Here is a 72,089-nt window from a genome sequence, read left to right on the forward strand (position 1 = left end):
TACTTACCTGTCACTGATCTCCCTGAGACAGCACTTTGCCTCAGAGAGCAGTGCGCTCTTGCACGTGCATGCGCGAAAGAGCGCACATTGACAGATAGGGATTTCCTTCCCCCCCACCCCCGGAACAGGAAGTGCATAGCGCTTCCTGTCGGGCAGGCCGCTGGGCGGGCCTTAATTGGCCCGCCCACTCAAAATGGTGGCGGGCCCCGTTTCGGTGGCGGGGGTCGGCTGTCTGCCCACCGCCGAGCAGGTGGGGCCCGCACGCCATCCGAGGGCAAAACTCTGCTCCTAGCTATGTCAATGGGGAAAACAGATTCTTCAACAGTGTTGCCCTAGATGAAATATCCACTTATTAATTCATGTCCTGTGTCACCTCACTCAAAAAATATGGTTCTCTTAAAACAATGGGAGAAATCCATTTTCCCTTTTGTCATTGAATTTCTCCTTCCTTCCAGCCTATCAGATGCTCCCTGTTATTCTTTCCCCTCCTCTCTTTCTTTGCCTCTGTACTTGATTAAGACATGGTACACGTCTAAATTTTTTCAGTTTTGATGAAAGGTCACAGATCTGAAATAACAACTCTATTTCTCTCTTCGTAGATACCGCCAGACTTGCTGAGTATTTCCAGAATTTTCTGTTTTTACTTCAGATTTCCAGCATTATTTTGCATTTTGCACATAAAATTATTTGCTGTATATCTATTTCGAACAGAGAAATGGATATTAAATGTATTTTTAATTTGTTATTACATGTTCCTCTTTATACTTTCCACATGTTGGTAAGGTGTTGCAGGAATCCTGCAGTGACTAACTCACCTCCTGACTCCCCAAAGCCTGTCTATCATCTACAAGTCAGGAATGTGATGGAATACTCTCCGCTTGCCTGGATAAGTGCAGTTTCAACAACACTCAAGAAGCTTGACACCAGCTAAGACGAAGCAGCTTGCTTGATTGGCACCCCATTCACAAATATTCACTCCCTCCACCACCCACGCATGGTGGCAGCAGTGTGTACCATCTACAAGATGCACTGCAGCAACTCACCAAACTTCCTCAGACAGCACCTTCCAAACCTACGACCACTACCATCTAGAAGGATAAGAGCAGCAGACACATGGGAATGCCACCACCCGGACGTACCCCTCCAAGTCACTCACCATTCTGACTTGGAAATATATTGTCGTTCATTCACTGTCGCTGGGTCAAAATCCTGGAACTTGTTAACAGCACTGTGGGTGTACCTACGCCACATGGACTGCAGCAATTCAAAAAGGCAGCTCACCACCACCTTCTGAATAGCAATTAGGGATGAGTAATAAATGCTGGGCTAGCCAGTGACACCCACGTCCCATGAATGAATAAAAAAAAGCCAGCCTGTCAAAAGATAAGGGTAGACATTTTGTGGTTAATTGCTTCCATGCTCGCAATGCCACAGACAATATCCAATTAATTAATGTTAATGTTTCAGTTAGTTGATCTTTCATTGGAACTGGAAAAGGTTAGTGTTGTAACAGGTTTATGACTGACCTGTTGAGTATTTCCAGCATTTTTTTGTTTTTAATTTCAAGGTTTCCAGCATCTGTAATATTTTATTTTTGTTCATCTTCTATTTTTGTTCATCTGTTTTTGTTCATCTTCTGTTGGTGGTGAATGCAAAACTTACTTGACAGATTAAAGTGCTTGAAAACCTCAGGATATTAACCTAACGCTACAGCTAAAATTATCCAATCATAACTATATTGCACTAATGTCATTCTCATGTATTAGCAGGATTGGTACACTGTAGTATTTCATGTAATATTTCATCACCTACTTTGTGACCATGCTGATCTCTATGGTTTTAAATTACATTTGTAATGAAATATTTTTCCAATGCTTTTTAACAGATTTAACACAAGAGTAACTGCTTTTGATGCGAGTCTTTTCCATGTAATTACCACAATGCGGAAAGAAAAATTGGAAATGCAATTCAGCTGCAAAGGGCTCCTCCTTCTGCAGTGGACAGAAAACTGACTGGCCTGACTGCTCCTGGATCACTTTTGCTACCAATTTTTAAAATTATTTCCTTAAGGATCTTTGGGTGCAACTTTTCTGGTGCCTGACATTTATCCACCTTAGGCTTGTAATGTGAATAGTGTCATAACTTACCCTCTAGTTCATTTTCTAGCTAAAATAAGCTACTTGGCTCTTTGTTGGCAAAATCTGAGATAAGAGCATAATCGCACTGGAGAAAGTCCAAGAAAGATTGACAGCAATCGTACCAGAACTGAGATTACAACTACCAGGAAAGATTGGTAAGGTTGGGGCTTTTTCTTCTGTAAAGAGGCTTTGAAGTGACCTGACAGAGATCTTTAGAATTTTGAATAGGTTGGATAGAGCAGCTGTGGAGAGTATCTTTGCAAAATTAGGGACCATAAATACAAAATTGTTAGCAATAAGTCCAATATGGCATTAAGGAAAAATGTCTTTACTTGTAAGATAGCTGTGGCAAATAGCTTAGATGCTTCCAAAAGGAAACTAGACAAGTATATGGAATATGGAATAGAAAGATACACAGAAAGCTGAGATGAGGTAGATGGAATGGGAGGAGGCGGGTGTGGAATGTGAATACAACGCAGGTTCTTTGGGACAAATGACTCGTTTCTGTTTCAGCTGTGACTCAGCTGTTAGCGCTCTTGTCTCTGAGTCACAAGGTTCTGTGTTCACGTCCCACTCCAGGGGCTGCATTTTATGGTGGTTGTACTGCTTGCACCCACTCCGCCCTCCCCCCGCCCAACTAAAAAGTTGATCAGAAACTGAGTGACGAGAAAAAATCTGCCCCGCAGCATCAACATATTTCCGGCAGCAAGGACAAGGGATGTGTGGGACTTCCACCCCTCACTGGCTCTTGCAGTCCTGGCAGCACCAGAGCTCAGTAGTGGGCGCTGCTGGGACTGCAAGCAGGCCCAAGATTAAGGCTCCAATGGATCCTGGCCTCAGGTAAGTCGGGGTATTGGGCAGGGAGGGGATCGGGCACCTTAGGGAGGAGGGTGAGGGTTTTGCAGTGTAGGCAGGGAGGAAGTGGGGAGGCTAGTATCTGCGGGGGTGCCCCCAATACGCAAAAGGTACACCACTCCCAAAGGTAGTATCCTCCTTCCTTCTCACCCTGTTAAAAACCTTTTTGAAACGATAGGCTTCCCACTTCTTCCTGCCTGCCAGAATCAAGGGGAATATTTATGGCCCTGGTGCTTCTCTTGTTTCTGGGTCCCTTAATTCTTCCTCCCCCCCACCCCCCCCAATTTAATCCTCCCACTCAATCATGTATGTTATTTTTCCGCTTTCAAGATTTACTAATCAATTCATCAAACAATCACTGAAAGGTCCTAGTAAAATAATAACACCCACTGTTGGCATCTGGTTACAAATATTGTCTGATATATATGCAGAATGGGTCATTAATATTAAGAGCAGCAGCCATATAATGCATTGTTTATTCTGTGTGCGCCCTATGGTCGATTCCACCATGGTTACTAAACAAACCAGAAAGTACAAATTTTACTTTAACAGCATTGTGCAATATTTTAATTCGACAGGAAAATATTCCATTAGTTATTTATAACATTGTGCAGATTTTGGTGATTTTGGTGACTTCCTCAGCCCTCATTAATAAGTTCTGCACATTGTACCATATGGACATGGTGACAGTAAATTCATATTTGGGGGCAAGATTCAATACTTGCAACCCAGATAAACTGCAGAAGACCTTTTCCATTCTGTAGGAGTAGAGATTTTCTTCTGCCGGTGTGCATGATATTATTCAATATAATTATTTCATACAAGGGGTGCAATTGGATTCTATTTTATCAGTAGTCTCACAGGGTAGAAATATCAAATGACCCCTGAGCAACAAAGTGGAATGATTATACAATATACATCTTCACTGCCAGTGAATAGCATTGGAGAGATATTTCAATACCTCAAAAAACTCATTAAAAGCACCAAAATGGAGTGAGATAATAGGTAAGTAGACAAAAGGACAAGATTGAAGTCAAAGAAAAAGATTCTTGAGAATCATGTGCAGTGTAAAACAGGTTACTGATTCACTATGAGCCCATTATGCACTCCTACCCAAGCAATCTCACCCCACAAAACCTGCTCACAGTAAACTTACATTAGCAACAAAATAAACAGAACTCCAGCCATGATTTTACCCTCTATTTCCAAGATAATTATGGATGTCAAAGGCCATCTAGCCCAGTTCATCTCATCCATCCCAGAATGGCATACAAACATATATATTTGGAGCAGAAGTAGGCCATTCGGCCCCTCGAGCCTGCTCTGCCATTTGATAACATTGCTTACATTATACTGGTGACTACAACTCGAAAGTACTTATTTGGCTGTAAAGTGATTTGGGACATTGTAAAAAGTACTGTATAAATGTAGGCTTTGCCTTTCTTTCATTACACCTCTATGCAGTAGGCAGAGTGACTGTGGCAATGGTGAAAGTGGAGGCCCAATGCTGATTCTTTAAGGATAATTAATCACAGGGCAATTAACTGATGTTAAGAAGTGGCTACAAAGAAACCACTACATTTACAAAAACAATTTAACTCTGTAGCTATCTTTCCCCCAAACTCCTCTTCCTACGCCACTTGCAAACTCCATCTAACCTCTCCCCACTCCCCACTCCAACTTCCCCCAAAACCCCTCTAACATTACCCCCAACACCCCATCCAAACTTCCCCCAGCCCCCCTCCCTCCTAATTTCCCCCCAACCACCTCTAACCTACTCCCCAACCCCTCCAATTTCCCACAATCCCCTCTAACCTCCACCCCAACCCCCAACCACCACCAATCTCCCCCCTCTAACCTCCCCCCCCGCCAACCCCCCCACACACACAGCATCCAAATGGTTCTAAAATTACAGGAATTTGACTTACCAATTTTTTTGAAGCAAGAACACTCTCCTGACAGTTGCTGTGCTGCTGCTGACCTTCGGGCAGCTTCGTGGATTTCTGGCGGGCTTTTCAAAATAAATAAATTAGACCCACGAAGCTGCCTGAAGGGCGAAAGCAGCAGCGAAGCAACTGATGAAATTGACCTGACACTGACAGACCGGATTTTTAAAAATAAGAACCTTCAGCCTGACAGGTGTATTTTTTTTCTCACCCAGTCTGTCAGGTCAGTAGCTCTGGCTGCAGCCTGGACAACGAGAAACTCCATTTACAACACAGTGTCCAGGCCTCCCCAGCCCCTGGGTGTTTGGCACCGTCTGCACCCTGCTCTCCTGGGCCCTGGCATGGACAGAATAATTGGGGGGTGGGGGGGTGGGGGGTCAATTGGCATGTAAACAAGCTCAATCAACCCCTAATTATTTATTTTCATATGGTGGAGGCCAATCACCGCCACCTGGCCCCCCCAGTATTATAGGGGACAGCTCGGGGATGGGTGAGAAGGTGGTGGGTTAGATACCCCTCATATTTTATGTGACCCAGCGGGGGTCCGTAAACTCCAGCCCCAGGACTTCAGGAGGAAAATTAAGGATGACACTCCACTGTTGTACTGAGGAAGTGCTGTGCTGTTCTTCAGATGAGATGCTAAACCAAGTTCCTGTCTGCCCTCTCAGGTGAATGTAAAAGATCCCATGGCCACTGTTCTGAAGAAGAGCAAGGGAGTTCTTCCTGATGTCGTGGCCAATATTTATTCCTCAATCAACGTCTCAAAACACAGATTATCTGGCCATGATCACATTGCTGTTTGTCAGAGTACAAACTGGTTGTGGCATTTCTGATGTTACAACAGTGACTACACCCCAAAGGTACTTCATTGGCTGTAAAGTGCTTTGAAACATCTGGGGTTGTGAAATGTGCTATATAAATGCATGGTTTTCTTTCTCTCTGTGCTGTATATTCAGTGTCACTCTTTGTAATCCACTTCTCTTAATTTATTAATTCAAAATATTTCTTCGTCATTTTGATGCCCTGTTTACATGCCATGAATGTCTTTTAGTGCTGAAGTGAAGTACTTGAACAATGCACAAACCATTTCAGAATAAGAAGATACACTCCTGACAGTTTCCTTTAGCAGTTTTAACACACGTGGAACTCTTGCAGACCTCTCTCATGGTTAAGGAAGTGGCAATTGGGGACCATGGACTGTTCCTCAATTATATTTCTACCTTGATCTAAGGTACTAAAACGACCAGGCATTTGAGAAAGTAACTGCTTCCAACAAATAAGCAGATAAGGTGTGAAAGGTAGTCTCTTGGACATCTGGTGGCCATTTGCTTTTGACACCTGATTTCTGTTAGAATAAAGCTCTTTTGTCCGTAAAGTCAACCATGATAAGTATTAATCTGTAAACTCATATACTTTGATACTTACCAGCAATTGGAAAATGCTCCTATGTCTGATTAGCATGAATCAACACAATTAGAATCAACACAAAAAAGTATTTTTTTAAAATTCATTCATTGTATGTGAGTATTGCCAATCCCTGATTGCTGTTGAGAAGGTGATGGTAAGCCACCTTCTTGAATCGCTGCAGTCCGTTTGCTTTAGGTAAACCCAAAGTGTGGTTGGGTTAGGGAGGGAGTTCCTGAATTCTGACACAACTTGTATTTATAAAACTTGTCCTTTGTCGCCAGTTGTGGCTCTGTTGGTAACACTCTTGCACTTAAGTCAGAAGGTTTGGGTTTAAGTCCTCTCCAGGCCTTGAGCACAAAAAGTAAGGCTGACATGCCAGTGCAATACTGACAGAGTGCTGCACTGTCAGAGGTGCCATCTTTCAGATGAGGCATTAAACCAAGGCATTGTCTGCCCTCTCAGGTGTATGTAAAAGATCCCATGGCACTATTTGGAAGAAGAGCAGGGGGTTAAGTACTTTTGAAGTGTAGTCACTGTCATTATGTAGGAAACATACCATCCAACTTCACACAGAATGCTCCCGCAGACAGAATGTGACAAAGACCAAGATAAAAGCAAAGTACCGCGGATGCTGGAAATCTGAAACAAAAACAGAAAATGCTGGAAAAACTCAGCAGGTCTAGCAGCATCTGTGGAGAGAGAAACCTGCTCAGTTTTCTGAGCATTTTCTGTTTTTGTGACAAAGACCAATCTGATTTTGTGATGTTAATTAAGTAAAGACTTGCATTTATACCAGGTTTTTCATGACCAACAAACATCCCAGAGTTCTTATAGTCAATGAAGCACTTTTAAAGTGCAATCACTGTTGTAATGTAGAAAACACAGCTGCTACTTTGCACACAGCAAACTCCTACAAACAGCAATGTGATAATGACCAGACAATCTGTTTGTGTGATATTGATTGAGGGATAAATATCGGCCAGGTCACTGGAGAGAACTCCCCAGCTCTTCTTCCAAATAGTGCCATGGGATCTTTTCATACACCTGAGAGGGCAGACAATGCCTTGATTTAATGCCTCATCCGAAAGATGACACCTCTGACAGTGCAGCACTCCATCAGTATTGCACTGGCGTGTCAGCCTTGCTTTTTGTGCTCAAGGCCTGGAGTAGGACTTAAACCCAAACCTTCTGACTTAGGTGCAAGAGTGCTACCAACAGAGCCACAACTGGCAACAAAGGACAAACAACAAGATAAAAGCAAAATACTGTGGATGATGGAAATCAGTTCTGAAGAAGTCATATGGACTCGAAATGTTAACTCTGTCTTTCTCCCCAAAGATGCTGTCAGACCTGCTGACCAGCAATTTTTGTTTTTGTTAAAGGACAAACAACCATAATTTGATTCACATCTAGGACCAAGATTCTGCATCTTGACTAATCTACAAATCAAAAACTGGCCATGGAAATTGGAGACAGTTCGAGTCTTCATTTGAAAGTTTAAAAGAAGAATTTGCATATAGCACCTTTCTTGAGCTCAAGATATCCTGTTTACAGCCAAAGTATTTTGAAGTCTAACCACTGTTGTAATATAAAGAAAGATAACCTCCATTTTAACCTTGACTATAAATACAGAAGTCTCCCAAATTGTAACAAGACGAAATATGCATCTTCGACGTTTGCTTCAGAGTAAATACTAAAACAATAAAAGAGTGGCATATATCTTACAGAAATGATTCAAAATGTCTCACATTCAATTAATTATTTTAAAGTGCAACGAGTGTTGCTGAGGTAGGCAATACCGTTATCATTTTGTAAAAAGATCCCACAAACTGCAGTGAGATGATTGACCAGTTCATTTTAATGCTACCTTTTAACATCCACGTCCCATTCAAAAGTAATTCAAATGAACCGATTCTGGCATTCGACACTGCATTGGAGTGTCAAGTCCAAATGATATGCTCAAATCTTCAATATATTGAGATTTCAGTTTAAAATGCTCTAACTGTGTTGGAACTGCTGTCGGGCAAACATTTTTATTACCATTTCCAGACCTGCTGAGTTTTTCCAAGTAATTCTGTTTTTATTTTTATTACCAACTTTATTAAGCTTGGTGTTTTTGTTTATACGGGTATTAAAATAATCGGACCATCAGAAAACCTATTAGCCTGCAAAGAAACATTGTAAACTGGGGTAACGTTGTTCATAACATGGAGACCTTGTCACATGCTGCACTATTGTATCTATTTCTTACACATTTGAGTGACAGACACCGCCCGCTTTTTATTGGCTAACGGGCTTTGTTAACATCCTGTTTTAAAACGTTGCTAACCAAAATATTGGGGCATTTGTTTGGTTGACTTGTCAATCATAAGAAAAGCACGTTTTACTTCACTCGTGATTAAAGGGTATCCACGTAGATGAGTTGTTTTTTGGGCTTTTAAAGAGGGAGACGCGTGTTCCGCTGCCTGCTGGGAGTTGTAGTCCATTTCCGCCTCCCGGCCGCCGGAAGCAGCAGGACAGGCCGAGGTTCAGGACTACAGCTCCCAACAGGCACCGCGGCAAACGCCTGGCGTCAGCTCCATCGCCGTGGCACTTTCGATCCGCTTTATGCTGCAAAGGGAGAGCGAGAAAATAAACAGGAAGTCTAGCTGAGAATGCAATCCCATCCAGAATAGAACACTATCGACTAAATTTAACGATGATTGGATCCAGCCAGCTGGCACAGAGCGATTAGAGCTAAAGCCGGTCCGAAGTCGCGGCTGAAGCGCCTCGGGGCGCAGTATGAATCCAGGTTGTTGTTGGAGCGTTAGGGCGGACCGCGGTGCGCTCTGGGAAGCGTAGTTCCTGGTCTGCCGGAGTTCCCGCCCGAGCGCTTGGAGAGCGGCTTCAGGAGGACTACAATTCCCATCATGCCACGGCGGTTGGCCGCCATCTTCCGTCCTCCGCTCTGCCTCCCCCCTCCCCACCCCCTCGTTTGCGTCAAGCGGTGCTGTGTTCTACGCCATGAATACGCGTCAAAAGCAGCCAAACGGGTCAAAACAGAGAGAAAAGGGAAAGCAAATGTTTTAAAAAAATATATATATATTTCAAAAGAATCTAAGCGGGCGCGGCTCGGGTTTGGGGAGATTTTAATATAATCCGACCGACATCCCGCGTCCCTGCTGCGGATTCGCTTCCAATGAAGTTTGTCGGCGGTCCCGGCGGAGGCCGCTGCTTCTGCTGCCACCCAAGTGTCCGGTAGGCAAATCGGAGCATCCCCCCCCAACCCAACCCCCCCGTCCCTCAACTTGGAGGCACAACGTTTGCCATCTGCGGTGCTTTTTTTTGCCGCCCTCGTCGTCAAGATGGTCGCTTGGAGTGAAGGCGCCTTGTGGCCGGGCCCTGTGGTGGGAACCCGACCGGGTCTCAGCGAGTGAGGGTAGAAGAAGCAGCAGCAACTCCTTGTCGCCTTTAGGAAAAAGACAACTCGCCGCGGGCCTTGGAGACCCCGCTACTTCGAATGGCTCCTTGAGAAATCACGACGGGTTTAATCTGAGGGATGCACGTTGAAAACTTTGTCTAGAAACTCCAACCTTCCTTCTCCCCCCTCCACCTCCTCTTAACAGTGCACAGTTTAATTTAGTGAAGTATCTGACAAGAGTTGTTCTGAATCCGGCAGAAACAGAATAGAACGCCATCAGGAATTAATTTTCACTTTTTACACTGCCTTTTTGCATCAAATGAAAGAAGATTCTGTATTCCACAGGAGGAGAACGGGCTCCCAACGCACCATTTTGGTGATACTTGTTACACAGGAAGAAAACGACGCTCTTTTGGGAATTTTACCAATTTTGTGAATTCTGACGGAACTTAAAACCGAAGTTACTGACTGCAATTATTCCCATGCCGAAGCAAGTTTTCTTTTTTGTCCATTACGTTGTTCTTACTGAAGTCGCCATGTCAGGTTGCTGTACAAGATTAAAGATAATTTGGTGAACGTCGCTTTCAACATTTATATGAAATCTGATTCTACTGGCGTGTTGAGATCGTGCAGTATTATATGGTTTATAATCAGCAAATCGGATTCGCTATGATAGGAAAGACGCAAAGTGTTTAAGAGTAGTTGTACTTTGAATGCAGAGCATGTGTAAATACTGGAAGGGACGTGTCAGAACATATTACAGTGGGTGCCAGTTTTCTTCCTCATGGTTGGAATTACATTGCCTTAATTATCTGGAACTAAAACTGACCTTCGTTTGAAATCAAAATTGTAACTGCTGAGAAGTACCAGCATATTTAAGCATGTGCTTGTACCTCTGACTTTACGAATAATTGGGACAACACCTGGATCTTTTTCCTTTAATAAAGATGCAAAATTTTTTTTTTTCTAAGACGTGGAAGATTTGAATGAATTGGAAACGACATGCATTTTATAGGGCAGTAGTCATGGCCTTTTATTTAAGGAAAGAAAAAAGCCACTGTGTTTGAATTTAAGATTTTTTTGTGTAAAACATTTTGTCAGTTATGGCTGAAGAAGTATCACAGGCTGAGATCGACCCAGACTTTGAACCACAGAGCCGCCCCAGATCCTGCACTTGGCCTTTGCCGAGACCAGATCTAACAACTGTCAAACAGGAGGACTCTGCCTCAGGAACCCCAACTGAAGAAGAAAAGCAGGATGTTTCCGATTCTAGTGCTGTAAAATCAGAGAGTGAAACTAGTCTGAATGCAGAGGTTTGTTCCCAAGTTGGTGCAACAAGTGCTCAACGGAAGAGTTCCGCTAGAAGGAATGCATGGGGCCATCAATCGTATGCTGACCTTATCACCAAAGCAATTGAGAGTTCTCCTGACAAGAGGCTGACTCTATCTCAGATCTATGACTGGATGGTCAAATCTGTGCCTTACTTCAAGGACAAGGGAGATAGCAACAGTTCAGCTGGATGGAAGGTAAGAATTCAGTTCTTGGGATGGTGGGAGTTTAGTGTTTATTTTGAATCATCTGATGCTTGGATTTGGTTCCAGATCATAAATTAAGAATTATTGTTCGTTTCAATGACTGAAACTCTTGTTGATACACGATTAAGTGTGCTGGCGTATTGCATTACTGTTGAAGGTCAGCAGTAATTTGATTTATAGCCATGATTATTGGTTGCTTTTTTAAAATTCATTTACGGAATGTGGGCGTTGCTGGCTAGGCCAGCATTTATTACCATCTTTTTTTCCCCCTTTTTTTAATTTCACACTTCCAAATATTTTGAAGATCAGATTTGCTTGTTTTCAGCATATCCTATACTAAAAGTGAGATCTACATCATCCAGAACTGACTCATGCAGGGTATGGCTGTACCATCAGCAGCAATCTGCTTGATTATGTTGACAATCTCTTCGTGGGAGGGCATTGTAGTTGAGCTTGATCATGCCCTCAGTTAAGATGTGCTTTTCAGTATTGTCACTCGATACTACTCGAGCAGAGTACCTGCCCTTTTTTTCCTTTAAAAACTGACCGTGCAGGGGGACCAGTTGTAGTGCCTTTGGTTTTGATCTGTCTAAGATCGGGTAACTTGGGAGGGACCAGGAGCGATCTGGCGGCTTCAGATGCAATGTTTTACAACATCGGTGATCATGACTCTCCATCTTTCACAGCATTTTATAGCAGCCACATATTTGAGTTGTTGTCATATCTTGTACCTGTTCTGCTTCTCAAGCTGTCAGAATATTTCCTCCTTTGTTTCCCTCTTGCTCTGCTGCCCTCAATTTCCCCAGTCTCACTACCATATGTCCTAGTTTCTTTAAGTACACCCCCAAAGAATTGTAGTTGTCTCTTGGTGATCCTCTCAAGTTATTCTTGTGTGCCTGCTTTCTTCAAAACATTCTCAACTAATCCTCATCATGTGTCTCAGAAACTACATCTCTTGTAGTCTATAGTTTATCTTCCATTATTTTGCTTAGATTCCAACTTCTGCATTCACAAAATAACGTTAACCAGGTGTAACGTTTTGGTAACCTCATTCTACTTTCCACAGAGATGTCCTTATTTCTAAAGAGTTCTGATGTTTTTGTGACGTTTGCACTTTCTGATGTCTTGATCACTTTTCCCATAAGATGTTATTAGGTTACCCAGATAAGTTAGGTAGAATCATTTTCTTATTTCTTTCAATTCCACTGTTATTTTACGTCTAGATATAATCCTTTCTTTGATATTACTGTGCACAATGTTTTGCTGCAGTTTAATGATAATCCATATGTTGCTGTTTGTTACATTTGTGCCTAGAAGTCTTTGTAGATTTTCCTCTGTATCAGCCATAATTACTGTCTTCCATGTATCTCAGATTATTTATATTCTGTCCACCTACTGCAATTCCTGGTAACTCTGATAGATATCTTCTATTCATTTCACTCTAACGACAGAAAAGATCTGGAGTTAAAACACAACCTTGTTGCATGCTTTTTTATAGCTATCCATTAGCTGCATTCATTGCCTATTCTGACTGCTGCTGTTGGCCCTGGTATTTTCTGAAGCAGTCTTAACTTGGACGTAGAAGGGAAAGATTTATGTAGCATTTCAAACATCTGTTCATGCCTTGGTGTAATCTATAAAGCACAGGTATACATCTTTTTGGACTTCTATTGCTCTCTCTTATAAATCTTAGTACAAATATTGCATTTCTTGTTCCTTTTCCTTTATGTTCTTATATCTATGGTCAGGTTCTGTTTTGTGCCCTCATCATGATGATTCTTAGAATGATTTTGATTATGTGACTGATGAGGCTGATTTTTCTATGAAGTTCATATTCTGTTGCACCTGGTCTTTTAGGAGGTAGTGCTAGCTAGCCTCAATCTAAAATACCTTATGACCGCATCACACATTGTGTATTTACTAAAAGCCATGAGGGGAGTAAAAGTATTTGTTATTGTATTGATATGTGTAATATTTTAAATTTAGAATATTGTTTGTAAAAGATTAGAATTATTTGCAATCTTGCCTCTGATTAAAATTACAATTACGCAATCTTTTTTTCTGAGACTGGTTATATAATATAAAGCATGCTTATTTGGAGTGTTCAGTCAACAATGGTTATGGGTAGACCTACAGGCTCCAGTCCAGCAGCGGCCTCTGTCTGGCCTCTCACATGATTGATTTAATAGCCATTTTCAAAGGCAAACAGCCTTTATCTTTCAATGCCTTCCCACAAAACCTGTACCATACCACTCTGAAAGATTCATCCTCAAAGTCAGGTATATTTTGCAAATTGCAAAGTAAACCTCTTGTGACATTCCTTGTGGAGCATATACTCTTTGTCTTTATAAAACAGCATCAGAAATAGAATACCTGCAATACAATGTATTATTGTTCTGTTAACGTGGAGTTTTATGTATTTTGACTTGTCCCTTCAAGGTCACCAGATTGATTTGCAGTAAGTAGGCTTGTGTTGGTTAATTAGATGGTAATATGGTTTGGCACCTGGTTGTGAGTGCCTGGTTCAGCCCCAAGGTTACAAAGCCAGTAATGTTTTTTTTGTATTGCATTTGTAATGTGGTATCAGAGGTTTGATAGGATATTTGCTGTGAAACATGAATGTTTAAATGCTATTGAAATTTTCTAGTATCAGCCCCATGTTACCCGATCCTTCAAATGTCTTAAGAAGTTACCTCTTGTCAGTAAAGTGCAGTTATTCACACCAGATGCCACCGTAAATTATTATACAGCTGTATGGCAGAATGTTATGGAATTTAATAAATTTTGCTTAAAATTTCTACTCCGTCCTTACCTTTCACATGATTTGTTTCCCATCCTATCCCTTGGAACAGGCTTTGCACTGACCTTAACGCACCGATTCCCATAACCTCTGGAGTGCACTTCTTCCCACCAGATTTGCTGTAAGTTTCCCATTTACTTCTCCCAATTTCTGTCTCTGTCATATCTTCCTCATGATGCCACTTTCCACATCAGGGCTTTTGAAATATCCTATTTCCTCTCTGCTGAGGTAGACTGAAACCTAAATTGGGTTTGTCCCATTTCTCAGGCTTCTGCACCCCGCCCATCCACACTTTGTTGACTAGTCCCTCTTTGGCCTTCTATGTTTTTCTAATGAAGCTTGATCCAGGTTGAGAATAGGATGACATCTTTATACTTAATACTTTTGTAACCTTCTGGCCTTCATTTTGATTTCAATAACTTCAGACCTTAACTATAGCTCCCACTTTCTCTTTGCGCTGGCAATGTGATATGGGTGTGTGAGCCTTTCTGGGGACAGGGAGAAGGAGTAGATTAATGTTTAGGGTGGAGACCTTCCACTCAAACACTGCTGGCAAGGCAATTTGCAGCCTTGGTGCTGACCCTGCCCTTTTCATCTTCCAGGCTTTTGCCTGCTGAAGTCTGCTGTGCTGGTCCAGTTTTCCAAACTTCCATTTTTTACCTGCGTTGTTTCCTCCCTCAGCTATTTACATGTTCTTTGTGGTCTTGTGAATGCCATTTATTTCTCACTCGCTTGCTCTGTGTCTCCCTCGCATGCTCTCTGTGTTTGTCAACAAAATATCTTTTTTAATTGTCCAGAAAAAAGATTTTTAGGAGAGAGGAATAAACTAATAAAAAGTACTTGCATGTTAAGATGAGGGGAGAAAAAAATTCTAACAGAAAATCATCTGGCAGTTAGGCTGCAGTTGGAACCCATGATGAATTGTTTGGCTCCCTATATCTTTTTAAGTCTTTTTTTCTCTTGAGTCTTGGGGTCAACATGTCAAATCAGTGGTATGAAAGTCGGATGAGTTCTATATGGGTGGGCAATCCATCTGCCTCTTTACTCCCCAGACAGTGGGGTTGGAAATTATCTCCAATTGCATATTACCAAACCATTTTCTGTTGGTGGGTGAGTGTATGCACATTCCAGATGACTGAAAGAACTGACTGCAAGAAATTTGCCTATAATGTTGTTATGTAACAGGAAATACATGTTTTCATATTAGTAAATAATATATGCTGATAGATTCTAGTGCTACACCATGGGAAAAGCAGTCCTCTCAAAACTGGCCAAAAATGGAAATGTTGTCAGAATGTATTGCTGAATTGTTTGGTGTAATTTAATTGGTGATATACATTAAGGTATAGTTCTATTGTTGTGAGTCCCCTAACAGTAGTTACGCTGTAGGACAGAGTATAGAGGAAAAAATAAATGGGGCATGTAAGAAGGTAACAATCATGGGTAGCTTTAATCCATGTGTAGATTGGCCAATCAGATTGGCAAAGGTGGCCTGGAAAATGAGTTTGCAGAGTGTATTCGGGACAATTTCTTAGAGCGGTACATATAGCTCCAACCACAGACCAGGCTATTCTACACCTGGTAATGAGACAGGATTAACCACTAACCTCATAGTGAAGGAACCACTAGGTGACAGCGATCATAACATGATAGATTTTTGCATTCAGTTTGAAGGTGAGAACTGTGGGTTTAAAGCTAAATAATGGTAATTATACAGGCAAGAGTTGGCTAAAGTGGACTGGGAAACTAGGTTAAAAGGTAGGAGAGTAGAAATGCAATTGCAGACTTTTAAGAAGATATTTAATAACACTCACCAAAGATTTATCCCAGTGAGAATAAAACACTCTAGGAGAATCATGCATCACCCATGGCCAAATAAGGAAATTAATGATAGCATCAAATTGAAAGAAACACTGTTCAAGTCTGCGAAGATTAGTGGTAGCTCATAGGGTTGGATAGATTTTAAGAACCAGCAAAGAATGACTAAAGAGGGAGAAATTAGAGAAATGAGAGAAAGCTAGCTAGAAATATAAAAACGGTAAAAGTTTCTACAAGTATTTAAACAGGAAAAGAGTAGCTAAGGCAAGGGGTGGTCCTCTAATGAGTGAGTCTGGAATTATTAATGGAAAACAAGAAAATGTGGAAGCGTTGAACAGGTATTTTGTGTCTGTCTTCACGATAAAAGACTTACAAAACTTTCCAAAGACACTTAAATCAAGAAGTGAAAGAGAGGGGAGGACCTTGAAACAATCACCAGGGAAGAGGTACAGGGAAAACCAAAAGGCTGACAAGTCCCCTGGACCTGATGGCCTGCATCATAGGGTCTTAGAAGAAGTGTCTGCAGAGATAGTAGGGGCATTTGTTATAATCTTCCAAAATCACTTATATTCTGGAAAGTTCCCTATAGATTGGACAATAGCTAAATATAACACCATTATTCATGAAACGAGGGTGACAGAAAGCGGGAAACTACTGGCCAGTTAGCCTGACATCTATCTTAGGGAAATTGCTAGAATCCATTATTAAGGAGGTTATAGCAGGATACTTACAAAATTATATTGGATTAGGTAGAGCCAACATGGTTTTGTGAAAGGGAAATTGTGTTTAACAATTTTATTAGAGTTCTTTCAGAAAGTAACAGGCAAGGTGGATAAAGGGGAACCTGTAGATGTGGCCTACTTGGATTTCCAAAAGGTTACTACACAAGATAAGAGCTCATGATGTAGGGAATAGCATATTAGTATGGATACAGGGTTGATTAGCTAACAAGAAGCAGAGAGTTGGGATAAATGGGTCTTTTTTTGGTTTGGCAAGTTGTAACTAGTGGAGTGCCACAGAGATCAGTGGTACCTCAACTAGTTACAATCTATATCAATGACTTGGATGAAGGGACCTAATGTATGGTAGCTAAATTTGCTGATGACACCAAGTTAGGTAGGACAGTAAGTTATCAAGACGAGGTAAAGAGCCTACAAAGTGATTATAGATAGGCTAAGTGAGTGGGCAAAAGTTTTGCAGATGGAGTATAATGTGGGGATATGTGAGGTTGTCCACTTGGCCAGGAAGAATAGAAAAACACTCTGCTATTTAAATAGAGAGAGATTACAAAATTTGGTACATGAATGACAAAATATTAGTAGGCAGATACAGCAAGTGATTAAGGAGGCAAATGGAATAATGGTATTTATTGTAAGGGGAATGAAATATAAAAGTAGGGAAGTTTTACTGCAGCTGTACAGGCCATTACTCCAGATATGATCTCACCATCTGCTCCGTATTGATCTCCTTATTTCAAAAAGGATACAACAGTGTTAGAAACAGTTCAGAAGAGGTTCACTCAACTTATTCCTGGGATAAAGGAAAGTTGAACAGGTTGGGCCTCTACCCATTAGAGTTGAGCAGAATGAAAGGTGGTCTTATTGAAACATAAGACCTTGAGGGGATTTAATAGGGTAGATACTGAGTGGATGTTTTCTCTTGTCGGAGAGATTGGAATTAGGGGATACAGTTTTAAAAATAAGAAATCTCCCTTTTAAGATGGAGCTGAGGGACTTTTTTTTTTTGAGTGTTGTTAGCCTGTGGAATTCTCTTCCAGAGGAAGCAGTGGAGGCTGGGTCATTGAATTTATTCAAGGTTGAGTTAGATTTTTGATGGACAAGGGAGTCAAGGGTTATGGAGGGAAGACGGAGATAGAGCCGAGACCACCAAGATCATGGCTGATCTGATATCGAATGCTGGAGCAGGCTTGAAGGGCCGAATGGCCTACACCTCCTAAGTCATAGATTTCTACGTTCATTACTGTATTAAAAACTTTTACAGTAACATCAGTTCTGTGTACTGTAAACAACTTCATGGACATTTAGTTTCTTTCCATTTTCATCTTGACAACTCATAACCTCTCTATGAAGCGTAACACTGCCCCAAGACTTGCATATTCTTACACTTGAGTTCCTAGGAAGTATGGACACAAGAAAAAGCTTGTTCTTAAGAAGTCACGTTGGACTTGAAATGTTAACTCTGTTTTTCTCTCTCTACAGATGCTACCAGACCTGCTGAGTTTTTTCAGAACTTTTCAGATTTCCAGCCTCTGGAGTATTTTGTTTTTATATTTATTGTTGAAATATAAGCTTCCTGCAAAACTTCCTACCCCACCTCATTTGTTCTCGGCACCTGAAAACTGTAGAACTATCATCCTACCGCTGTTTTACCATTCTCTGAGAACCTATAAACTTTAGAAACCTCAAATAAAAACAGGAAATGCTAGAAACACTCAGGAGGTCAGGCAGCATCAATGGAGAGGGAAAAAAAGTTAAAGTTTCAACTGAACTTTTGTCATCTCCAGGTTCATTGACTTAAAAGGTTAACTTTGTTTTTCTCTCCACACTTGCTGAATATTTCTTGCCTTTTCTGTTTTTATTTTGGATTCCCAGCATTGTAAGTATTTTGCTTTTGTTCTTTTGCAAACCCAAGTTTAGCTTCACCTTATTCTGGTTTCTCACATCCTCTTTTCACTTTTCATCAACCATGGTAATTGTTTGCCTTGGGCCCTTCAAAGAATTTTCATCAATTATTCTATGATTCAGTAAACATCTATGAAGAATATAGATCTCATATTTCACTGTTTCTTTTTCTCATTTAATTGTAAAATTTAAAATGTTTTATACCCAAAATTAAAAATCAAAAAGCTGATTTGGGGTGATAGGGATTCTGATTCTTCAAAGGGACTTTGTTTGCTACCCTGGACCCTGTTCAGCCATTCAGGTCATTAAAAAAGTATGGGCATCTGTTCGGCCAGGGCTGGGATTGAAATTTGAGACCCCAGTACAGAGACTGTAAACAGGCTTGCAGCTGTTGGTTATGTAACCAGCACAACGGTTTTTTGGAAATATTGGACTTGCGTAAACTTGAAAGGAGATTGACAAGTCAGAATGTATTAAATCTGTTCGTTTTGTCTGTTTAGTTATAAGAGTCCCTGCATGTACAATAAAGTAAAGATTAATCACTGCTTGAGTCACTTCGTTTTTAAAAAAAACTTAAAGGAATCTCCAAATCAATTCAGAGTTAATTCTTATTGAAATGTAGCATCTTAACCTTACACATTGAATCTTTTGTTAGAAAACAAGAGCATCAGCATTTAAGCTCTAGTCACTTGTGCCAAGAAAAGGAATATGATTTGTCATCCCTAGTTCCTTCAGTTATTCTTGAGTTTAGATTTTGCCAGATCTGATGAGATGGAATTTTTAGAGAAGCTGACAAGTAAATTGTAGCACAGAAGGAGGCCATTCAACTCATTGTTTTTGTGTCGGCTCTCTGCAAGAGTAACTCAGCTAGTCCCACTCCACCCACCTCATCTGCTCAGCCCTGCAATTTTTTTTAAGTTAAAGAATTTGTTACTGGCTTAACTGTATTCTCTTCAGTATCACAGAGCATTTCTAGTTACTTCTGCCATGGAATAACAACTGAATTGGTATTTCCAATACCCTGGAATCAGTAAAATTGTTGGTGAGTGACTGACTGAGTGTCCAGTGGACTGGTGTATCTATTATACTGCTAAAATGTACTCTATTTCTATTTCAGTCCCGGTGTTATCTGGTATACTGCTAGTTACATTTTTCTGTTTGACTTGAAAATACTGGCAGGAACATAACAGTGACCTGTCTGGAGTTTGCTTTTCATCATTTATGGCAGTGGAAATTATGCAGCGTTCCCAGACAGCTTCTGGCCATGGTATAAAGCCATAAAATGTAATAATAAGACAGGACTAAGAAACATTGGCCAGTAAGACTAAAGATATTTTACTTTCAGAATTGTGACCATTTTAACGAGTCTGATTCCTGTTGAAGGTGGCTTTTAGATTTATATTGTATGCTATAACCTCCCGATGTGTAGTTTTTGTGGTCGGATACCATTCAAGTTTGGCATTCCTGCACAGAAAGGCTCTTGTGTTTATGTTGGGGAGAGGGAAGCTGCTAGTTTTAAGAGACAATATTCTCATTGTAAGCCTGCACTAGAGGAAAATAGAATTGAAACTGGGCAAGTCTGTCTGATGTAGCTGCAGATGTGTTTCAAACTTCAGAGGAAAAAGAATGCCTGCCAATTAAATTCCTATTGAGATTCTGATTTTTATCTTTTTGTGAGAGTGGAAAGATTCTTTTTCTTTGTATGTCCATGTAGTAAGTAAAAGACAACAGTGCTCTTTTCATTGCTGTATTTTCCTTTAAAATTTAAAACTTTGGCAAGACTTGCAACCTTAGTATGTTGTTGCCTTTTTTAAAACAAAATGCTTGTTCATCCACATTCGGATTCTCTCAAATCTGCATGGTTGTGTTTGAAAGCTTTTTTTTAACCCCAAGGCAAGACAATTGTTTTTAACATGTTTTATTTCATGAAACCAAGCATCACCATCAAATGAATTATAGTTTGAAATGGTAAAACTGGTAAATGTTTAATAATTAAGTCTAGTTGAAAACCTTTTTAATTTAACTGTAGAGAAAAAGTATATACTGCTGTGATATAGTAGTGATATATTATTACAGTATGTAAAATAGGATACACTGCCTAGTTTTACATATCTGAACAGTTTAACCATCTTTAGGTGGATGGGAGCAGCCTAGCTGGACAGAATTGCATAAGTGGCATTCCTCCCCTTGCCTGCTGAATGATTTGTGTTAGGTCACTTTCTACAATTGGAGCAAATAGTGGTATATTTGCTCAGATGTATTCTTTCCCTTCCCTTCTTTCGCTCCCTTTTGTGGGGTTGTGTTGTGAGGCTTCTGAAAGAAGATCTGTTAGTCAGGCCGCCAGGAAGGAATTCTGTGAGATTTTTCTCAGCCCTAGGCAGAGTCTGTACACAACCCAGTGGCATTATGAGGTGTGTCATCCACATGTCTGGTGAGTGTAATGGCAGCAAGGCTGAGGCAGAGTACCTAAAAAGATCACTTAGAACTTCAATAATTTTATTACAATCTACAGTGAAGGTATTGAGAAAATACTGGATAGAATGTGGAGAGAAAGCAAGAGTGTAATTAAAACTAAAACATGAAATAAACTGACTAAGAGCTGAAACTAAAAGAGAAAAATGCAAGAACATTAAGCAAATATGGCTTCAAATGTGAGAGTTGTATTGAACTAAGGTGAGATGGGGGAGTAGGAGAGGAAAGAAGAACTAAAATAGTGGCTGAGGATATTGCAGCTTCATTTCCAGCTACCACCTGCCTTACCATACTGTTGATCAAGTACAGTTATTAGCATTTTGGTGAGGGTATAATAAGTAGACTTGGACATCACAGCAATATAGTTGGTGCTGCTGTTGCAAATTTTGAAATTAGCTATACTGTGTTTTGCAGATTCTCGTGAGTTAACATTAACTTGGTTAGTTGTTGGGCCCAAGGTGCTTTAATGTGTCTGCCAAATAAAGAACATTACAGTTCAGTAATGTCTTTGCCTGTGCAAAGTGTTTTTCTGTTTAACAATCGACAAAGACCGCACACATGTAGGAAACTTGTTATGTAGCCTGTGACCATTGCCTGTTTTTCTTTTTAGACAATGAACAGTATATTTGTACCAAATTTAGGCTAATAAAACATGCTTATTTCTGCTAAATCTTAAAACCACCCTGCTAATGTAGCAGCATAATTTATTGAAACAGCAAGTATATAAAACTTGACTTCCACACAACTTGACTTGAGTGTTTTCTCATCAGCAAACGTGGCTTAAGACTCAAAAGTAAATAGATTAAATTATGTAAAATGAAACCACTGTGAAATCCATGCAATAAGATAAAGGCAAAATACTGCGGATGCTGGAAATCTAAAACAAAAACAAAAAATGCTGGAAAAACTCAGGTCTGACAGCATCTGTGGAGAGAAAGACAGAGTTAACGTTTCAAGCCTGTATGTCGTCTTCAGAGCTTTAGGAGTCATACAGACTTGAAACATTAACTCTGTCTTTCTCTCCACAGATGCTGTCAGACCTGCTGAGTTTTTGTTTTTGTGTGTGAAATCCATGCAAGTAGTCTTTATTTAGCTTGTATGGAATGGACACACTCTACTGCTGTCTGTGAGAAATCTGAACATCAGATTACTATTTTCTTTTGGAGCACTTTGGCATCATTGTCAAGTTGATCTTGTCTGGTTGCTCCACCTACTTCTGAATTGGCTCACTAATTTAGAACAGTTGGGAAAATGGTACACTATTACCTTGTTTCATACACACACATGTTGAATTTAAACAAAAGCCCAGATCTTGAAGTCAGTGGTGAAACAAGGGTGCTTGTTACTGACCTGGAAGTAAGTCTCGCTGAGAGATCCAGCTCGCCCTATGGCGAGAGCTTTAGCACTTTCAGCGTGCAATTGATTGTATTGTTTAATGGGGATTCCCAGCGTTGAGTTGCAGCAGTTTCATCAGCTGTGCAAGCAGCCAATCAAGTTAAATAATTCTCAGTTAGCCAGCCAGGAAAAGTATTGTAGCCGATGAGGTTTAACCGAGGCGCGATTATTGCTTATTGAAAACTTTTCCCAATACCCCGCTTTGACGACTTGAAATATAGTCGGCAATGGCAATTTTTGACAGTCTCTGCGGGGAAAAAAAAAATAATCATTGCTTTTTAAACATTGGTTACAGAGCAAAATAAAGTTTGGGACATACTCTGAGGTTAAGGTAGAAACTGAAATATCATGAACAAACTTCAAAAAAAAAAATCCAATAGTCATAATGGAGACATTTAATACATTTTTCAGGGCCAGATTGGTTATTCTACAGTAGTTATTTCTCAGATTGACATTAAAACCCCTTAGTGAACAAGGTTTATTTTAAAATGGGGTTTCTAACAGTGATATGAAAGTGCACAAAGGGAAGTTCTTGTTAGATCGATTCTTTTTGCTGATTGCTGGCTCGTGGCAGGGGGGAGATCTCCAAACTTGAAAGCACACCACAGACAAAATTACATTTAAAGCTGATGATATTAATGCTTGAAAGCTTTGGTCCCTCCTTCATTACGTTCCACAAAACCTTGTCTCAACCAGTCACTACCCAGGAGATTGTCATTGCCTGGCACTTGTGTGGCACGAATGTTACTTGCCACTTGTTAGCCCAAACCTGGATATAGTCCAGGTCTTGTTGCATTGGGATATGGACTGCAGCGGTTCAAGGCAGCAGCTCGCCACCACCTTCTCCAGGGCAATTAGAGATGGGCAATAAATGCTGGCCTAGCCAGCGACACCCGCGTCCCACAAATGAATAAAAAAAATCAGGATTCTATTCAGATGTTTATTACTATCACTAGGTTAGAGTACAAAAGACTAACAATTGCATATTTATTAACAAAAACAGAATTACCTGGAAAAACTCAGCAGGTCTAGCAGCATCGGTGGAGAAGAAAACAGTTGACGTTTCGAGTCCTCATGACCCTTTGGCACAACTGAAGTATAGTTAGGAGAGAGGTGAAATATAAGATGGTCTAAGGTGGGGGGCGGGGGGAGAGAGAAGTTGAGGGTGGGGTGGTTGTGGGGACAAGCAAGCAGTGATAGGAGCAGATAATCAAAAGATGTCACAGACAAAAGGATCAAAGAGGTGTTGAAGGTGGTGATATTATCTAAGAAAAGTGCTAATTAAGAATGGATGGCAGGATACTCAAGGTACAGCTCTAGTGGGGGTGGGGTGGAAAGACTAACAAAGTATTAGTTGTAGATTTAAAAATAATGGAAATAGGTGGGAAAAGAAGAATCTATATAAATTATTGAAAAAAAAAAGGGAGGAGGAAGAAACGGGGTGGGGATGGGGGGGGAGGGGGGAGTTTAAGATCTAAAGTTGTTCAATTCAATATTCAGGCCGGAAGGCTGTAAAGTGCCTAGTCGGAAGATGAGGTGCTGTTCCTCCAGTTTGCGTTGGGCTTCACTGGAACAATGCAGCAAGCCAAGGACAGACATGTGGGCAAGAGAACAGGGTGGAGTGTTAAAATGGCAAGCGACAGGGAGGTTTGGGTCTTTCTTGCGGACAGACCGCAGGTGTTCTGCAAAGCGGTCGCCCAGTTTGCGTTTGGTCTCTCCAATGTAGAGGAGACCGCATTGGGAGCAACTAATGCAGTAGACTAAGTTAGGGGAAATGCAAGTGAAATGCTGCTTCACTTGAAAGGAATGTTTGGGCCCTTGGACAGTGAGGAGAGAGGAAGTGAAGGGGAAGGTGTTGCATCTTCTGCGTGGGCATGGGGAGGTGCCATAGGTGGGGGTTGAGGAGTAGGGGGTGATGGAGGAGTGGACCAGGGTGTCCCGGAGGGAACGATCCCTACGGAATGCGGCCGGGGGGGGGGTGAAGGGAAGATGTGTTTGGTGGTGGCATCATGCTGGAGTTGGCGGAAATGGCGGAGGATGATCCTTTGAATGCGGAGGCTGGTGGGGTGATAAGTGAGGACAAGGGGGACCCTATCATGTTTCTGGGAGGGAGGAGAAGGCGTGAGGGCGGATGCGCGGGATATGGGCCAGACACGATTGAGGGCCCCGTCAACGACCGTGGGTGGAAAACCTCGGTTAAGGAAGAAGGAGGACATGTCAGAGGAGCTGTTTTTGAAGGTAGCGTCATCAGAACAGATGCGACGGAGGCGAACGAACTGAGAGTCAGCCTGTTCCTGCCCCACGGAACTCATTTCTCGTTACCTTGACTCCCTTCTCTCTCCCCTTGTCCAGTCCCTTCCCACCTATCTGTGATTCCTCTGACACCTTACGTCACATCAACAATTTCCAGTTCCCTGGCCCCAACCGCTTCCTCTTCACCATGGACGTCCAATCTCTCTACACCTCCATTCCCCACCAGGATGGTCTGAGAGGGCCCTTAGCTTCTTCCTTGAACAGAGGCCCGAACAATCCCCATCCATCACTACTCTCCTCCGTCTGGCTGAACTTGTTCTCACACTGAACAATTTCTCCTTTAACTCCTCTCACTTCCTCCAAATAAAAGGTGTGGCTATGGGTACCCGCATGGGCCCCAGCTATGCCTGTCTCTTTATGGGGTATGTGGAACATTCCTTGTTCCAGTCCTACTCCGGCCCCCTCTCACAACTCTTTCTCCTGTACATCGATGATTACTTCGGTGCTGCTTCATGCACTCGTCGGGACCTGGAAAAATTTATTAATTTTGCTTCCAATCTCCACCCCTCCATCATTTTCACATGGTCCATCTCTGACACTTCTCTTCCCTTCCTTGACCTCTCTGTCTCAATTTCTGATGATAGACTGTCCACCAATATCCATTACAAGCCTACCGACTCCCACAGCTACCTCGACTACAGCTCCTCACACCCCGCTTCCTGTAAGGACTCCATCCCATTCTCTCAGTTCGTTCGCCTCCGTCGCATCTGTTCTGATGACGCTACCTTCAAAAACAGCTCCTCTGACATGTCCTCCTTCTTCCTTAACCGAGGTTTTCCACCCACGGTCGTTGACGGGGCCCTCAATCGTGTCCGGCCCATATCCCGCGCATCCGCCCTCACGCCTTCTCCTCCCTCCCAGAAACATGATAGGGTCCCCCTTGTCCTCACTTATCACCCCACCAGCCTCCGCATTCAAAGGATCACCCTCCGCCATTTCCGCCAACTCCAGCATGATGCCACCACCAAACACATCTTCCCTTCACCCCCCCACTGGCGGCATTCCGTAGGGATCGTTCCCTCCGGGACACCCTGGTCCACTCCTCCATCACCCCCTACTCCTCAACCCCCACCTATGGCACCTCCCCATGCCCACGCAGAAGATGCAACACCTTCCCCTTCACTTCCTCTCTCCTCACTGTCCAAGGGCCCAAACATTCCTTTCAAGTGAAGCAGCATTTCACTTGCATTTCCCCTAACTTAGTCTACTGCATTAGTTGCTCCCAATGCGGTCTCCTCTACATTGGAGAGACCAAACGCAAACTGGGCGACCGCTTTGCAGAACACCTGCGGTCTGTCCGCAAGAAAGACCCAAACCTCCCTGTCGCTTGCCATTTTAACACTCCACCCTGTTCTCTTGCCCACATGTCTGTCCTTGGCTTGCTGCATTGTTCCAGTGAAGCCCAACGCAAACTGGAGGAACAGCACCTCATCTTCCGACTAGGCACTTTACAGCCTTCCGGCCTGAATATTGAATTGAACAACTTTAGATCTTAAACTCCCCCCTCCCCCCCCATCCCCACCCCGTTTCTTCCTCCTCCCTTTTTTTTTTCAATAATTTATATAGATTCTTCTTTTCCCACCTATTTCCATTATTTTTAAATCTACAACTAATACTTTGTTAGTCTTTCCACCCCACCCCCACTAGAGCTGTACCTTGAGTATCCTGCCATCCATTCTTAATTAGCACTTTTCTTAGATAATATCACCACCTTCAACACCTCTTTGATCCTTTTGTCTGTGACATCTTTTGATTATCTGCTCCTATCACTGCTTGCTTGTCCCCACAACCACCCCACCCTCAACTTCTCTCTCCCCCCGCCCCCCACCTTAGACCATCTTATATTTCACCTCTCTCCTAACTATACTTCAGTTGTGCCAAAGGGTCATGAGGACTCGAAACGTCAACTGTTTTCTTCTCCACCGATGCTGCTAGACCTGCTGAGTTTTTCCAGGTAATTCTGTTTTTGTTAATAAATATGCAATTCTGTTAGTCTTTTGTACTCTAACCTAGTGATAGTAATAAACATCTGAATAGAATCCTGATTTTTTTTATTCATTTGTGGGACGCGGGTGTCGCTGGCTAGGCCAGCATTTATTGCCCATCTCTAATTGCCCTGGAGAAGGTGGTGGCGAGCTGCTGCCTTGAACCGCTGCAGTCCATATCCCAATGCAACAAGACCTGGACTATATCCAGGTTTGGGCTAACAAGTGGCAAGTAACATTCGTGCCACACAAGTGCCAGGCAATGACAATCTCCTGGGTAGTGACTGGTTGAGACAAGGTTTTGTGGAACGTAATGAAGGAGGGACCAAAGCTTTCAAGCATTAATATCATCAGCTTTAAATGTAATTTTGTCTGTGGTGTGCTTTCAAGATTGGAGATCTCCTTTCCCTCCTTCCCTACTTGTAACCTTTCATAATTATTGCATCGGCCGCATGTCACCGGTTCTTATCTCCAGGCTGTATTTCTTAAAGCAAGTAAGTAATAATTCTCACGTGTTTTCTTAAATTAACTATTTTCTGATTATGGGATGTTTTATTTTGTCAAATGTGTAAAGTTTATTGCATATGCTGTAACTTTAGAGGAGGCTTGTGGGAGATTGTGGTTAGTTTAAAACAAGATTTTCTCTTTGTTTCACTTTTTAACATTTGGAGCCTTTGGTAGCCTGCAATTTAGTAAGTGCAAGTTTCATTCTAATTAGGTTACATCTTAAAAACAAGAATTTACTCATTACTTTTGAAACCTTTCTCAACATGTGTACTCTCCTGGGTGGATGGCAGGTTGAGACAAGCTCTTGGAGAACATAACGAAGGAGACAACAAAGCTTTTAAGCATTAAAACGATCAGCTTTAAATGTAATTTTGGCTCTAGTGTGCTTTCAAGATTGGAAATCTCCTTTCCCTTCTTCCCTACCTGTAACCTTTCATAACTGTTGTATCAGCCACATGTCACCAGTTGTTATCTCCAGACTGAAAATCTTGTGGTTGTTGATTCATAGCATTGATGTTTTTTCTTGGACTTTCCAACCACCACATAAAAAATAAATGCATGGTTATTTTGGCTTTCGTGGAAAAAATTAGAAGCTATTGGAATGGATTTGATTTGGGATGTGTGCCCCATCTCTAAGATTTAGGCAAGAGGTTCAGGTGAGTCAGGCGAATATCCTGAGTAATGTCTTTGCCAGTGCTATGTTGGCTGGCCTTAGAATGTCTTTCCAGGCATGCTGTCTTTTTGAAGATGGTACTCTGTTGTTTGCCACATTTATCTGGTGATTGGAAGTGTTGTACTCCCCATGTTGAATTATTTTATATGCATTTGGATATGTTGTAGATACTTGTGGTATTATAACTTTGCACAGCTCAAAGCAGGGTCACTAAGATTATTGGTCCTATTTGTTTCATATCTGTATTTAGGAACCCTGATGGATGCCAATACAAATCCTTGGGACAGCACTGAGATAGGACAAAGAGCAATTTAATCTTCAGTAATGTAAGATTTATCCAAAAAACTCCTCCATCTTTCAGAATTCTTGGGTATGCATAAAAATGTCCTTGGGCCCTTGTGAGATTCAGCCTAAAAAGGTGTGGGAGGAATTTGTGGCAAAAGAAGAAAGAGCAAACTTGCATTTATGTGGCGCCTTTCAGAATTTCATGACAGAATTTGCAGAAAATGAAAAACTTTGAACTGAATTCACTGTTGTAATGTAGGGAAACATGATGGCTAATTTTCACTTAACAAACAACAATGAAATAAATAACCAGATCACCTTTTTTAGGTTTTAAGGGATAAATATTGGCCAGGACTGAAGTGCAGGAGAGTACTTCCTAAATTAGTACTTTGGACTTGTTTGCATTCACTTGAGAGGACAGACAGGGCCTCCGTTTAATGCTTTATCAAAAATACTGCAGCCTCAGTACCACATCGAAGTGCCAGCCTAGGCTATGGGCTCAAGTCTCTGCAGTGGTACTTGAACAAGTTCTGAAATAATAGTGCGAGCAGGATTTGAGCCAGGATTGACACCTAAAGAAGATAATGCTACAGAGGGAGGGAGAGTGGTACCCCACACCAACCCGGACCAGGGTGTTGCTGTCACAGTCGGGATGTCTTTTTTTCTAAAGCCCCTTGTATGACTGTAAAGCAGTTGATGAATGACTCCGATATGTGGCATTGTAGTTTGCGGCACTGTACTTTGAACATCTATAGAACATCGTGGTGGTTGGCATATTGCAGGTTGCCGAGTGCCAGTCCTTCCTATGCGTTAATAGCAAATTTTTGTTGTATATTTCGTACACAACTCTTAAAACTTTAGTAGCAGCTGATGAAAAGAGTTACTCGGAGAAAGAAAGGAAAGACTTGAATGCACCAAGCTCACACAAACAGCAATGTAGTGATGAACAGATAATCTGTTTTTAATGTTGATTGAAGGAGAACTATTTGTCAGGATACTGGAGGTAACTCCCTTGCTCTTCAAAATAGTGCCATGGGAGTTTTTACATTTACGCGGAAGAGCTGATGGCACCTTGGTTTAACATCTCATATGAAAGATGAAGCCTGAGTATGAGAACATGTCCTTCTATATCTGGAGCTTTCCTCTCTGCAATCCAAACTGCTGCTTCAGAAGTTGTGCAGCTCCAGCTAGTGGAACCAGTGTAGAGTGGGTTTTGATTGTGTGCTGTTGTAAGGAGGTGGCAAAGCATTTACATTTTGTTGCAAGTTCTGCTACTCCCCATTTTAATTGAGAAAGTCCTGGTACTTGTTTCTACAGTTATCCCACCTCGAGAGGATGGGGAATAGGTAGAGTATTTGAGGTCTCTGGGGTTGAGGTATCTCCAAGGTACCGTACCTTGTGATGAACATTCAAAACTAAGTTTGTTTTCTGCAGCAGATACTGTAGTCCAATAGCTGAACAAAACAGGGCTTCAGCCCTCCATGGTGCTGTTGATGGTTGGCCAGGCTCACTAATGGAACCTGGAAGTTATAACTACTGTGCAGACATTGTGATTCTTCTCATTTGGCTCCAGGTTTCCCTGCTAGCTAGTGCACTAATAAGTGGTTCTGCTTACAGCTCACAATGAATGTATGCATTGAATACTAATTGTATTATAATTGTATTGAAGCACCTAAGAGTGCAACATGATGTATGTTGATAACTCCAATACCATTGTCTGTAATGACCATATTGAAACGATTGTAATATTCATTGATTGTATTGAAGCACCTCGTGATCCATTTGTAAAAGTTGAATCTGATTGCACTTTTTGTGATGGCGATTTAGAAATGTTTTGTAATGTTCTTCCAGATATTTTATGAATAAAGTATATATATTTTTTTAAAAACGGTTCTGCTTGGAGAAGCAGCAGGAAGCTCATCAGTACTTTGTGCTGCTAGACTGCTATAACCAGCTTAACAACAATGTTATTTCTACACACACTTTGGTGCCCTAGCCTCTCCCCCATGTCTCTTTTGATATGCACCAAATCTCATTAAGATATGACCTTACAGGTAGAGTGTGTGAACTTCATATTGGGCAAACATGGTTTGCCTGCATGGTGTTCTCAGTGGCTTGAGTTAAAGAATTTTAAACATGGCGTTACAACCCCTGTAGAGACCAATAGCTTTTTTAAAAAAAAGTTGAATTTCCTAGTAACTAACGCAAAGGAATCGCACGACAGGGTTTAAAGTGTTAAGACTTTTACTGTAACATGCAAACTAAAATCACCATTGACAAACATTGCTTAGGCAACTAATACATTAAACTACAGAAAAGCTATCCTAATAACTTTTTAATAACTGAAAACCCCACTCCATGTTTATACTTCATAGCACATTCTCAGCAGATATGTAGCTTTGCATTTAAAGTCCCAAATGTCTCCCGATGATTCAACAGACTTTCTTCTCCCTGCCCCACCCAGCGTGAATCTTCCAGTACCCTTTTAAACAAAGTCCCCTTCACTCTTCTGAGCATGCTTGAATGGACTTCCAGCAGCAAGACACCCACTGCTGACTCCTTGTTCTCCAACTCTCCACAGCAGACTTCATTCCTTGAAACAGGGGTTCAGTCCTTACCAGCACTCCACTTGGTGATTAACCCAAAAGCATCCCTTTTGCTTGCCATAGCAGCACCTACTTTTGGCCTGACTGTCCCTGAGAGTCTGTATGTAGCAAGGCCAATTGCTTTCTCCCTGTGTTACCAGGTGTTAAATCTCACCCCTGACTTTCAATAGGGCTTGACCTGGGCCCCCTGTCCCCATGACAACCCGACCACGGGGGCCTGTCGCCGGTCAGCGTACAGTACAACTTCACACCATCACCCATCCCAGGGCGTTCTGTTTCAGCTTCATTTAAAAACAATAGACTTTATAACACGGTTATGTTTTAAACTAACGGTCATAACAATGACAATTAGTTTCGAAGCACATTCCTGTCATTGTTGTCGTCAGTTAATGTTTTTGAATCAGTCAATTCCATTACAAATTACTCATAAGTTTCTCAGCTGTTCAGATTGAGCGTGAAGCAGGCTCGCAATGCTGACTTCCGTAGTCATCAGAATGTCTTGTAATTTACTGTGGAATTATAAAATGCTAGATTACTCCTTTTGAGATGCTTTTTATTTCTTTTTTCTCAGTTGTCACCTTTCTTTTGAAGGCAGTGACTTGCACTTGGGTACATGTGCATGGTTCCTGGTTGCCTCCTGTACAATGACCTATGTTCGTGTCAGTCTAGATATTGAGTGATAGTAGGCTATTCGCCCATAGGAGCCTGACCCATTCTTAATCTGTAATCTGTGCATGCATGTTTCCATGAAGGGTGACAACACAAGTCAAAGAAGAGTATCCTTGGTGGTTTTAATTTTTTTTCTTCTATAGCTCAGAGGTGCTTGTTCATTGAGGAAACTTTTATTGTCTTTGCAACAGATCTGCTGTTCATGTGTACATGATTGGTAACATGTGACATGTAGGTGTGATCTATTCTAATCACAGATCTGATTTCCTTCTGATTGCTCCATTGAATTGGGCATGCCCAAATTGGGTATCCTTTCAATGTTGCTACTAACCACAAAGCTGGACGCGAGGCTGCTTTTCTGTGTTCCTTGGCACATACAAGTATTCCAGTGATGTGGTTAATTTTTGATGTATCTGTAAATCTTTCATCCAGCTTTGGGTGAATTATGTAGTATTGGTCATGAGTGTCACATCACTTAGAGTAGATATTCAATTTATATATATGCCATGAAGTACAGGAGGAACAATGCAACTTTAAATAGTGCTTCTCAAAAGTATATGCTTTCCAAATAGTGAAAGATTTATAGGAGGCTTTTTTTGGTTGGGGGGTGCAGGTGGGGATGCGGAGGTGGTAGAAGAATAGAGATTTTGAATGGATGTGCAGATAACAAGCCATAAAAAGGAAGTGGCAGGGGTGCAAATATTATTTTTCAAAGGCTCCTTTTGTGGTTTTCTTGACTATGACTTTTTGATTTTTGGGGGGGCAGAATTTTAGTTTTCAAGGGCTCCATGTAGGTGAAGCCTCCAGTAAAGGATATGAAAGAAACGAGAGACTTGGTGATGGGTAGGCAGGCAAGCATCCAAAAACAAATAGGGAGTGTTCTTCACTCATCATCCCCACTCTTTCCCTCTCTTCACCACCCCACCTCTCCTCAGCTTCTGCCCACCCCGCCCCACACACACACACACACACACACACACACACACTCACCCCCGCCACCCCTTCAGCCTCCTCCGGTGGCTGTTACGAAAACAAAGTCAAGGTCTGGAAGGTTGGGATCTTCTGGACCAACTGGACTCCCACCATTTTCTACATTGTCAAAATTATTTTTGCGAATAAAGAAAATACAAGCACAAAGACAGCCAAAAAAAGCTTGTATGCAGACAGACATTTCTTATAGCACAAACATTTTACAGAAAAACCCATTAGGAACCAAACAAAACCCACAATATTTTTTCACCCTCTCTACTTTAAACTTTACTCCCAAAGTAATTTATTGCACAAATATAAAAGAGGAAGAAAGTCATGGGAAAGGTAGTAACTTTTTTTCTTTTTTGTTTGCTTATTATTGGCCCAGCATTAGTTTGTAAACTTCAAAGCCAGGCATAAGAGGAGGGTTTCAGAAGAAAATTGAAGATTTTTTTTAAGAAGAGTTGGGAAACCATATCTGTAAATAAAAGCTGTAACTGAAAAGAAGCACTGTTGCCCACAACTTGTACTCTGTCCCTCTCTCTCTCTGCTTGTCTGTCTCCTTCTCTCTCTCTCTCTCTCTCTGCCTGCCTCTCTCTCTCTCTCTCTCTCTCTCTCTCCCTCTCTCTCTCTCTCTCTCTCTCTCTGCCTGCCTCTCTCTCTCTCTCTCTCTGCCTGCCTGCGCCTCTCTCTGCCTGCCTCTCTCTCTCTCTCTGCCTGCCTCTCTCTCTCTCTCTGCCTGCCTCTCTCTCTCTCTCTGCCTGCGTCTCTCTCTCTCTCTCTCTCTGCCTGCGTCTCTCTCTCTCTCTCTCTCTGCCTGCGTCTCTCTCTCTCTCTCTGCCTGCGTCTCTCTCTCTCTCTCTCTCTCTCTCTCTGCCTGCGTCTCTCTCTCTCTCTCTCTCTCTCTCTGCCTGCGTCTCTCTCTCTCTCTCTCTCTCTGCCTGCGTCTCTCTCTCTCTCTCTCTCTCTCTCTGCCTGCGTCTCTCTCTCTCTCTCTCTCTCTCTGCCTGCGTCTCTCTCTCTCTCTCTCTCTCTCTGCCTGCGTCTCTCTCTCTCTCTCTGCCTGCGTCTCTCTCTCTCTCTCTGCCTGCGTCTCTCTCTCTCTCTCTGCCTGCCTCTCTCTCTCTCTCTGCCTGCCTCTCTCTCTCTCTCTCTGCCTGCCTCTCTCTCTCTTTCTCTCTCTGACTGCCTCTCTCTCTCTCTCTCTCTCTGACTGCTCTCTCTCTCTCTCTCTCTCTCTCTCTCTCTCTCTCTCTCTGCCTGCCTCTCTTTCTCTCTCTCTCTCTCCCTCTCTGCCTGCCTCTCTCTCTCTCTCTCTCTCTCTCTCTCTCTGCCTGTCTCTCTCTCTCTCTCTCTCTGCCTGCCTCTCTCTCTCTCTCTCTCTGCCTGCCTCTCTCTCTCTCTCTCTCTGCCTGCCTCTCTCTCTCTCTCTCTCTGCCTGCCTCTCTCTCTCTCTCTCTCTGCCTGCCTCTCTCTCTCTGCCTGCCTCTCTCTCTCTCTCTCTCTCTCTCTCTCTCCCTCTCTGCCTGCCTCTCTCTCTCCCTCTCTGCCTGCCTCTCTCTCTCCCTCTCTGCCTGCCTCTCTCTCTCTGACTGCCTCTCTCTCTCTGACTGCCTCTCTCTCTCTGACTGCCTCTCTCTCTCTCTGACTGCCTCTCTCTCTCTCTGACTGCCTCTCTCTCTCTCTCTGACTGCCTCTCTCTCTCTCTCTGACTGCCTCTCTCTCTCTCTCTGACTGCCTCTCTCTCTCTCTCTGACTGCCTCTCTCTCTCTCTCTCTCTCTCTCTCTCTGACTGCCTCCCTCTCTCTCTCTGACTGACTGCCTCTCCCTCTCTCTCTCTCTCTCTCTGACTGACTGCCTTTCCCTCTCTCTCTCTCTCTGACTGACTGCCTTTCTCTCTCTCTCTCTCTCTCTCTCTCTCTCTGACTGACTGCCTCTCTCTCTCTCTCTCTCTCTCTCTCTCTGACTGACTGCCCCTCTCTCTCTCTCTCTCTCTCTCTGACTGACTGACTGCCTCTCTCTCTCTCTCTGACTGACTGCCTCTCTCACTCTCCCTCTCTGACTGACTGCCTCTCTCACTCTCTCTCTCTGACTGACTGCCTCTCTCTCTCTCTCTGACTGACTGCCCCCTCTCTCTCTCTCTCTCTCTCTCTCTCTCTCTCTCTCTCTCTCTCTCTGACTGACTGCCTCTCTCTGACTGCCTCTTCTCTGACTGCCTCTCTCCCTCTCTCTCTGACTGCCCCTCTCCCTCTCTCTGCCTGCCTAAAACCCTCTCTCTGTTCTATGTGCTAATCCAACGCTAACATGGCCTCCATGGTTGTGCCGGGATCCCTATTCTTTTCTTTTTCTTGTTTATTGAAATAGGAGAGTTTCTGTAACTGGGAGAAGGGTGGGAGAGGACTGCTCATTTAAAAATAATTAGAAAGAAGCCTTATCTCAGTGCATTCCCCCCAGCAGTTGCCAAATACAGCCCCCTCCTCCTTCCCCCTCAATATAAAAAAAACTCTGAACTCTATAAGGATTTTTAAAAAATCACTCCAAAGGGAGGAAAAAAATATCAACGATCCATTGACTCCCAAGTTCTGTGGTTCTGATCTGACAATAATTGTTTCCATCGCCCTTGCTCTCAACTCATGGACAAGTTTTTTTTTGCTTTTTATTAGCCTGTCTCCCATGCATCTGCTCCAGCTCCTACAATTGCAGGTTCCCTCCCACCCTTGCTACTCCTCATAGGACTGAATTTTTTAAGCCTGTCGCCAATTTTGCAGTATTTGTTGTCACAGGATGCTACTTTTGTATGTTTGATCCTGAGTTTGTGTGTATACACTGCAACTTATTCATAAGCAATGTTGGGAATTATTTCAGATATCCCATTTTTTGTAATGAGAACCATCAACTCCCTCACTCACTTCAAAAGGATCCTCAGCAGACTGTGGTTACTAGCTGGTAGAAATGTGCAACCCAACTCACCACCTTCTCAAGGGTGATTAGGGATGGGCAATAAATGCTGGCCTAGCCAGCGACACCCATATCCCATAAATGAATAAAGAGGAGTTAAATATTGAAAAAAGCTTTGATGTCAAACCATATCTTCTATTTTTTTCCTGCCATTTCTTTATGGGTTTTATCATGTGTTTGTCAGACTCATCAGAAGAAAGTACTTAAATACACAAAATGTATATTCATGTTTGTTTTTAGTCGGACAATCATGATGGTAGTTTTGCTAATTGAGTGGTGCCTGTTCACCTAACCAACCTGATCACAAACCTACAACACAAAAGCAAATTACCGCAGGTGCTGGGAACCTGAAATAAAAACAGAAAAGGCTGGAAATATTCAGCACTCCTGGCAGTGTCTGTGGAGAGCGAAGCAGTTAATGTTTCAGAATGATGACCCTTCAGTTCTGATGATCAACCTGAAATGCTAACTCTGTTTCTCTCTCCGCTGATGTGATCACAAATCTAATTTAGTAAAGAAGAAAATAAGACTCTTGAGTTTTTACTTTTTTAAAAATAAGTTTCCAACCAATTGCTTGTTTCAATGAGATTCAGAATTTTCCATTACTTTCTCTTGTCCTGTCGGAGATGATGTCTGACAGTGACTTGAATTGCTGCGTGTGAAAATGTGTAGCACTGGCTGGTGTATTGGGGAGCTCAACCCCCCAACAGTGTTTGAGAGTTCAGGAAACTGACTGGATTATAGAACTTTAATTTCCAGTGAAGACTGCAGTCAATATCTGTTATCTTGTGTTTAATGTTCTAATGTTGGATTACACTTTAGTAATTTATAGCTTTAAATTCCTTTACATGGACTAATTAGGGTGTTTAAGTTACACAGCTGTTTGGAAAGACTAGAAAATAGGAATATGAGTTTCAGTTGTGCACAACCTGCTCCTCATGTATCTTTAAGGGAGATTGTCCATGCTGTATCTGTGTGCATTGAGTCATACTGTTGTATCTAATAAGCTTAATGACAAACGTCTGGTTGTCTTGTTTAGACTGGCCTGGAACTGTCCAGATTGTTTTGAATGAATATTTGACAGCAGCAGTATAGAGCTAGAAGTTTTGGAAATGGAAAACTATTTTCTCTTCCTCCAGTGCCCTTTGTTTCCAGTGACATTACAATTGCATTTAATCCCTACAATTGTTGTGGCAGGATTCAATTTTGGTTTGCAATAATTATAGTTCTTGTGTACTTAAATGTAGAAATCCTCAAGCAGCTGTAAGTAGTCATTTGCCAAAATTCCTTCACATATTAAGTTTTGGTGTGTGATCTTGTACACAAGGTGTCAAAGGTTGTGCCAGCATAATAGGCTGGATTTTGCTGTCACAGGTGAGGCAACGGCGATTGCTGTTGACCTCCAGAGAAAGCTGTGCACAAACATCTAGTAATCTCGGTGGCATGGACTTCCCCATTCCCTTTATCAGTTTGAGTTTGGCACCAATTCAAGGGGACTGTCTGGTGTCCAGGAGCAGTAATATCATCAAACAGGGTAAGCAGCCAGTCACATTGAAGCATTCTCACGTAACAAGTAAATTAAACCCACTGAATCTCTTCTCATTTTAATTTTACCATTTTACAGGTAAAATGTAAGTGAAATGGATGTACATTCACATGGGTTTAAAGTAGAAACCAAAATATCATAAACTTAAAAGAAATTTTAAAATGTGGTATTTCTTATAATGGAGAAATTTGACATTCACATATAAAATCACACTTTAGGCCTGGTGAGGCCTTTTAGCAGTAATTGTGAACTTAGTATTAAAAACCCAGCTACACCTTATTTATCAAGGTGTAACATCTTCAAGGGTTTTTTTTTTACAGCAATACCAAGTGCATAAGAGTGGAGGTTCGTTCGGTTCAATGATTCCTAATTGATTGCGGTCTGAGGGCCCTCAAAAACACATCCTCTAGAGAAGCGTAGAAATGCCGACAGCAACTTCTGAATTCTTGCTTTTAACTGTACTTATGTGGACTCCAGCTGCCAAAGGTGTACACAATGGCATAAGGAGAAAGGGCAATTTATAGTTTTCATGTATGCTAAAGATGTTCTGAGTTGGTGATGTAACCGTGGGTTTAAAAACCCCAAAGAAGTAACTAGAAGACAAGCTTTGCAGTATTCCAGTGGTGAAGTTGCGCACACCACTCCACTTAATCCCCCAGCCAGTACCATCTGGAGTACTGCCCCTTGTGATGAAATAGAAAATTAATTTTCATCTGAGTTAAAGATTAGGTGGTTGTAAATTTGTGACATGCTCGTAGGGAAAAATTGTACCACATTACCAAAGTTATTGGCCCCATCAATTATCGGGATAATTTTGCCAAGCCATTTGTTTTTTTTTTACAGTGGTCTGCAGTTAACATACGCTTGAGACCTAGTGTACACCAAGCAGAAGGGAACTAGTAGTAGACCTATTAAAAGAGCTTGATTCTTAAAGCGTCATGTTTTCAAAGCAGTGAGCGTTTATGTTTCGAATTTCACATCCCCATCTACTCCCAATAACCTTTGATTCCTTGCCTAGCAAGAATCTATCTATCTATGCCTTAAAAATATTCAATGACCCTGCCTCCACTGCCTTCTAAGGCAGATAGTTCCAAACTCTCAACCCTCAGGAAAAAATTTCTCCTCATCTCTGTCCTAAAAGGGCGACTCCTAATTTTAAAACAGTGCCCCCCTAGTTCTGGACTCGCCCACAAGAAGAAACATCCTTTCCACATCCACCTTGTCAGTACTGTTCAGGATCTTGTATACTTCAATCAAACCACCCCCCCGACTATTGTAAATTCCAGTGGAAATAAGCCCAGTCTGTCCAACCTTTCCTCAAGTCAACCCGCACACTCCAGGTATCAATCTAGTAAACCTCCTCTGAACCGCCGCCAATGCATTTACATCCTTCCTTAAATGAGACCAAAACTGCACACACTATTCGAGATGCGGTCTCACCAATGCCCTGTAAAACTGAAGCGTAACATCCTTTTATGTTCAATTCCTCTCGTAATAAAGGATAGCATTTCATTAGCCGCCTTAATTACTTGTTTGCCTGCATACTAACTTTTTGTGACTCGTACTAGAACACTAGATCCCTCTACACCTCGGAATTATGCAGCTGTTCTCCATTTAAGTAATACTCTACTTTTTTATTCTTTCTGCCAAAGTGAACAACTTCACGTTTTCCCCACATTAAAATCCATTTGCCAGACCTTTGCCTACTCATTCAACCTGTCTATATGCGTCTGCAAACCCCTTATATTCGATAATTTTGTTTTAGGGTGGAGTCTGTGGTCAAATTTACTTTCTGAAATTAATATCATAATGCCTTAAATTAAGTGAGAATAGATCAATGTATTTGGAAGAGTAAGAAATTGCGAAGAAACAGTTAATATTTAGGAAAGTGAGTAATGTATTGAAAGGATTGAGTTTATTATTGGGGTTCAGTTGGTTTCCCTTTAATTACTTGGCTGGGCCAGAGTAAATCGCTTGTTACCTGGAGGAGGCTGATATTGCTGTACACAAAATATAGTTTGAATGTTGAGTAATACCTTGTGGTAACTGTTATCTCCAGGAACTTGTTTCAGATTGCTTTTAGTGGCCGGAGAAGAATTTCTGAACTCACTAAGTAGTTCTCAAAAACAATTTTTTCAAGTGATTTTAGATGTATTATCAGTATATATTTAATGTCTCTTTTTCTGTGTCACGTCCCCCTCCCATTCCACACTATACCTGCCTTTGCTAGCATCTGACTCTTCCTTGGAATTTGGTTATGCAGGTAATGTGGAAATTCTTCATGCAAGGGGTCTGGATAGCCAGCGTCAGCACTCTGACTCAGAGGAGCATCGTTGCCAGTTCTGACCTTGCAGTTGTGATTTTTGTCCTCGATCTGTGTTCACGTGTTCATTTTCTAATGGGAGTCACTGGATAGCATTTAGGAGTGGGGTTCTGCCCTTTGATTCTTCACCTTCTGCAATCTGGTTATTTTGAATAATAGATGATGTATAAATATAGGACGATATTGCTCTAAGTTATTAGTTGCTTGCATTATGAGAGGGCTGCAACAAAACTTTCCACCAAGAAGTGAAAAATTAGTTAACCTAATTGTCTTCCACTGATTGCTGTTTGAAATGTCCTTGTCAAGAATATTGGGTGCAAAGCATTTATAGGCAAATAATAATCGTTGTCCAGCCTCTTGCATGAAAAATTAGTGTTCAGTTCAGCAAAGAGAAGGCTGCCAGTGGAGTTATACCATAGCACAACTTGCTGCTTTTAGGCAATTCAGTGAGTTTGCGCATAGGAAGAATAGTGGAGCAAGAGAAGTAAATAAGGAAAATAGAGCTCTCTGTGCAAAGATGTTGAAGAAAAGGGGGAAACTAGTTGAATCTGTAGTAGCAGCTTTATTTACTATTGATGTCATAGACAAAAACATTTGCATTTTCCATGAACGTTGCTTTCTTTAATTGAACATAAGCTCAGCAATATTAAAACCTGTGGTGGGAGCAACTTCTGTGGTGTATCTACAGTACCACCCCCAATCCCTCATTTTGTTTTATCCTATCCAATAATCTAAATGTGTCATTTGGAGAAGAAATATTTCAAGATGGAAGGAATGCAGAAGAATGAGAGGGAAGATAGTTTCCTAGCTTGGAATTGCTAGCCCATTATTCCTCTCAAAATCTGTAAATTTGTGAACCTTGTTGTTTTATGTAATTGGCATCTTTCCTTCCTCACCCACTCTCACTTCAATAGTGTTGGTATTCCAGGCCCTTTTCCATGAATTTGAATTTTGAAGTATTTGTGTCTGGCAATCACAGTATGAAGGACTTGTGAAGAAGCTATGACCTTCCAAAATGGAATTGACCCAGTTGCTTAGCAGTTAAAACTAGATATACAAATAGTGGTTTTTGGTATCTTGTTAAATGCGGAATCCCTTTATAAATACAGCCCAGTAAACATTGGAATTAACTTCTCTTGACCGAAGCATCCTATGAACAAGTAGAGTAGCTTAAAAGGACATCTAGAATGCTGGAGACATGACTACAAATTAAGCTCTAAATACGTTTTTGGAAATATATGTAGTTCACAAAGGGCACTGTGTTTGAGAAATCCTTTGGGACAGTGCATCATGATGACATGTATTTCTTGGGTTGCAACAAAGTAATTGCAGTGCAATTAATGTGTGATTTCCACTGTCTTTTTCCCACCTGACTGACAAAGAGTAAGAGTGATTTAGCTCATAGAATAGACAGCTTTCTAGCACGGTGAATGCAGGCTCAATTGGAATATTGACCTAAAAAATAGCGACTACATTCCTGATTCACTTGGGAGGGTGGGTTAGTTCTGAGCATGTGCCTGAACGTTGGGGTAAGAGAGATTGGCTTTTGTCCGTCCTATGTACCAATCTGACTAGGGCACTACAATTTGAATCTCAGTCTTGGTGACAATTATGTTGTAGCTTTGCTGTCTGTCTGACTTGGCCTTTGACAGGAAACCTCAAGCTGTTTATCATGTAATGATGGATCATACACCTGTGTAGATTCTGTCAGCAATACAATGAAGAAAGCACACAAATAGCAATTTATTTTTCTACTAGTAACTTCCATAGACTCCATAAAATTGTGTATTTTTTTAAAATATGTTTTTCATATCTTCAAAGTTTTTTATTGTATAGCCCTTACTACTGACTACAACCAGGTTTCAATAAATGGTCTGGCACTGTCTACTGCACTTTTGCCTGGAGTACATCCATTAGACCCAGTCCGGTAAAGTCCTAGGTTCAATCCCTCTTCCATTGTTTTGTGGAATTTGAATATTTGTCACATTGCATCAATTTGTGATGTACGACCCTCCTTTAGTTGAAGGATTTATAATTTCTCCATCCTATTTGCAGACTCGAAGTCTGTGGCTGCAGCGATTGATTGAGTGAGCCAAATGCTAATTCTTTGGGTGTCACAATGAAATAAAAGTATGGAATGAAAGATAATGGCACTGCTGTTGAATTTACAGTGACTAAGGAGAGTGCTGTTCTTTAATCAAACTTCCTCCACCATGGATGCACTTCTCTTTATTCCTCTTACAGCTGCCTACTGTTGGCCAATTACCAACTCCCACATATGCAGCTGTCGAGTGATACCAGAGTTGCCATAAATTGCAAATGGTTTGAATAACCCATGGCAAATGCACTCATCAAAAATACAATAACTTCTCTAATGTCTGGTTTCTAAGGCTAATTTTAGTTTTCAATCATTTTATTTGCATAGTAAAAATTGAACTTCATGGTAAATATTTTCCAGTTACTGAGAGCAGCCATTGGTTGCTGTATCAGTGACGTTTTTACATTAGGTGACAATGTCACAAGGCGGTATGCTACAAATTGAAATAATAAACTAGAAATATGTCAATCCTAAATGACTTATATATAATTTTAAAAGTAGCTGATGGTTTGTTTATTTTCTTTAAAAAAAATTAAAAATCCTAATTTAATTGAGTCAAATGAAAACTCTAAGCTTGAAACTTGAATTGAAACACAGTGTTGAAAGTGCACAGAGGTCAATCAGCACCTGAACAATAAAGCTGGGTTGATGTTTTGGGTGTAATCTTTCAAAAGCATTGAAGCTATTTAATTTAAAGCTTTGCCCTAGGTGATTTTTAATCATTTTTTAAAATTTTCTTTCAGAATTCTATTCGACATAACCTTTCCTTGCACAGTAAATTCATCCGAGTCCACAATGAAGCTACAGGGAAGAGTTCTTGGTGGATACTTAATCCTGAAGGTGGGAAAAGTGGGAAGTCGCCCAGGAGAAGAGCAGCATCTATGGACAATAATAGTAAACTTGTGAAGAGTAAAGGAAGAGCAGCTCGGAAAAAGGCTGCCCTCCAAGCAACCCAAGAGGGGAGTGGTGACAGTCCTGGTTCACAAGTTTCCAAATGGCCTGGAAGTCCCTCTTCTCGCAACAATGAGGATTCTGAGGCCTGGACTAGTTTTAGGCCAAGAACAAGCTCAAATGCTAGTACGTTAAGTACAGGGCGCCTGTCCCCCATAATGCCAGAACAGGAAGATCTGGAAGATGAGCTCCATTCTGCACTGGCCTACCCTGGCACTGCAAGCAAGTTGCCATCAACCCTAACTGAAAACATAATTGAAGAACTTGAACTCATTGACAGCTTGAACCTCATGTCCCCATCACCTACATTGTTGCCAACCCAGCAGTCATTATCCACTGGCTTGGTACAACAAAACTTGTTCAGGCAACAAAACTCAGCCTCTGGATCGCAGGCATCTACCTATGGGAACTCTTTCTTTGATCCATCTGACCTGACTTCTGTGCAGAGCCACTTTAGTGTACCTGCAACACTTGAAGCGCTCCTGACTTCGGATTCGCCAACTCATACTGATGTGATGATGAGCCAAATTGACCCTGTCATGCCACAGACAGGTGGCCGGCTAAACAGTGAAAATCTGATGTTGTTTAATGTTGAATCGCTCAACAGCCCATCTGGAGAGTCAAAAGTTAGCCAGACTAGCCAACGAGGAAAACCTGCAGGTCCATCAGCCGCATCTGTTAATGCTAATGCTTTATCTCACACACTGAGTATGATGGGACCTCCGCCCGATGCAAACCTAATGCCTACTTTGAAGGCCCAGCTCCAGACACCTGTAAGCCAGGCTCTGCAACTTGGTCTGCCGTCCACTCGTAACTCAAACAGCAGCAGCAATTCTTCAATAGGGATGAATATGAATTCTGAAAATTTTCCACGAGACCTGGATTTGGATATGTTCATGGAAAGTCTTGACTGTGACGTGGATTACATAATTGACCATGATCTCATGGATGATGAAGGGCTTGATTTCAACTTGGAGCCTATTGCCACTAACCCGTCCTATCCTAACACCTCACAGTCATCCTCTCGTAGCTGGGTGCCAAGTTAACTTCAAATGCATTACCTGAAGGTAACTAAAATACCTCTTGAGCCTTATATTTCAAAATTGTACCAGACTAATATTATAAACTAAACAATTTGGCCATAAATCACGGTATTCGTAAAGCTGACTTGCCTTCAAGTGTAGTTTATTTCCCCTTGCACTTAACCACCTTGCCTACTGCATGTGAGCCAGCAGAAGCAACTGAGAGACCGAGATTAAAACAATATTGCCCTTGCACAAGCAGTCAGGAATATGATTGGGCACGGAAGCAGCTATAAGCAGTAAAAATCATTTTTAGATGGCAAACAGGAAATTCATGGATAGAACTCTCAAGGCAATTTTCTTGCCTAGAATTCCAAACTGTTCTTTGCCTCTGATTGAGGTTTGAGTTGGATCTGACCATTTGAAAGTACAAATTAACAATTGATAATCAACGCAGCCGACTAATTTTGGCCAAATTGTCAAGCACGTTTGAAACACTAAGTGAGGTTACGGATAAATTAATTTGTGCCCGTCAATTCCACTCTTTACAAACAATGTGCAAACTTCCACCATATGGATTTCCATCCTTTTGCTTTGTGGTGCATGTTTCAATGCTGTCTCCTCACTTGCGTTGCCATTAGCAGACTGAACATTTTGATTTCTTTTTGATCTGTTGGTAATCCCTTGTGGAAATTTCTGAACTGGACTTAATAGAAGAGAGGGATATGATGCAGACCCTGGAAAACACGGCTCTTCCTCTGTTTGCTTACAATTTATAAGATGTGGTACATTTTGATACCGTTCTGAATGCCAGTTACAATTTTCAGCAGTTCTTTTTCAATAATAATTATACTGTGTGAAAATTGCTGCATTTTTAATTCTGACCTTTTTTTAAAAAGGCTACATTCAGACAAAGGAAAATGAATTGATGCTTTACTGTCATTTAAGTGCCGATTGCCTCTGTGTAATGTTTAAATGTAGACATAATGAACTGAATATAATGTAGATATGGCTTAATTGCAGGGAAGAACAGCCTTCTAACTAAGGGTTTGATGAATAGTTTTGATTTGCAAAGCCATTTGAACAAGGCAGTTACCTATATTTGGACCAAAGTGCTTCCTTTTAACTTGATATTCGTTGTCTGTGATGACATTTTCATATTGTCAATATGGTTTTTTAAGTACCAATTTAAAAAAAAAACTTTATTTACAAAGAAATATTCTAGTTCTGCTTTGATGTTTCATGTATTAATATTGCAAAACTCATTTTCAGTTAAAGAAAACAATACTGCAGATGCTGGACATCTGAAATAAAAACAAAATGCTGTAAATACTCAGCAGGTTTGGCAGCATCTGTGGAAAGAGAAGCAGTTAATGTTTTATGCACTGAGAAAAGTTAGAAATTTTAATAGGTTTTGAGTCAGTGAGAGGGGTGAAGGTGGGAAGAACAATTAGAGGGAATGTCTGTGATATGGTGGAGGTCAGGACTGATTAAATGCCAAAATATTTCATGCCGTAAAGCTAAAGAGAGTGGCATTAGGACGAGTAAAAAAACAAAAGATGTGACTAAAGAGGGTGTGAATGGCAGGATCCTGAATGAATCCTGATTAGGCACTTTACAGCCTTCTGAACTCAACATTGGGTTCAACAATATTATATCATAACCTCTGCCCCCATTTTGTTTCATGTTTTCTGTTTGTTTTGTTTCTTCCCCTTATTTTTAATTCCTTTGGTTTTGGACAGTTGTTATTTGCGCCTCCCTCCCCCCAAGTTCATCTTATCCACGAGACCTACCTCCTGTTCCCTCAACCCCATTCTCAATAAACTCTTTATGACTCCACTTTCATTTTGAGCCCTCACTTTGTCTGATATAAATTGTTTCCTCCTGCGCATCATCAGTCTCCTTTTAGTTTAAAAAAAACACCCACAAGTCTTCTGCCCTTGCTAACTACTGTCCCAACTTCTCCCCCCCAAGATTTTGGGATGCTCCATTACCTTCTAAATCAGTGCCCATCTCCCCTACAGCTAACTCCCTCCAGTTGGCTGTCTGCACCTCTCAGTGGACCAAAGTAACTCTTAACTATAAATTTTGAAACAATATTTCTGTGACTGTGATCATGATGCACTACCCCACCTGTAACCATTGACTGTCAACCAAATTGCTATCCTCCATTGTCACTCCTCTGTTACCCAACTCCATGGGAACGACCTACTTGGCTCCATTTTTGTCTACCCAGTCATAGCCAGAACTTTTCTTGCATATGCTGCTCTTCCACTGCCACCTCAGAAGTTTCCCAAAGATTCATCCTTAGGTCACCACACTTCATTTGCATCTGCATGTATACTGATGAGATCCAGCTCAACTTCTCTGAAATTCTCCATCATCTGTTTGTCAGATTGCTTATTTGGCAGCTAGTCTTCGATGATTAAATTACAGCAACAAATTATTCCAGTTAGACATTGAGAAGACCAAAGCCTCAGCAAATTTTCTGTACCCTGGCCAATGACTTCATTTCCCTCCCTGGCCACTATCTTGGACAGTTGACAGCCTTGGCATCCTGTTCAATCCTGAGCTGAGCTTCTAATCCTTTATCCCCTCTATCTCAAAGACCACAACACCGATACACCTCTGCCCATTTGCTACTGAAATCTTCACCATTACTGCTGTCCCATTCAGATTCAATTATTCCAATGATCTTCTGGCTGGCCTCCCATCCTCCACTCTAAGTAAACTTCACTTTATTAAATATCCTGCTGCCTGTATTTTATCCCACACCGAGTCCCAGTTGTCCATCATCTCTGCCCTTGCTGACTTACATTGACTTCTAGTCCCCAATGCTTCAAACTTTTAAAAAAAAAAGCTTTGTTTTAAATTCCTCCATGGTCTTCCCCCACCCCACCCCCTATCTTCATAACTTATAGATTTATACTCCATCAGTTTTGTAACTATTGTATCTCCTGAACTCTGTTCTTCTGACTCCAGCCCCTTGCTTTACCGAGCATTGGGACCTAGGTATGGCACAGTTAGCACTGTCTGGGATTCCCTGCCTAAATCCTTGTGTCTCCACCTTCCTTTCATTAAGTCCCCCTTTTAAAATCCGCTTCTTTTACCTGGTTATTGCTCACTCTTCTTAATCTCTCATTTGGGCGAGTGTTTATTCTTGCTCTCTCCCCTATGAATCATAGAATAGTATAAGAGTAGGAGGAGGGCCAACGAGCACCAGCTCTTCTGAAGAATCAGTGCAGTTCCATTCCCAAGCTTTTTGAGTATTTCCTACATCTAAAGGAGCAAGTTGTCATTGTTGCTGTTTGGGGAAAGTGAAAGGCTGCAGGAGTAGTATTTCAACTAAGTGGAATTTGATATGCCTATTAAATGACCAAGAATGCTTATTTGAGTCTTGGATTAAGGGTCTTGGCTAACTCCAGTTAGCGGAAATGCAAAGGTGAGTATTCTAGCAGAGGTTGTCTTTGGCAGAGGTTGCATGTTGATGGCTAAAATGAGCGAGGGGTATAGGAGAAGTCAGATTGTCCTTTTTAATTACAGGAATTAAATCTTCATTTGTTTCAATAAAGTTAGTATTATAATTTCCCAATTTTAAAAAAATTGACCCATTTTTAAGGATTTTAATAAAATAAATTGTGTATATGGGATCATGATTATTTCAGAGAAGGTTACAGATTGTAATCTAAAAATAGTTCAGTTGGCTTTTGTGAACCAATACGCAAGACTCTGGTGTAATTATTTATGACCCCTTCTCATCCTTTGCTACAACAACAGCTTGCATTTATATAACACCTTTTTAATGTAGTAAAATGTCCCAAAGTGCTTCACAGGATCGTATTAAGCAAAATTTGACAGTAAGTTTCATAAGATTGGGAACCAAAAGTTTTATCAAAGAGGTAGGTTTTAAGGAGTATCTTGGAGGAGGAGAGAGGCAGGAGAGGTTAAGGGAGGGAATTCCATATCTTGGGGCCTATGTAGCGGAAGACATTGACATCAGTGGAGGAACAAAATAAATTGGGGGTATACAAGAGGCCAGAGTTGGAGAAACTGATTTCTCAGAAGATCATGGTGCTGGTGGTGGTTACAGAGATGGTGGAGGTTACAGATGGAGGTGGGGCTGGGGGGTGGTTCATTGCTATGGAGGAAATGATAAAGTTACAGCCTTGTAATCACTTTTGACCTTAACATTAAGCTTTCGAGGTCATTGTTAAGATTGCAACAATTATTGCGGAAGCTTGAGAATTAATTGCTGATTCCTGGAAATTGATCTTTCCAGTGCCTACATATTCTTCCTGTCCATAGGAGGTTATTAGTGATTTTCATTGTATGCTGGATGCATCATCCAACTGGGAATTATTGTGTCTGGCTCAGATGCAGTAGAAGTTTCTACAGCAGCTATGCTGTGTGCGTTCATTGCTTTAAAGGATCGATAGGGAACCTGTTCCCAGTCTTTTGACTATACCATTTTGTTACATAATCCAGAAGACAGTTATGTGAATGTGGTTATTAATGGATTCCTTTCTATCATTCTCATTTTCCTTCCTTCCTTATGTGAGCAAATGACTCGCTTTTACTGGATTGCTTCCCCACAGCAGTATGGCTCAGTTTAATAACTAATTTTGTGACAAGCTACATGTACGAGCCTGCACCACATTGTTGCTCTCAGTGACATTTTAAATAGAAAAAGATTCATAAAAATACATGTATAACTTAATAACATAATCTTTGATTCCCATGCACTGACTTTTTTTTCTTCTGTAGCAGGTTTGCTGTTCGTCAGCTGAGTCCATCACCTTCCTTCCAAATTGATGTTTTATTTTGAAGTGATCCAGGAGTTGAGCATCTGTTCCGGTTTCGCATTGTTCAGCTGTGTACGATGAGTTTATCCAAGAAGGCATTTTCTCTGGCATGCATTCCAATTTCCAGAGTGCATGGAACAGATTCTAAATAACCTTTGGTGAGATGTTTGGAATGTCATTGTGCCAATGCTGCCCATTTGAAAATGACTAATTTTATTACATTACAAATAACTTCTCAGAAGGAATTGAACATACTGATGGGGATGTTTATTATTTTTGTCATGTTTCCCCCCTGCCCTGTGATTTCTCTTGGTGCAGCAATCTGGAATTATGAAAATAAGACTTCACATATATAGGATCATAACAGTAAATAGATATGATATTCTCAACTATTTTTTAAGTACAGAACATGTAACAAAAAAAAAACACAGTAATATGTAGCAAAGTTTTCCTTTGGGACTTGCATTAAAACACTACAAGGAAAGAAGTCATTCAACCCGGATTTTCAAGAGAATACTCAAACCATGTCAAATTGAGACACGATTATGAGAATAAAAGAATAATTGAGCTCAAGCTGTTGTGTTGGACAGATCGCAAATGAAGTGAAACACCACATCGAAGCAGTGAGCCTGTGGACTGAGGATTACCCCGTTCTTCTTCCCCATCACTTTCGGTTGTATTCGGCATACATTTGTGTCCAGCTGAGATTGAGAAAAAACAAAACTGTTAGTAAATAAGAATGAAAGAGAAGGGCGGGGTGGGGGGGGGGGCGGGGATGGAATGTGCAATGTATTTCAGTAATACTGAGATAGCTTAGGTTCCGAGTTCCAGAAGGAACATATCTAGACTTTCCCACATTGCCATGACATCAGTCTAATCCAGAACATATAGTTATACCCCAGCCTATAAAATAGTATCATATTTTAAAACCAACAACAAAAATATGAGATACAAAGCTATTTTGAGATTTAATTTTAATCTGCTTTATATGGGCCGCCTTTGACTTTAACAAGCGTAGTGTTTCTCTTTATTTCTCCCTTCCCACTCCATTTTAACAGATTGAATTTAAAGTTAGTCTTTTTCAGTGAATTTGGAAATTCTGTTGAATAGCTTGTTGTTTCATTCTTTGTTTGGGAGGAGTGGGGAGGATGCTTTGTCACTTGGCTTGACAATGTAATACTGTCTAATTTGGGAGAAATGGTGGGGAAAGCTCACAGATTTGAAAATCTTTCCTTCATGTAGGAAGCAATTTGTAAATGTTACATAAATGTAACAAAACCCCTTCCAGTCTGTAATTTGGTTTCCCCTTAAATCATGGCTTATACTTGAGCACATAATGCGGTCTGACACTCCAATGTAGTATTGATTGGCTGCTACATCTCCCTATATTACAATAGTGAATGCACTTCAAAATGACTTCATTTGGCTGTAAAGCACTTTGAAATGCCCTGAGGTTGTGGAAGGTGCAATTCTACAGTTCACTAATTGGAGAAAAGTTCATAAGTCACACTAATGCCAGCAGTTGCGAAGGAATAAGTAAACATGTTCGATTGAGGCAATTGTTATAAGATGAATAAATTGTTTTGTTCATGAAGCAGTTACCTAAACTTTAAACAACAGTTTAACATCAACATCATGCTATCTGGGAGAAGGTTGCATAGGACAAAATAGATACCCAGGAGTGATTATAGGTCATTGTCTTAAGATGACTTCATAAATTGCAAGGATGAAATTCGAGCAGTTTATAGCTGCTCATTATATACTGAAATGAGACCACTGCCTTGAAGGCACTCCTGGGGGTCTATGATATTTCTTTAATAACATACACGCTGAAGTTTATGGGATTGACTTTATTCTGTTTTGGGTTGCATTTCTGAGTGGATGTTCTTGGTGCAGTTGCACAAGGCTAATGCACTCCTCATCATTGCGTGATGATGTTCACACTGAAGGATTAAGAATTGTGACCTAATCACTGCATGTTGTATCAAGAAATAATCTTTATTGATGACTGGTAATTTTATGTACTGTGGCCATATATATATATATTGATATGGCACATGCCTGTGTTCAGATGACCTCAACTGCTCTCATCCTCCTGAATCCTGGATTGTATTCATTACTTCTTTGAAACACACTCCTTTTTAACGTCCTTTTGTTACATGCAAAATCAAAATACAGTATATATCAAAAGTGAAATTATGAAACTGATTTGAGCAATGATGAAATTACAGCGTGATTTGAACCAAAAAGATATGATTCATTTAACTGTTTGATACTGGCAGATACCATTTATTATAGGTATTAGATGTCATGAGTGTAAATGCCACAATGGATATTAGGGACTGGATGATACAGTGTTTTGACAATATTGTTTTTTTTTTGACTCTCTGGTTTGACCTCGCATCAACTAGACTATTGGAATGAAAGTCTATCATTTGCCTCTAAGGCTTTGAATTACTTTGGGCAGTGTTGATCAGTTCATATTCAGCATGAACTTGCAGCACAAAACACCCCTCTAATTTAGTACTAAATTGTGAAGCTCACTCAGATCATAAATGTCTGTTGTGTAAAATGGAGAGGAATATCATTCTTGGTGAGTAGGGGTGTTATGGAGATGAGGCACTTTTACTTAGGTTTTACTCTGCACCCAACTCAGAAAAGCTTGGTGTTGGCATTGGATATTCAAAATGAAAATTGTTCTTTTTGTCAGCACTATTATTTTTGATGAGCAATTATTAAAAGAATATTGGAAAGAAATTCTAGGACTCCCCTTCTGCATCTTTCTTTCCCACCCCACCCACTTTTCAACTTCCAGAAATGTTTTGAGGCCGAGTTACACTCTTTAAAAAAAATAAAACAAATGCTTTCTCTACCAAACTACCAAAGAAGAAAATAATCTTTGAAGTAATTGGGTATCCTGCCTTATTGTGGAGGAAGCCCTGTGGCAAGCTAGTACCAGCCTTAGAAATGATCCATACTCTCCATTGGAAATTGCCAGCACCTGAGGTAAACAGGAGCTTCCCAATCTCCTGATTTTACTAAATGTTTGTTTAATAGCCATTGTGGCACACCAGCCTCAGTTGACAAATTTTCTTTCCTGGAATGGCTGTCATGCTTTTGTGCTGCAGGCTGCTGCCAGACGTGATGAGGTTGTGATAGTTTGCTTTGCCCAGAGAACAGGCACAGGAGTATTCAGTGGATGCTATCGCAATTGATTCCCAATTCTGCTTGCCTCAATCACTGGAGTGTATTGTCTGGAACCATTTTTTTTTGTGTGTGTGTGTGTGTGTGTGTCTATATGAAACTATTCTATTGGGGATTAGAGACAGTTAATACGTGCCACAAAAAACACTAAAATTAGTTGCTGGGAACAAATGTTTTTAAAGCCTCTGTTCTTTTACTCAATGAAAATCTGCCTTTACCTCTCAGGGTGATTCTGAATATATGCTAGTGTCAAAATGCACAAGGCAAGTGTGTTTTGTTTTTACTATTTGGATTGATCATATATGACTTGCAGAAGAGGCATTATGCCAGATTCATTTGTTTACGCAGATTACGTTAATTTTCAGATTGCATTTTTTTAAAAATCACATAAAATGACAGTACTACATTTTTTTCCATTCTTGGTTTAAGTTAACTTCAGATTTTGCTTGTAAATAAAGTTGTACTGCATCCAATAATTAGTAGTTTTGTAGATTCAGTGTGTATTTTTCGAGTATCTTTTTACGTTTTGAATCTTAAATGAAACATTGGATGTTTCCCATGGATCTCTGTGACTTTGTTTTTTGTTAATTATGCAGGATAACAAAATCAGGCTTAGCCTCTCCTTCATCTCTTCCCTTTCCCCTGGGGTGTCCACCCATTTGTATATGTATAGAGTTCTGAAAGGGTACAGATTTTCAGTCATTTGTAGAAAGAAAGTGCATTTGGTACTCTTTTCAATGCTGCAGAATGTGGGTTCATGCCCACAATTTCGTTGTGCTGCAAGTTTTCAGCCTTTGATCTGGGGGTCGTATCGATCAGAAGCTGAGGGGTTCTCCCCTTTTTGAGCAGCTGAACGAACATTGGAAGTTGATAGACATCTAGGTTGCTTTTGCACTTCTCTTGGCATTAAACCATTTGACAGATGCATGGAAGCAAGTTGTAATTTTTCCTTCGGCTGCAGATGGTACATTTGAGGGTTAGGGCAGAAAGAGGAGAAGCTAAGAAAGGATCAAAATTGCATTTTACATAGGGGAGGGAAACTACATGCAGCATGTAGGTAGTTCTACCGTTGGTGCTATCCTGAAGCCCCTAGAGCCTCTTTTTTGCTAATTTTAAAAGAGCCATTAAACAGTTGCTGCATAATCCTACATCTTATAGAGACACACTTTTAAGTATAGCTAATAAAATACAGTTAATTCTGGTGTGTATTAGTGTCCTCTTGTCCCCATATTTTATGTTGTAAACAAAATGTTAGTGGGACTCTTGCATAGAAAGTTGCCCCTATGGTGAGTATAGTAAAGAGAGTCCTCCAAAGACAGTGCATGCAGTTAACCATAATTTCATCTTTTGGTGAGATGTGGATTGCAAAGATGCTTTGCTGTCCTGCCCTCTCAGCAATCTGATGAGAGAGGACAAAAATAAAGAAATTGAAAGCTGCACAGTTTTCAGTTTGTTACAGTATGCATTTTTATAATCTGTTAAAGCGTTTGATTTTCCAAGATAAAGTGTATCTTTGCAATAACATTTTCCTTTACTTGTTAAATTGTTGAATAACCAGCAAGTTCCATGAGGTCTGCCTTTTACCAGTATATTGATTGATGGTGTTTGCAGAGTTCTACATAAAATGCCTAAGTGCATTATTATCTCTGTAACTTTTTTTTAAATTATGCATTTTTAAGAGTATTCTATACCTATAAAACTTTCATGCAAATGTTCCATGTGGTACTATTTTGGTACACGGGGTTTGTAACATTAAAGTATATTTTATGCAAGTGTGATATGTTATATACCATGTGATGTCATCTGTAAAAAAAATATTTCTCATTTCATAAAGAAGGCCACTTCACAAACTTAATGTGGTTTTGTTTTTAAATGTATTACCGTGCAGTGATCACCAACTTTAGCTGTTCTGGGGCTTATTGGTAAGACTTGACATTGGGTCCTCGCTCTTTTTCCCCCTCTTTCTGATTTCCCCCTCACCACCGTAACTCCTTTTTTGCTCCCTAAATATAATTTCAAGAATCAAATAAAAGCTATAAATCTTTTGAGTGGACCTTCTTTTGATATTTTTCCCATCTCCCCCTTCCCTTCTCTGATTTTTCTTTGCTGTTGTGCCGAACACTAACTATTGTCGACTTAAAGAGGCAACCTTCTGGCAATTCGTTCAAATATCCATTCCTCATGTACTTAAACTTGAGTCCATGCAGATGCACAAACTTCAACCCTGGCTTTTTTCCCCTTTTTTCCTCTCCTCACCACCTATCCTACCAGGATATAGATGTTAACCACAGCTAACTTCATCTGTAAGTACTACGCAAGGCATTTCCATAATGGCTAATTTGTTTCTGGAACATAAACAGTATGCATTCACCCATGAAGTACTGACCACTTAAGCAAGGGAACCAAGGGGTTGGTCAGTGCTCAAGGAGCCATACGTAGCAAGCGCAAAGAGGAAGGAGGAAAACGCGTGTATCAGCAGGGCTTTGATTTCAAGGATCTTGAGCACATTGTACAATAGACTGGTAGGATGAAGTTTCATGGCCATAACTTAGGACAGTAAATATTTATGATTTTGCCATGGACAGGAGCTACACAGCAATCAGGCACTTAGCCACAGCTAAAGAGGAGGTCACCCCATACACCATAGTAGCATAAATGGTCATTTTCAAAGATAATGAATGAAACAAAAACTGCATATTGATAAATTTATGTAATGCAGTTGTATCCACCATTTGCCTTTTTACTCAAACTGCTGGTAAATGCTGACCCCCTGGTAGCACATTGGTTATTGAGCCTTCCTGGCTGCAAAACAGTATTAAAGTGCGGTTTAAAAATAAAATGTCTTACAGCAGACCTACTTTTTGGCCACTCGGGAGTTGCAGCATGTGCTGACATTTTAAGCCTGAAGCAAGACTCGACAACTGGTACTACACTGCTTACATTATTTCTGTCTGTTATTTTGGCAACGTTGGTAGAATATTCATTGTGACTATTTTGACTTGAAGATGGATGATAGCAATTGTTTGTTATCATGCATGCAAATATATTTTAACTAGCTAGCAGGATATTCACCTGAGCACTATAATGACAATTAGCTGGGGTTTTGGAAGACTCCACTGATTTGAAACCTCCTCATACCCTTAAACCATGAACACAAAGTTATAAGCCACAGATTAGGATATAACCTATCATTAAGCCCCTGTTATCTGCTTTGTGCCATGTAGTCTCCATGCCCATAAGTTTATTTCTTGCCTTATTGTTACCCCACTGTGACCATGCCCAAACATACATCATCCTCCAGTCAAAAGTATAGACAAGAGACCTTGTCATCTCAGTCCCATTCCAAATTCCTATCGCGGAATTGTCCAGATAATGACATAGATCAGAATCTTGTGCCAGCAATCAATTGAGGCAAGGCTGCATCTACCACTTTCTGGTGCAATGAATTAGAGATGAGAAATTTGAAGTTGTAAATAAATTTTTGAGCATTCCAATTTTAAAAATAACAGCAAATGTATTATTTTATGACATTGTTACTGCAAATTCATTGCAAAATGATTTGCATTGCATTGCAGGGAAATTCCAAGTCGCTACTAATCCAATATTATATGCATTCTTTATAAATTCATCACCTCAGAATAGAATCTCCTGTTTCCCTGCCAGTGAAACCATGTTTGTAATTGCAGCGTGTGATAATAATACTTAAGTTTTGTACAGATTTGTGGTACTTAACCATGCACATTCTCATCTGGAAAAACAAACGTGATTAATTGTAATACTTTAATGAGTGATGAAAGGCGTGAGTGATACATGTGATCAACAGTGATTCACAGTATTGCACACTTGCCTATTGAATAATCCATGCTAATAGCATGATTAGAATGTCTACATAAATGAATTTTTCAAGTTTTTGTTGTTTGCATATTTTAAACATTGAAGACATTTAAGCTGCTTCATGATGTCATGAGGAAAATACTGAGATCACAATTTGCGCAGCGATTTTGTTTTTTATTGCACTGATTATATGTGTAACTTATACCATTGGCACATGTTGACCCTACTATCATCCATGTGTATAAGGTCTGGTACTAATATTTTTCCAAAATTCATAATTGATCTGCTGAGGAACAGATCATCAAAATGCTTACAGCCCTTCAATTTTATGGTAGGCTTAAAATGAATTTTATGGTTGATTTATATATTTTTTGAAATCCAGCAAAATTTTATATTCAATAAAGTATTATGTTTAACCACCAATTTTTTTAAAAAAAAAACAAATTTTCATTCTCAGACTTTTCTGTCTCTCTCTCTCTCTCTCTCAATCTGAGTTTGTTATTTCTATCCACTCCTGAAGACATTGATTCCTCTCTTAAGTTTGATCCCACCAATACATTGTAGTGTTAATCCCTTATGACGGTGAGTTTTTACACATTGTTTCACTTTGGGAGCATCACAACTGAGTCTGATCTGTCTTCACATGACATTTATCCAACAGCTTTGGAAGCCCTGACTGATTTTCCTCCTCACCATAAGACATGGGAGCAGAAGTAGGCCATTCGGCCCATTGAGTCTGCTCGGCCATTCAATGAGATCATGGCTGATCTGATAATCCTCAAGTCCTCTTTCCTGCCTTTTCCCCATAATCCTTGATTTCCTTACTTAGAGCTGATTTTATCCGAGTCCAATTATAACACTCCTGCCACTTTCCTGACTCAGATCAGTGAACTCAGCATTGACTTGAAATATAACCTTGGATCTTTGTGGCTCAGTCACTCACTGATTAACTTACTGAGCCATTTGGAAGCATTTATTTTTAAATGAACTAAGTGAACCACTGAGCCAGCAGGTTAATGTTATCACCTTCTGCATCATAATTGTGCTGGGATTGCTATTTCCTAATCATTATTGAGTGGGGCAGATAGTTATCTTAGCAGGTCACCGCATCTAGAATGGCAAATGGTGTGACAAAGAAGAAAAATGTCTGATGAAATTATTCATACAAAATTTACATTTTTACTCAAAAAAAAACATTATTACTACAAACGTTTCCTATTATAAGTAGCTTGCTGTGAAAGCCAGAGTCTACACTAATTTGAGTTTTTATGAGGTGGGTGAATAAGGTTGTTTCATTGAAGAATGTTGTAAAGTCTAAGTTCAATCTTATATATTTTTGGGACGTGAGAAAAACCTACATGGGAGTATTTGCAAAACTTGAGGTTAAGGAATTTGTTTTCAAACTTTTCAAAAAAAGTTTAAATGATTGGTTTTAGAATATTAGTCTTTTACACAATCATGTGCCCTATTTTAGAAATACCCAATTACTAGAAATATGTAATAGGAAGTTCTTAAAAGAAAGTATTGTAAATTATGGATGCCTTAGATAAAGCTGCAATTGATACCCTAGTATGTTTTGGCAAGGCAGCAAAAGATGATTTAATTTCCATTAAAATATGCAACAAAGTAACAATATAATAAGACTGGTTTTATTCTCTTTTTCAACTGTCACCCCCACTCATAACACAGAGTGGTCATAACAGGAGTGCATCATAAAGAGAGTGCAAAAATTGGGAATTTAACAAGAGTAGGAATTTGGTGTAGAGATGGGGATGTTTTTTCCTGGAAACATTGTGGTGATTTAACGAAGCTTGAGCCAATGAGTATTTAAAATTTTTGGCCAGTGTTTTAATGCTTCTTGCAAAATAGTGTGTAGAAAAAGGGAGGGAGAAAAGCTCAAACTAAAAAGTAGATATAAATAATGTAGAGTAAGATATGGCAGTGTGTGTCTGGACTGCTGTATGTGGTGGTTTGTGGACAGAGATTGAACGCATGCAGTAGCCGCCTCTGTCTGAAATCTCTCCAGCTCAGAGTCATTGAGCTAGAATGTGAGTTGGACCCACTCTTGCCACATGAGAGGGAACAATATCTGGACAGAAGCTCTGAAATAAAGAGGCAAAGCCCAACGAACAGTACACTAAACATAAAAAATTGCAAGGAAATAGATGAAAGAGTCGGGGTGAGGGACTAACTAAATAGCGAATCTAAAGAGCCGGTGCAGACTTATTGGGCCAAAAGACCGCCTTTGGCGCTGTACTGTTCTATAGTTCTATTTCAGACCAGCTTGAAAGGGTATTGGAAAGGGAAGGAGCACGTCCAATTGTTGTGATCCATATTGGGACTGACAATATAGGGAATGGTAGGCAAGAGGGTCTGCTTGGTGAACATGAGGACCTTGGAGCTAAATTCAAGGACAGGACCTCAAGTGGATCTGGATTATTACCTAGCCATGTGGAAATTGATACAGAGTTAAGAAGATTAGGGAGGTGAGCATGTGACTGAGGGAGTGGTGTGGGATAGAGTGATTCCATTTCATGGCACATTGGCACCAGTATTGGAATAGGAAGGAACTGTACCATTGGAACAGGCTCTATTTGAATCTGGGTCCTGATGGAGAGGTCAAATAAGATGGTCACAAGGACTTTAAACTAATAAGTTGGTGGGTGGGGGTGGGGGGTCTTGGGTGGAAATGACAGTACAGATAATACTTTGAAAATAAATGAAAGAGAAGACAGAGTAAAAGTCAGAAATTCTGCTTCAGACACTACAGGTAAAGGGAAAATTAAAAAGTATCGAATAATTGAACCAGGAGAGAGAAATTATTAAAAAGTGAGTAAAACATTTCAGTAGGACTAATTGGAGTGTTTGACCTAATTAAGTGTTATTTATGCAAATGTGCAGAGTAGAAGGAACAAATCAAATGAATTGCAGGTCCAAACTTAACTTGGAGGGTATGACATGGTAATGAGAAGGTCAGGACTGGGCATTAAAAAAAAAACATTATTACAACTACAGGAAATTAAGGGAAAATGGTAGAAAGGCAGGGGTAGCTATAGTGATTAAGGATGAAATCACTTCATTGAGAAACGAGGTTATAATAAGGGTTAAGCAGGCCATGGATAATTGATGGGTGGAATTAAGCAATAGAAAAGGATATGAGACTTGTGTATAGGCCCCCTGGTAGCAGCTGTGAAGTAATAGATTGCAAAAATGCAGAGACCAGACAGGTACGTGGCAAAGACAGTGTGGTTTTAATGGGGGATTTTAACTTTCATAAAGAGAGAAGCAGGCTAACATGTCAGCAGGGTCGTAAATTTCTTGAGTGTACCTGGGGTAGTTTTCTGCAGTAATATGCCCTTGAACCAATAAAAGGACATGCCTTATTGGATTTAGTAATGAGTAATGATCCAGATTTAGTTAACAGTTTAACAGTGTGTCAATATTTATCTGATAGTGATCACTATGATTGAGTTCAACTTAGTGTTTAAAAGAAACTTGAAACAGCTGCCAAGATTCTAGATTTATGTAAGGCTGACTTCAATTTGATGAAACAGACACTGTCCACAGTAAAATGGGGCAAATTTGTCAATGAGTAAAATGACAAGATGATTTGTGGAGGTGTTCAATATGATTGTGTCTCAAATTAAATTCTTTTTATACCCCTTAGCGGCAAGAGCTCTACTTGCCAATAAGACAATCATGGACAAATAGAGGTAAGAGACAACTGAAGGTAAGAGAAAACTAAAAGGAAAAGAAGCATGCAAAAGTGCAGAAAATAACATCCTGACGAATGGGAAAGATGTAAAGTATGACTAAACAGTAAGAGTTGCAAAAAAGGAAGTGTGGGAGGAAAAAACGCTTACAAGGGCTATCAAAATCAACACATTTTTCATAATTGCATTAGAAATGAGAGTGTGGTCAAGCACTGTGTGCCCCTGGAAAGTTGATACAAAGCGATATTGTCGAGGAAAATAAGGATAAGGTGGACATGCTGAATAATTTATGTTAGTAGTTACAGCAAAAGAAGAAGTCAGCATCACAGACATCACAGGGCGACTAATATCGAATTAGGGACTCACCAAAATTAGCATAAGCAAAATAACAGCAATGAAGAAAATAATGCCAATAAACTGTGACAAATCCTAACGATCAGGTGGTATCCATTTCCAGGGTTTTAAGGGAGTGAGGTGCAAATATTGCAGAAGCTCTAACTATAACCTTCCAAAGTTCCCTTGGGAACTGTTCCTTTCGATTAGGCAATTGTGCACGTCACTCTGCTATTTAAGAAAGGAGGCAGGAAAAACCAGGGAATTATAGGCCAGTTAGCCCGACATCTGTTGTTGGGACATTGCTGGAGTCTATAATTAAGAGTAGGGTGACTGAAGAGCATAAAGATTTTCAGCTAACTAGGGGGAATAGTCTAAAAATTAGAGCCAGACCTTTCAGGAGTGAAGTTTGGAAACATTCCTACCTACAAAGGGTGGGAGAAGTTTGGAACACTTCCACAAATGGCAATTGATGATAGATCAATTGTTTATTTAAATCTGAAATTGATCTTTGTTAACCAAAGGCATGGGGCAAGGCGTATATGGTATTAGATCAGCCATGATCTAACTGAATAGCAGAACAGACTCAAGGGGCTAAATGGTGTATTCTTGTTCTTATATCCCCTGAAGAGGTATATCAGGATGCATCATTGGATTACTCAGGCTTGGCCAAGTTGCGGATATAGGTTTTAAGTGTTTGCAGTTTAGGGAAAAAAAAGCTAGAATGCATATGACCTTTTGGCCAGGCCCAGAAACTGATGACTAGCCTACGGGTCAGTCCATGATAAAGCTAAAGGAATATGACCTTTGGGTCAGGATAAAATAAGTTGACGAATGGTCTATGAGTTATATTATAATAAACTGGATAGCTTGATCTCCGGGTCAAGATATGCAGAATGCTAGGGACTGCAGTGAAACTTCAGGATAGATAAGCAAAGTACATGGTTTGGAATATTGTTTGTGCTAACGGTTAGGTCATTCCATGTTTATATTGTAAACTCATTTGTAATTAAGGATGTAACAATTAGACATACAAGATGAGAATAAGAACATTGTGAGTTAATGATGAGTTACCCTAAAAGATGGTATACATAGCCAATAGAAACTCTAACTTCAAATTGCCTTTTAGAGCTTTCTGAAAGAGCATTTCCTATGTGTGCACACTTGTACTAAATGAAGAACTACTGCTGAATCTACCTGCAGTTGACTGTGTCGAGTTTCTTTTAGATACTCCACAACAATTGGCGCTGTGAGCGACTGAGGAACCAATTGGTTGGATGCACCAGGCGGGTGAATACTTTTACTTTACCACCCGTAGTTAGGGTGTAAGTCCAGCCATAGTGTGACACAGTTCATGAAGACCTGAACCTGAGAGTCAGCTGGAGGTGAAGAAGCAGGAGCTACGTAGTCAGCTGGGAGCTGCCAGTACACAGGTCAGAACTGTCCCTAGGTGACAGACAAGGTAGAGCCGCATTAGAAGACAGGCAGGTCAGAACCGCTGAAGCAAAGGCCAGAGGTGAGGCATAGTATAACATGTCCAGACTGGATGAGAATAAGTGGGTGGGGACTGGAAGGGTCAATAACTAAATTCTTAACAGATAGAAGTAAGAAACTAATAGAAAAAATGAGAAAGAAAGGATGGGATCTGGAGGACCCCCCCCCCCCCCCCCAATGGCTAAACATAAGGGGTGGTGGAATGCCTCAGGACAAGGATAAGGAAGAGAAAGGTATGATTATCGTTATCAGTAGCTACCTAGGACTTGGTAAATGTGTAAAAAATCAGACTGAGGAAGAAACAAAATGTGTGTTACAGGTCCAGTATTGAAACTTACATCCCCAGACTGTGCTGACAATATTGATTGGGGAGGACTGGGAAAAGAGGCTGCTAAATGTGACACCAGGAGGGTGCCTGGGATGAAACCAGCCACCAGAGTATAATGCCGTGGCTCCCTCTGCTCCACCTGAGAGAGAGTTGAAAGGGCCAGTGACCATGGCCCCCATTGCACATGAACAAGGGCGGGATGATCAGGGGAACACCCAAACAGCAGTAAAATATGTCCCTTTCACCCTGGCCTAGCAACAGATGCTGACTAGGGACTTCGCTACCCCTAGACAAAACCATGCAAATACTGATTTCTGGAACAAGTTGGAGGAAACGATCGATATCCACTCACTCCACCCTGAGGACGTTCAAGTCCGTTATGACCGATGCAGTTGGTAAAGCGGAGCTATTTAAAAATCCCAGAGGGAAACTTTAAATAACTGTCAAACATAACACTCAAAATTATAGGCTATGAGATGCAACCGTAAATTCAGGAATCAGACCATCAATTCTCGAGGCTTTACATTAAACTAATTGAAACATTTTATTAATTTACACAGGTTAAGATATATACACATGGCTACAAATTACTACTATCATAGCTTTTAACAAATTCCCAAACTAATCTCCATTAAGGCAATAGCAACCCACTGACTTAACCAAACACCAGGCAAAGCATTTTCATTTTACAAATTCAGAATGAGGTTCTTTTCACTGTGGAGCCAGTTGGAGGTTTGAAGCTGCCTTTTGATCTTACATTGCCTCTGCCTGCACACCCGAAAACTACTGAAGTTATACCTACCACCACTGATTGAATTCAAGTTCTCATTGTCTCACCAGTCTCTTTGAACTTTACCTTTTAACAATGAAACCCCATTCATTGTAATGATTTTATTAGTAATGTATATTTGGTAGCTGCTGGAAAGGCGTCAAGTTTTCACCCCACTTGTTGAATTCTCTATTCAAAAAATGCAAATGCACACTATCTCTCTTACATATCAAAGCACCCAGACAAGCTGGCTTTAATCCAATTGAGACACACATCTGCAGACTGAACTTCTATTTTCAAAGAAAAATATTTTCCAAAATATTATATACATTAATGGCTTAATGACAAAGTCCTAGTAAGATTTAAAGTGTCCCACCAGATTTGACTACAAATGAATAATTTAGTTACCAGTGGGAGGTGGATGAACATCTAGGATTTATCCCAAGTAGGTAGATATAATCGATTCAAGAGACTGGCCAAGGAAGGATTGGGAAATGCCTGATCCAATTGGTCAGCGGTTGTAAGCATGACACAAAACAATGGTGAAGATGCCTATGAATATGCTGAAAGAAAATACACTGCCTATAAGCTAAAAATTTTAGAAACAAATGACCTTAGTTTAGAATGTTGAGAGTTTCTGGCTCAGAGAGAATTTAATAAAGCACTACAGTTTGCTCCCAAAATATAAAGATAAGACTGGAATCTTGAAGTTTAGCAGCAATCCAATTTGAACTTTTCAAAACAGATGAGTTAAAAAATGAGCTGCTAAAATTATATCCAAGTCAAGTCATGGTTAAAGGAGGGTGTTGTTCGCAAACATCAAAGATATTTTAAAAACCTCCGCAAAGCAATCCTGTCGACGTCGGAATGCCCGGTGTGTAGCCACAATCAATTGTGTTACCTGGTCTATAAGGGTTAGCGAACCTGTAGTACCAGACATACATCAGTGAAACTGTTAAACACTGGTAGATTAAAGACAGTCTCAGACAGCCAGCAAGCTACATGGGAAGCAATATTGCAGTCAAGGAATAAGTCAATAAACTTTATCAGACTATTGCCCCCGAACCGAGACAAGGTGTACTGCTTATTTGTAATAGACCAATTCACCCGGTAGGTAGAAGCATTCGCAAGAAGAGATTGTTCCGCTAATACTATAGGAGAATTTCGCTGAAGGAATTATACCCCAATGGGGAATACCCCTGCAGATAGACACCGATCAGGGAATGCATTTTATAGGTAAAATAATTAAACAGGCATGCACCCTGTTGGGAATTGATCAAAGGTTCCATATGTGGTATATATACCACACCACCTGCAGAGCTTGGGTATGGTGGAAAGAATGAATAGAACCATCAAAAGGTCAGTCTCCAAGGCCATTGCATGCAAAGGGCTGGGCTGATCTGCTGCCAAGTATCCTGATGAGACTGCAGGTGACTCCTAACCGTGTGACCAGACTAACCTCATTTGAACTAATGACTGGACAACCAATAGGGCTTACCGAGGGCACTTGCGGGAGGCGATGGCATAGTGATATTGTTGCTGGACAAGTAATCCAGAGACCCAGGGTAATGCTCTAGGGACCCAGGTTCGAATCCCACCACGGCAGATAGTGGAATTTGAATTCAATAAAAATTTGGAATCAAAAGTCTGATGATGACCATGAAACCATTGTCAATTGTTGTAAAAACCCATCCGGTTCACTAATGCCCTTTAGGTAAGGAAATCTGTCGTGGAAGGAACTCATGTTATTCCAGACCCACAGCAATGCGGTGCCCTCTGAAATGGCCTAGCAAGCCACTCATTAGTAACAAGCCACTACAAAGTCACAAAAAATGAATGAAACTGGTCGGACCACCCGGCATCAACCGAGGCACTGGAAACGACAATGGCAACCTCAGCCCTGTCGACCCTGCAAAGTCCTCCTTACTAACATCTGGGGGCTGGTGCCAAAATTGGGAGAGCTGTCTATTCAAGCAACAGCCTGACATGGTCATCCTCATGGCATCCTGCCTTACAGATAATGTGCCAGACATCACCATCCCTGGGTATGTCCTGTCCCACTGGCAAGACAGGCCCAGCAGAGTGGTATACAGTCAGGAGGGAGTTGCCTTGGGAGTCCTCAACATCAACTCTGGACCCCATGAAGTCTCATGGCATCAGGTCAAACATGGGCAAGGAAACGTCCTGCTGAATACCACATACCGCCCTCCCTCAGCTAATGAATCAGTGCTCCTCCATGTTGAACATCACTTGTCCTAGCCCGAACTGACATCCGAGTCCTAAATGACATAGCTGCTAGACTGGGTCTGCAGCAGGTGGTGAGGGGACCAACAAGAGGGAAAAACGTACTTGACCTCATCCTCACCAACCTGCCTGCCGCAAATGGGTCTGTCCATGATAGTATTGGTAGGAGTGACCACCGCACAGTCATTGTGGAGACGGAAGTCCCACCTTCACATTGAGGGTATCCTCCATCGTGTTGTGTGGCACTACTATCATGCTAAATGGGATAGATTTCGAATAGATCTAGCAACTCAAGACTGGGCAACCATGAGGCGCTGTGGGCCATCAGCAGCAGGATTGTACTCGACCCGGCATATCACCCACTACCATTACCATCAAGCCACGGGATCAACCCTGGTTCAATGAAGAGTGCAGGAGGGCATGCCAGGAGCAGCACCAGGCATACCTAAAAATAAGATGTCAACCTGGCGAAGCTATAATGCAGGACTACTTGTGTGCCAAACAGCATAAACAGCAAGCGATAGATTGAGCTAAGTGATCCCACAACCAACGGATCAGACCTAAGCTCTGCAGTCCTGCCACATCCAATCGTGAATGGTGGTGGACAATTAAACAACTCACTGGAGGAGGAGGCTCCACAAATATCCCATTCCTCGATGATGGAGGAGCCCAGCACAGCAGTGCAAAAGGTAAGGCTGAAGCATTCGCAACAATCTTCAGCCTGAAGTGCTGAGTGGATGATCCATCTCGACCTCCTTTGGAGGTCCCCAGCATCACAGGTGCCAGTCTTCAGCCAATTTGATTCACTCCACATGATATCCAGAAACGGCTGAAGGCACTGGATACTGCAAAGGCTACGGACTCTGACAATATTCCGGCAATAGTACTGAAGACTTCAGCTCCAGAACTTGCCGTGCTTCTAGCTAAACTGTTCCAATATACCTGCAACACTGGCATCTACCCGGCTATGTGGAAAGTTGCCCAGGTATTGTCCTGTACACAAAAAGCAGGACAAATCCAAGCCAGCCATTTACTGCCCCATCAGTCTACCCTTGATCATCAGTAAAGTAATGGAAAGGGTCACCAACAGTGCTATCAAGTGGCACTTGCTTAGCAATAACCTGCTCACTGATGCCCAGTTTGAGTTCCACCAGGTCCACTCAGCTCCTGACCTCATTACAGCCTTGGTTCAAATATGGACAAAAGAGCTGAACTCCTGAGGTGAGGTGAGAGTGACTGCCCTTGACATCAAGGCAGCATTTGACTGAGTGTGGCAACAAGGAGCCCTAGCAAAACTGGAGTCAATGGCAATTAGGGGGAAAACTCTCCACTAGTTGGAGTCATAGCTAGCACAAAGGAACATGGTTGTGGTTGTTGGAGGCCAGTCATCTCAGCTCCAGGACATCACTGGAGGAGTTCCTCAGGGTAGTGTCCTAGACCCAACCATCTACAGCTGCTTCATCAATTACCTTCCTTCCACCATAAGGTCAGAAGTGGGGATGTTCGCTGATTGCACAATGTTCAGTACCATTCGTAACCATCTCAGATACGGGAGCAGTCCATGTCCAAATGCAGCAAGAGCTGGATAATATCCAGGCTTGGGCTGACAAGTGGCGAGTAACATTCGTGCCACACAAGTGTCAGGCAATGACCATCTCCACATCCACAAGCATTCACTCCTTCCACCACCGATGCACAGTAGCAGCATAGTGTACCATTTACAAGGTGTACTGCGGAAATTCACCAAGGCTCCTTAGACAGCACCTTCCAAACCCACGACCACTACCACCTAGAAGGACAAGGGCAGCAGACATATGGGAACACCACCACCTGGAGGTTCCCCTCCAAGTAACTCACCATCCTGACTTGGAAATGGGTCAAAATCCTGGAACTCCCTCCCTGACAGCACTGTGGGTGTACCTACACCACAGGGACTGCAGCGGTTCAAGAAGGCAGCTCAGCACCACCTTCTCAAGGGCAATTAGGGATCATATGGCAGCTTTTGTGGGTGCAGCTAGCTATTCTTCCCTTAAGGGCTATCTCCCTGGTGAATCTGATATGCATTGGGGTCCTCCAGTGAAATTCATACTGGATTGTAATAATTCTGTAGGAATCTTAGCTGTTTATTTTGCCCGCTAGCATTCCTGGGGCTAGAGGGAATGACTGAGTTTCCCATTTTGAAATACAGTAATTCTAAGTTGTGAAATATAAAGGATCTGAATGACACAGTAAATCGTCTTTTCACCTTGGGGCACAAGTTTAAATCTAGCTAATGGGATGAAATGAAATGAATTTGGATAATTTCAGTAGCATAAAATAGCTGGTCTCAATCACATCAAGAAACTATAAGGATGATTGAAGTAAGAAATGGGACTAAAAGAATATGTTAATAATCACCATGGTGTTTAAGTAGCCTGTGTAATAGCTGCACCTTATTGGTCAATTATATTGAAATCCACTTAATTTCCATTTGTTACCACACACCTGACTCCATTGTGTATTCCTTCCTGTTTTATGCTTATCTTGTTCCAATAAAGGGGAGAATACAATAGATGAAAGAAAGTACAAAAGCAGAGTGACAAAGCAAGTCCAAAACCAAGGTTTTTTTGTCATTAGGCAGTATGCAACATTGATTACTAAATGTTCCATTGTTCCTTGTGCTGTTACAAAAGTATTTGAAGTTGAATGCTGTAACCAGATGGTGATAGAACCAACAAGAGCAAAAAGCCCACTTGACCTCGCCCTCGCCAATCTACCTGCCGTGGCAGCATCTGTCCATGATAGTATTGGTAGAAGTGACCACTGCATAGTCCTTGTGGAAACGAAGTCTTGGCTTCACCCTAAGGATCTGTTGTGTTGTGTTGCGTGACACTACCACCAGGCTAAATGGGATAGATAGATTCAGAAAAGATCCAGTAGCTCGAAACTGGGCATCTATGATATACTGTGGGCCATCACCAGCAGCAGAATTGTATTCAACCATCATCTATAATCCCATGGCCCAGAGTATTACTCAATCTAATATTACCATCGAGGCAGGGGATCAATCCTTGTTTAATGTGCACAGGACAGCATGTTAGGATCGTCACCAGGCACACCTAAAAATGAGGTGCCAACCAGTGAAGTTGCAATGTAGAACTATCTGCTTCCACTGTTTAGCATGCATAATGCGATAGGCAGAACTAACCAACGGATCAGACCAAAGCTCTGCTGTCCTATCACACCCAGTCATGAATGGTGGCCAACTAAACAGCAAACTAGAGGAGGAGACTTCACAAGCATCCCCATCCTCAATGATGCGGAAGCCCAACATGTCTGTGCAAAAGGTAAGGCTGAGGTATTTTTAACCATTTTCAATCTGAAGGGCTGAGCGGATGATCCATCTCTGCCTCCTCCTGAGGTCCCCAGCATCATTGACGCTAGTCTTCAGCCAATTTGATTCACCCCACGTGTCAAGAAAGCAAGAAATTGTACTATTTTTCACCAGCTAATGACCCTGTCATTTTTCTTATGCACTTGAAGACAGGCAGTTGGGTAATTGGAGTAAGAGCCAGAGTGACTGCACGAGTCTAAAACCAACAGTAAGAAGTGGTTTGATATGTTAATGAATCAAGAGGAACTTCAATCAGAGTTTTACATAAAGCAATAACAGGAGTGTTTTTGATTTGAGTTGTTTTAATTCAAAGGGGGATATATGCAGGTTGTAAAAGGTGTAAGTAAGGTAACGATAGGGTAAGTTTGTTTTTACAAATCTAAGAGCGAAGGTAACAAAACGTGTTTAATCAATATTCTGGGAAGAAAGCATTTCTGAAAAGATTGGTTGAGACAATAGAGAGTTCAAAGGGAAGGAATGCATTTAAGGAAAAACTGATGCCTAGGTGGGGGTAGCTGGTCAGACCTCCCAGAGGACAGCAGGGTAACTAGGCAGAACTCCAAGAAGACAGCATGAACGAGGCCAGACCTGAAGACCTAGTTGTTGTCCGCCTCAGAAGACACCCCAAGGAAAAAGGCATGGCGTGGTTAAAAATTACTGGCGTTTTATAGATTTTGAAATCTACAACGATATTGCCAAACAGAAAAGGGAAAGGTTAACTCTGAGGGTAGTTAAGTTAACATCTTGTGGAACTGTGTTAAAGTGGTGTTTACTGTGTAAAGCCATTCTTGTGTTTGTGTAATTGTGTTTTTTTTTCCTTTATTCTTTTAATAAATGTTCTATCAACTCATCGCAAGTAGTCAGGGACATCATTTCCTGATTTTAGGACCTCTCCTCATACTATACAAATTGCAGGAACTGTTTTGGCAGCTGTTTCAAGTTTCTGTCTGGGCAGCTCGGCATTTCCTGTCAGCCATGCCATAACGCACGTGATACAAAGAAACAACTGGATGCACTGCATACAGCAAAGGCTATGGGTCCTGACAACATCTGAAGACTTGTGCTCCAGAAATAGCTGTGCCCCTAGCCAAGCTGTTCCAGTACTGCTACAACACTGGCATCTATCTGACGATGTGGAAAATTGCAGGTATGCCCTGTCCACAAAAAGCAGGACAAATCCAATCAGGTCAATTACCACTCCATCAGTCTACTCTTAATCACCAGCAAAATGATGGCATGATTGACAGTGCTATTAAGCGGTTCTTACTCAGCAATAGCCTGCTAATTAGCTCTCATTTTGGATTCCATCTGGATTATTGGTTCCAGACCTCATTACAGCCTTGGTCTGAAATGGAAAACAGAGCTGAATTCAAGAGGTGAGGTGAGAGTGACTGCCATTGACATCGAGGCAGCATTTGACCAAATGTGACATCAAGGAGCCCTAACAAAATTGAATTGAATGGGAATTAGAGGGAAAACTCTCCACCAGTTGGAATCACCGAGCACAAAGGAAAATGGTCGCGGTTTTTGGAGGCCAATCATCTTGTTCCCAGCACATCATTGCAGGAGCTTCCCAGGGTAATGACTTAGGCCCAACCATCTTCAGCTATTTCATCAATGACCATCCCTCCAAAATAAAGTCAGAAGTGGGGATGTTTGCTGATGATTGTACAGTGTTAAGCACTTCCTTAGATACTGAAGCAGACCATGCTCGCATGCAGCAAGACCTGGACAACATTCAGGTTTGGGCTGATAAGTGACAAGTAACAGCGTGCCACCCAAGTGCCAGGCAATGACCATCAAGAAGAGAGAATCTAACCATCTTCCCTTAAATCTCGCATCTTACCATCACTGAATCCCCTCCATCAACATCTGGGGTGGAGGGCGGGAGGGTTGAGGGTGGGAGTTACCATTGACCCGAAACTTAACTGCACTGGCCATCTAAATACTGAGCTGGATTTTACAGGGTGTATAGTCTCCGCCCCCACTGGCTAAAAGGTTGGGGTGGGGAGGGGAGCTCACCCTTGATAACAACGGCGGCCCCACAGCAAGTTAACACTGGGTTCAGCATTAACTGCTTTAAGGCGAGGCTTCCACTCCTATCTTGGGAGGAACTCGCATCTTGGAGAGCTTCAGGCCAATCCGGTGATCAGCAGCTTAGTAGCGACAGCCAGGGGTGGCAGCCACTGCTGGGACTACGCGCAGTTGCTAATGCTGAAGAGGCTGGGTAATGCTAGGTTTGGGGCTCTCGGTGGGGGCTGGGTGCAGGAGCCCAGAGGGGAAGCTTAAAGGGTGAATGACTTTTGGATGACGAGCCCTGGGGACCCCCACCCCCTGGCTCAACACCAACTTGTGCAGCTAAAGCTGCTGGGCTTGCTACATGGCATGGACCTCCCCTAGCTATGGGTAAAATACTGGCAGTGGTGATAATTGGCCATTAAGGGCCTCAATAGACCCAAGGACTTGATGCCTCTCCCCTGCCCCCTCCATAAAATTTCAAAAGGCCAGGGTGGGAGGGTAGGCTGTGGGAAGTTCACCTGCTGGATTTTATGTGCCACCCCACGTTCACACTTGGGGGAGAGTAAAGTCCAGCCCATTATGTCTACAAGAGCTGGTTGGAGGCTGAGAAATCTGCAATAAGTCTTAAAAGAAATGGCTGCAGAGATGGTAGTTGCATTGGTTATAATCTTCTAAAGTTCACCTAGATTCTGGAAAGGTCCTAGCGGAATGGAAAACCACAAACATAACACCTCCGTACAGGAAAGGAGGGAGACTGAAAGCAGGAAACTATAGGCCAGTTAGTCTAATATCTGTCATTGGGATAATGCTACAATCCATTATTACCGAGGTCGTAGCAGGACATTTAGAAAATCAGAATTCAATCAGGCAGAGTCAACATGGCTTTGTGAAAGGGAAATCATATTTGACAAATTTATTAGAATTATTTGAGGATGTATTCACTCCGTGAATGCACAGAGTATAGTAAAGAAGAATGGGGAGTTGCAGATTGCCTTGTGGAAATATGATGTAGTGGTGATAACAGGGACCTGGCTCAAGGAAGGACAGAACTGGGCGTTAAATATTCCTGGGTACAAGGTGTTCAGAAAAGATAGGAAAGAAAAGAAAGGAGGAGGGGTAGCGGTATTGGTTAAGGAGAGCATTGCAGTGCTGGAGAAAGAGGACATCCCAGAGCGTTCAGGACAGAATCAATTTGGCTAGAGCTAAGGAACAAAAAGGCTCCAATTACATTGCTCAATGTAGTCTATAGACGGCCAGCTAGTGAGAAGGATGTAGAAGAACAAATCTGCAGGGCAATTACAGAGAGGTGCAAGCATTATAAAGTAGTTATATTGGGTGACTTCAATTACCTGAATGTAGACTGGGACAGTGATGGTGTAAAGGGTGGAGAGGGGCAAAAGTTCCTAAATTGTGTTCAGGAAAATTTTCGACAGCAGTGTGTGTCTGATCCAACAAGAAAAGACGCACTGTTGGACCTGGTTCTTGGAAATGGGCCGTCTAAGTAAATCAAGTGTCAGTGGGGGAACAATTAGGTGTCAGAGGGGGAACAATGAGGAGACAGTGATCATTGTATTGTATGTTTTAGGATGATGATAGAAAAGGACGATAGGTAATACAGAGTAAGAATATTTAACTGGACGAGAGCTGACTTCAATGGGGCAAGAACAGAGCTGGGACAGTTAGACTGGAACAAAAGATTGGCGGGAAAACTGTAGCTGAACAATGGGCTACCTTCAAAAAAGAATTGATTCAGGCTCAGTCAAGGTATATTCCATTGAAAGGGAAAGGTAGGGCAAACAAATCCAGAGCTCCCTGGTTGAAAAAGGAGATAGGAATTAAGATAAAAAAGAAAAAGTGTGCCTATGACAGATTTCAGGTAGAAAATACAATTGAGAACCAAGAGGAATACAGAAGGTTCAGAGAGGAGGTGAAAAAGCATATTAGAGAAGCGAAGAGGGACTATGAGAAAAGACTGGCAGCCAACATAAAGGGGAATCCCAAAGTCTTTTGTAGGCATATAAATAGTAAAAGGGTGGTAAAAGGAGGAGTAGGGCTGATTAGAGACCAAAAACGGAATTCACACATGGATGAAGGGGCCATGGCTAAGGTATTAAATGAATACTTTGCATCCGTCTTTACCAAGGAGGTAGATGCTACTCAGGCCATGGTGACAGACGAGGAAACTCTGTAACTAGAAGGGTTCAAAATTGATAAGGAGGAAGTGTTGAATAGGCTGTTGGTGCTTAAAGTTGACAAGGCACGGGGACTGGATGAGATACATCCAAGCTTATTGAAGGAAGTGAGAGTAGAAATTTCAGGGGCACTGGTCAGAGGACTGGAGAATTGCAAACATTATGCCCTTGTTCAAAAAAGAATGTGAGGATAACCCAGCAATTACAGACCAGTCAGTTTAACTTCAGTGGTGGGCAGGATTCTAGAAACAATTATTCAGGATAGAATTAGTGGTCACATGGAAAAATATGGGTTGATAAGGAAGAGCCAGTGTGGATTTCTAAAGGGGAAATTGTGTTTAACTAACTTGCTGGAGTTCTTTGAAGAGGTAACAGAAAAGGTCGATGAGGGTAATGCTGTTGATGTGTACACGGGCTTTCAAAAGGCAGTGCCACACAACAGACTTGTGAGAAAAGTTATTGCTCATGGAA

At 41.3% G+C, this 72,089-nt stretch overlaps 1 protein-coding gene and 1 non-coding gene across 3 annotated transcripts; both read left to right on the forward strand.

Moving 5' to 3' along the window:
- The first annotated feature begins 10,729 nt into the window (after nucleotides 1-10,729).
- On the forward strand, nucleotides 10,730-53,365 carry LOC144683943 (forkhead box protein O1-like). 2 transcript variants are annotated; one of them, XM_078547553.1, is made up of 3 exons: nucleotides 10,730-11,272; nucleotides 42,084-43,358; nucleotides 48,078-53,365. In XM_078547553.1, exons 1-2 carry the CDS (start codon nucleotides 10,850-10,852, stop codon nucleotides 43,335-43,337), a joined length of 1,677 nt encoding a protein of 558 aa, XP_078403679.1. In that variant the 5' UTR covers nucleotides 10,730-10,849; the 3' UTR covers nucleotides 43,338-43,358; nucleotides 48,078-53,365. The 2 variants fall into 2 exon arrangements, with proteins under 2 accessions (XP_078403679.1, XP_078403680.1); XM_078547554.1 differs by having other exon boundaries at nucleotides 48,081-53,365.
- Nucleotides 22,526-22,664, forward strand: LOC144684102 (U4 spliceosomal RNA). Its single transcript, XR_013577389.1, has one exon. It is a non-coding gene; the product is annotated as a U4 spliceosomal RNA (small nuclear RNA).
- Nucleotides 53,366-72,089: the final 18,724 nt, after the last annotated feature.

This window comes from Cetorhinus maximus, chromosome 8 (assembly GCF_964194155.1).
Source record: "Cetorhinus maximus chromosome 8, sCetMax3.hap1.1, whole genome shotgun sequence".
Taxonomy (NCBI): Eukaryota; Metazoa; Chordata; class Chondrichthyes; order Lamniformes; family Cetorhinidae; genus Cetorhinus; species Cetorhinus maximus.

Bases quoted from the DNA above. Each gene is read 5' to 3' on its own strand.
- LOC144683943 (XM_078547553.1), top strand. From the start codon at position 10,850: ATGGCTGAAGAAGTATCACAGGCTGAGATCGACCCAGACTTTGAACCA. The intron at 11,273-42,083 runs GTAAGAATTCAG...ATTTTCTTTCAG, and splicing joins ACAGTTCAGCTGGATGGAAG to AATTCTATTCGACATAACCT.